The 72,089-nt window shown below is 41.7% G+C and overlaps 2 long non-coding RNA genes and 1 other non-coding gene across 5 annotated transcripts; 2 read left to right on the plus strand and 1 right to left on the minus strand.

Annotated features, from left to right (window-relative positions):
* The first annotated feature begins 891 nt into the window (after positions 1-891).
* On the plus strand, positions 892-23,871 carry LOC135966517 (uncharacterized). Of its 3 annotated transcripts, XR_012421082.1 has the most exons (5): positions 892-3,285; positions 3,557-3,618; positions 21,202-21,506; positions 22,287-22,403; positions 23,647-23,871. It is a non-coding gene; the product is annotated as an uncharacterized lncRNA (long non-coding RNA). The 3 variants fall into 3 exon arrangements; XR_010579850.1 differs by lacking the exon at positions 23,647-23,871 and having other exon boundaries at positions 22,287-22,614; XR_010579849.1 differs by lacking the exon at positions 23,647-23,871 and having other exon boundaries at positions 892-3,618; positions 22,287-22,614.
* A 2,285-nt stretch (positions 23,872-26,156) lies between these two features.
* On the minus strand, positions 26,157-26,263 carry LOC123568097 (U6 spliceosomal RNA). The gene has a single exon (XR_006691326.2). It is a non-coding gene; the product is annotated as a U6 spliceosomal RNA (small nuclear RNA).
* LOC135966518 (uncharacterized) lies at positions 26,238-27,095 on the plus strand. Its single transcript, XR_010579852.2, has 2 exons — positions 26,238-26,348; positions 26,825-27,095. It is a non-coding gene; the product is annotated as an uncharacterized lncRNA (long non-coding RNA).
* The last annotated feature ends 44,994 nt before the right edge of the window (positions 27,096-72,089 follow it).

Consider the following 72,089-nt stretch of genomic DNA (forward strand, 5'->3'; position numbering starts at 1 on the left):
AATTTTAGAACTTTTCCATTATTCCTAAAGAAATCTTGTACCTCTTTAAAATTGCTCCCCAATTCCCTCCTTGTCCCCAGCCCTAAGCCAATCACAAATCTACTTTCTGTCTCTATACATTTTGCCCATTCAGGAGATTTCTCATAATGGAATGACACAGTAAGTAAGCTTTTGTGACTGGCTTCTTTCACTTAGCATAATGTTTTCATGGTTTATCCATGTTGTAGTGTTTCTGTACTTCATTCACTTTGTTGTTGTTGTTGAGACAGAATCTCACTCTCTTGCCCAGGCTGGAGTGCAGTGGCGCCATCTCAGCTCACTGCAACCTCCACCTCCTGGGTTCAAGCGATTCTCCTGCTTCAGCCTCCCGAGTAGCTGGGATTACAGGTGCCCGCCATCACGCCCGACTAATTTTTGTATTTTTGGTAGAGACAAGGTTTCACTACGTTGGCCAGGCTGGTCTTGAACTCCCGAACTCAAGTGATCCGCCCGCCTTGGCCTCCCAAAGTGCTGGATTACAGGCATGAGCCACCGCACCCAGCCTATTTTTATGATCAAATAATATTCCAGGCCGGGCGCGGTGGCTCAAGCCTGTAATCCCAGTACTTTGGGAGGCCGAGGCGGGTGGATCACGAAGTCAGCAGATCGAGACCATCCTGGCTAACATGGTGAAACCCCGTCTCTACTAAAAATACAAAAAACTAGCCGGGCGTGGTGGCGGGCGCCTGTAGTCCCAGCTACTCGGAGGCTGAGGCAGGAGAATGGCGTAAACCCGGGAGGCGGAGCTTGCAGTGAGCCGAGATCGCGCCACTGCACTCCAGCCTGGATGACACAGCGAGACTCCGTCTCAAAAAAAAAAAAAAAAAAAATAATAATAATAATAATAATAATATTCCATTGTGTGGACAAACTACATTTTGTTGACCTGTTCACTAGTTATTGGGTGTCTGGATTGTTTCCACCTTTTAGCTCTTTTGAATAGTGCTGCTGTGAATGTTTGTGTTCAAGTTTTCGTGTGGATACGTTTTTATTTCTCCTGGATATATATCTGGGAGTAGAATTGCTGGATCTAACGGTAACTCAGTATTTAATGTTTTGAAGAACTGGTCAGCTGTTCTACAGTGGCTGTGCCATTTTCCCTTTCCACCAGCAATGTATGAGTATTTCAGTTTCTCCACATCCTCACCGACATTTGCTATGTTCTGTTTTTTAGGGGCTTTCTTGTTTTCATACAGCCATACTCATAAGTCCAAGTGGTATATCTCTGTGATTTTTTTGGTTTTGTTTTTGTGGTCTATGCTTGAGATGGTTACTCATGTGTCAACTTGACTGGGTGATGGGATACCCAGCTGGTTGGTTAAACCTTATTTCTGGTGTGTTTGTGAGGGTGTTCCCAGAAAAGATTAGCATTGGAATGGTTGGACTGAGTAAAGAAGATAGTCAGTGTGGGTGGGCATTATCAGATCTACCAAGGGCCTGAATAAAACAAGGCAGAGGAAGGTTGAATTAACTCTGCTTGACTACTGAGGTGGGATATCAGTCTTCTCCAGCCCTCACCACTCCTGGTTCTCAGGCCTTAAGAGAACCAGTTCTCAGGCCTTAGGAGAACCAGGACTAGAATCTACACCATTGATTCGCCACCTCTGGGACTTTTGGACACCACAGGCTTTCCTAGATGTCCAGTTCACAGGTGGCTCACAGCGGGACGTAGCCTCCAGAATCATGTGATCCAATCAATATCTATTTTATTTTATTTTACTTTAAGTTCTGGGATATATGCACGGAACATGCAGGTTTGCTACATAGGTACACATGTGCCATGGTGGTTTGCTGCACCTGTCAACCTGTCATCTAGGTTTTAAGCCCCACATGCATTAGGTATTTGTCCTAATGCTCTCCCTACCCTTTCCCTGCAACTGCCCGACAGGCTCTGGTGTGTGACGTTCCCCTCCCTGTGTCCATGTGTTCTTATTGTTCAACTCCCACTCATGAGCGAGACATGTGGTGTTTGGTTTTCTGTTCCTGTGTTAGTTTGCTGAGAATGATGGTTTCCAGCTTTATCCATGACCCTGCAAAGGACATGGATAAACGACCCATGCAAAGGACTCATTCTTTTTCATAGCGGCGTAGTATTCCATGGTGTATATGTCCCACATTTCCTTTATCCAGTCTGTCATTGATGGGCATTTGGGTTGGTTCCAACTCTTTGCTATTGTAAATAGTGCTGCAGTAAACATACCTGTGCATATGTCTTTATAGTAGAATGATTTATAATCCTTTGGATATATACACAGTAATGGGATTGCTGGGTCAAATGATATTTCTGGTCCTAGATGAGCCAATCGATATCTTATAAATAAACAAGCAAACAAATTCTATTGGTTCTATTTCTCTGGAGAACCTTGACTAATACAATGCTTTAATTGTTTTTTCTTACTGTGGTAAAATATGCAGCACATAAAAGTTATAATTTTAGCCTGTTGTTGTTGTGAGACAAAGTCTCACTCTTGCCCAGGCTGGAGTGCAGTGGTGCAGTCACAGCTCACTGCAGCCTCAACCTCCCAGGCTCAAGTGATCCTCCCACCTCAGCCTTCTGAATAGCTGGGACTACTGGCATGCACCGCTACACCCAGCTAATTTTTTATTTCTTGTAGAGCTGGGTTCTCCCTATGTTGCCCAGGCTGGTCTTGAACTCCTGGGCTCAAGGGCTTCTTTCACTTTGGCCTCCAAAAGAGCTGGGATTATAGGTGTGAACCACTGCATCTGGCCTGTTTGAGGCATTTTTAATTGTACAGCTCAGCAGCCTTCATTACATTCACATTGTTCACATCATGGTGGTTTTGGTTTGCGTTTCCCTGGTGATTAATGATGTTGGGCATCTTTTTCCTGGGCTTGCTGGCCATTTGTATATCCTCCTTGGAGAACTGTCTGTTTGAGATCTTTGCTCATGTTTGATTTGGGTTGTGTTTTTATTGTTGAGTTGTGTCTATTCTTTATATATTCTGGATACTTGTCTCAATTGTAACAGCAGGATTTTAGTTTATGGAGGTGACTGAATGATGATGCGGAGAGGTCAACGCTACTGAAAGAAGAGTTTTCTTACTTACAGTTCCTGAGCGGAGGGGACATGCCACAACACACAGGGCCACAGCGGAAGCATTAGGATGGTCAAGAGGCAAAAGACGAGTGAGAAGGCATGAGCCAGAGCCCTTGCTGGAGTTTCTGCAGGAAAGGCGAGGCCAGGCCGGGCCATCAGTTTAGGACTGGCTACTTTGAATAACATGGGTGAGCCTGGGCTATAGGGGTGGCTCTAGTTGCTTGGAACCTGGCCTTGGGATGATTTAGGATAAGGGAAATATTGGTTTGGTGTGTGAGAGTTATATAGAAGGCGGGTGGAGGTACAGACTTGGATCAGCCTGTCTGCACATGACAGGAGAATTCTAGTCAAGTTGACGTATATTTGTCCAATTGTTTGATAATGAATTTCCATGTTTTTGGAAACAGTGAATCAAATGTGGACGGGAATAACTCTCCCTCACTTGCCTCCCGCACCCAGGCTTGCCTCGCTGTGGGAATGCCCCATCCTTGGAGAGGAATGCCCCTTCTTGAAGGAGAGAGGTAAACACTTGTTTGCTGGCCTTGCAGTTACTAGATGCCAAATGGACGTAAAGAATCTCAGGTCAGGTGTGGTGGCTCACGCCTGTAATCCCAGAACTTTGGGAGGCCAAGGTGGGCAGATCACTTGAGGTCAGGAGTTTGAGACTAGCCTGGTCAAAATGGCAAAACCCCATCTCTACTAATAATACAGAAATTAGCCAGGTGTAGTGGCGTGTGCCTGTAATCCCAGCTAACTGGGAGGCTGAGACAGGAGAATCACTTGAATATGGGAGGCGGAGGTTTCAGTGAGCTGAGATCGCGCCACTGCACTCCAGCCTGGGCAACAGAGCGAGACTCCGTCTCAAAAAAAATAAAAAATAAAAAAATAAAAAAAGAATCTCTGAAACCACAGGACATCAGACAGACCCTGAACAGATACATACAGTTGGCAAACATATTCTCTGATTCTGTGGGTTGTCGTTTCTCTTTTTTGATAGAGTTCTTCAGTGCACAAAAGTTTAAAATTTTGTTGAAATTCATTGCATCTCTGTTTTTCTCTTGTTGCTTGAGCTTCTGACACTGTGAGGAGAGTTGGCATTCTCAGAACAAAGAACCTATTGCCAAACCTAAGATCATAAGGATGTATCCCTCTGTATTCTCTTACATTTAGGCCTTTGTTTCATTTTGAGTTAATTTTTCATATAGTATGAGGTAAGGTTATATATTATAGAAATTTTTATGTTATAAAGTGATAAGCCAAAGCCTACAGAGGACAATTTGGTGATATTTATTACAAATGTATATCCCTCCCAATTCTATTTCTAGGAATTTATTCTATAGATACAAGGCAAAAGATATATGTGTAAGGTAAATCACTGCAACATTCTTTTTTTTTTTTTTTTAATAATAGTAAAGCATTGTAAACAGTCTACGTGTCCCTCAATAGAGGCTTTGAAATAAATTGTGCAAAAATAAAATACTATAGGGCTACAAAAAAAAAAAAAAGAATTTCTATATGTGCTGCTTTGGAAAGCTCTCCAAAAAATATTGTTCAATGAAAAGAAAAACAAGGTTTAGAACAGAATGGCTTTTTGGTGTGTGAAACATTTGGGACAATAAGACACATATTTATTTTTGAAGTTTTTAGATTTTTTTTTTTTGAGACAGAGCCTGTGCTCTGTCGCTCAAGCTGGAGTGCAGTGGCACGATCTCGGCTTACTGAAACCTCTGCCTCCCGGGTTCAAGTGATTCTCCCGCCTCAGCCTCCTGAGTAGCTAGGATTAGAGGCACGCGCCACCACGCCCAGCTAATTTTTGTATTTTTAGTACAGAGGGGGTTTCCCTATGTTGGTCAGGCTGGTTTCGAACTCCTGACCTCAAATGATCCACCCTCCTCAGCCTCCCAGAGTGCTGGGATTACAGGCATGACCCACCACGCCTGGCGTAAGTTTTAAAAAGTTTTTAATTAAAAAATAATTGCGGCCGGGCGCGGTGGCTCAAGCCTGTAATCCCAGTACTTTGGGAGGCCGAGACGGGTGGATCACGAGGTCAGGAGATCGAGACTATCCTGGCTAACACGGTGAAACCCCGTCTCTACTAAAAAATACAAAAAACTAGCCGGGCGAGGTGGCGGGCGCCTGTGGTCCCAGCTACTCGGGAGGCTGAGGCAGGAGAATGGCGTGAACCCGGGAGGCGAAGCTTGCAGTGAGCTGAGATCCGGCCACTGCACTCCAGCCTGGGCGACAGAGCAAGACTCCGTCTCAAAAAAAAAAAAAAAAAAAAAAAAAAAAAAAAAAAAAAAAAAAAAAATTATTGCATGCATTTATGGGATAAAATGTGATGTTTTGATACACATAAACACTGGGGAATGATACAACCAGGCTAATTAGCATATCCATCACCTCCAGTAGTTACCATTTCTTTGTGGTGAGAACACTTAAAATTCTCTCCTTCAGGTCTTTTGAAATATACGATACATTAGTATTAACTATAGTCACCACGCAGTGCAATAGAGCACCAGAACTTAATCCTTCTAACTGATAATCACTTTGTGCCCATTGATCAACCTCTTCCCTTTCCCTGCCCGCCCCTCCCTCCAGCCTCTGGTAACCATCATTCTACTCTCCACTTCTGTGAGTGTGACGTTTTTAGAGTCCACACATAAGTGAGGTCATGCAGAATTTTTGCTCTGTATATGCACATGTCTTATGTACAAGTAAAGAAGCTCTGCAAATTTTAAGACACCAAGGATGGGGCATTCCCACAACGAGGCAGGTGCTGGGTGCAGGAGGTAAGTCAGGGAGAGGTGTTCCAGTTCAGATTTGACTCACTGTTTCTGAAAACATGGACATGCATTACCAAACAATTGGACAAATATACGTTAAAATTTAAAAAGAACTTTCTGCAGAAAAGAAAGGAGCAGTGGGGATAAAACAGCCACATAGTCATGGGTGTTGTGCACATATTTTGTTCCAGTTGAAGCTCTGTGCTTTCTTAGCTGGTTTTCTCATGACCACTGATGTACTAAGTACAATCACACCAGAGCTGGCTGAGGTTAGACTGCAGGCTATGGGCATGGAGCAGAGCGGCAAGCTGGCCCCAGGATGTTGAATAACAGCCCTGGCCTCATCCACACAGTAAAGAACAGACCTCACATGGGATAGTTTACCATCAAGGAGTCCAGACAGAAAGGCTGTTCTAGAACCCCTCTCACTTAAAGAGCACAAATCTGAATGAATACATAGTTTTACTGTTTTACCAGTAAGGTTCTTGACACCGGATGACTTACCTTCCTATCCCCAGGCAACAGACGGTAAGTGTCCTTGAGAAGAATATCCCTTCACAGCAAATTCACATCTGTCCTTCAGCCTAGAGAGATCGGACAGAGATGAAGGCCTCACCACTAAAGACCCACTCTCCTAGCTGTTTTGGAGAGGTCACTCTTGTCTTCATCAAGTTCTGAAGTTGTCTCTTGGCATATTTCCCTCCCCTCAAATCCTTATAAAAACAGGTGTGGCTAAAGCCTGTCTTTGCTGAAAGAACACTCTCTTCCTTAATAGAAAATTCTCTGTTGAAAATGTATTTTCCCAGGCCCGGCGCGGTGGCTCACGCCTGTAATCCCAGCACTTTGACAGGCCAAGGCGGGTGGATCACATGGTCAGGAGATCAAGACCAGCCTGGCCAACATGGTGAAACCCTGTCTCTACTAAAAATACAAAAATTAGCTTGACGTGGTGGTACGTGCCTGTAATCCCAGCTACTCAGGAGGCTGACGCAGGAGACTTGCTTGAACCAGGGAGGTGGAGGTTGCGGTGAGCCAAGATCATGCCACTGCACTCTAGCCTGGCGACTAAGCGAGACTCCACCTCAAAAAAAAAAAAAAAAAAAAAAAAAGTATTTTCCTTTTCTGGCTTCTGTGGTTAGCAGTGTAATAGTAGCAAAACTGGTTCTAGACATGTGAGCATGCAGCAGGAAATCTGCAAACCGACAATGGTCACCGTGTGTACTTTTCACCCTTTCTGTGTATGCTAGACCAGAGGCCGGTGCTGGCATGCCATTCTGACACGCACTGTGAGAACAAATGCTGCATGTGTGGAAGATGGACGAGTGCTGTGTGAAGGAAGCAGGCCAAATTCCTTCTGTTTTTCTCTTCCTTCCAGTACGAGCCCCAAATATCAACTCCACAAGTGGGAAACTGTGCCTGACCAGAATGTGTAGAAAAGTGTTTGGGGAACTGTGGGAGGGGGAGAAGATAATATTGGTATAATAAAATCAAATTCGGGACTGGGCATGGTGGCTCACGCCTGTAATCCCAGCATTTGGGAGGCCAAGGTGGGTGGATCACTTGAGGTCAGCAGTTTGAGACCAGCCTAACCAACATGGTGAAACCTGTCTCTACAAAAAAATACAAAAATTAGCCAGGCATGGTGATGCCTACCTTTAGTCCCAGCTACTCCGGAGGCTAAGGTAGGAGAATGGCTTGAACTCAGGAGGTGGAGGTTGCAGTGAGCTGAGATCGTGCCACTACACTCCAGCGTAGCTGACAGAGTGAAACCCTGTCTCAAAAAACAAACAACAACAACAAAAAAAAAAAAAAAGAAAAGAAAAAAAGGAAAAAACTTGAAAAAGAACTCCATTGAAAAGAAAAACACTGGTTGCATAACTATAATAAAAATACACTATAAATATAATAAAACGCCATAGAGTCTTTGTCTAACTCTAGAGAAAAAAATTGTCATCTAAAAGACAAATTCCAGAACCAGACACCAGAAAAGTTCTCAACAAATGAATGGCTTCTTTAGAAGACAAAGAATAAGTAAGTTCAGTTGTAACTAGAAGTGAAAGGAAAGTCATCTCCAGCTACGCTTGGAGATGTTGGTCTTTTCATAGCATGGTCTTTTTGTGGCATGCAGCAGTGAGGGCAAAGAAACCATTAGGGAACTTTGAAGCCTTGGTTTGCTGCTGCGAGGGTTCTTTCTCTGGTAGCGCAGGAGCTCTGAGGCAATGGAGCTTCTGAGAGCCAGGTGGCAGGAGAAGCTCCATTTTGAAAAATGGGAAAAATGGCTCCTGTCTTGTGGTTGGCACAAGACACCACATGCATCCTTTCCACTTTAACTCAAAGTCAAATCAGATTGTTTGCTTTGTTGTTTGAAAAAATGCCCAGTTGTTAAACTTTCCTGTTGGACCGGTTTTACCAACTGCATTCCATCCTCTGGGTTTGAAAACTTGGAGGCTATTTGACCACATTTCTTCACCCCATGTCTCCAGAAGTCACCAAAATGTAGCTAAATATTTCTTGGTGGAGTTAAAGCTTTTTTTCTTTTATTTTTGCAGAAGTCTTGAAAGGTTAAAGGAACTCTACTTCTACCTTCCGTTCATTGCTAGGGTCCTCTTACCTTTGATAAGAAACCATATCACCTTTTGATTAAAATCTCCAGAGATGTGAACTCACCTCCGCCAAAGAGAAGTCCCATCATAGGTGGATAGCTCTCTGGTTTCACACATATCTTTGCATTTCACTATTTTGCTTCCCTAAGAGCTCAGTGTTGCCCCACTGAGCAAGGCCAACTCTTCTTTCTTTTGATGGTCCTTCAAATACGGGAAGTTAGTTCTCGTGTCTATGCTGTGAGCTAGTTCCAAAGTGAGTCACACCTTTCCCCAGGATTGCGGCCCCATCTGCCATTCGGATCTTCAGACTGCCAATGCCCCCTGCAATCAGACTTGCACATTGATGCTAGATTTATCTAAAAACAGCTTTTCCTTTGTGATCACTTGCTGAAACATCAACAAAGTGTTCCCATTATACAAAAACATATTTCCTGCTAAGACTTTTTTTTTCCCCTCCCACAGCCCTATGACTGGTTTATAACCTGGGTCTCTATTTCCCAATAAAGCCATCTCCTGCTCTGGTTAGGCGACCTTCACAGTAGTCCCGCCACTTACTTTGCTCATCTCTCAGCTTCTCACCGTATGCATTCCTGGGCTTCCTCATCTGGCAAGCTTTACATTGCTTTCTCCAAAATCATCATCTTTTTTTTGTAACCTTAAATATCGCTTTCTCCATAAAGCCTATCCTGAACAACATTAGCCTCAATTATGTGACATGTATTTTGAATGTGTCCTCATAAGTGAATGTCTTCGGGCAGGTTCCCCAGGAAACAAACTATGAAATGGAGATTTGCATGCAGGATGTTTGTGGGGAGTAGTCTCAAACACAAACCTGAGAGGAAGTAAAGGGAGAAGGATTGGATACAGGGTAAATTTGAAAACTGCGATGTTGTTGCAACAGAAGCTTCAGTAAAGTCATGGGGCACCCTGGAGTTGGGATTGCCTGTTGAGGCCGGGAGGCCAGACTTTCTATTGCTGTATGGACCAGTCATTAGATGTGGGCTGCCTCCTGTGAGAAGCAAAATCTTGAGCCAGCAGCTTTCTTTTGCAGAGAGCAATTTCTGGGGAGGAACTGGCTGTGAGTTCTCAGCAAGCAACACTCCCAGCAGCTGGGAAGATGAAGACAAGTGTCTCAGCTCTGAGGTGGAGTCTGGGTGGCAATCTTTGACATGAACAGTCTGCAGTTAAGAACAACCTAGCTTGTGCTTGTCTAGATGTACGAGAGCTTTAGGTGATTTTGTTGTACCTTTTGGTAAGAACCACTGTTCTAGCCCTTTGGGTGACTCATGGACCCATGGATGTTTGTGGGTGTTGTTTGCTATCAGAGGACAACATATTGAGAGGAGACAGGTAGATATAGGTCAAAATAGTTGAAAGTGGTTAAAAATTAAAATGCCATGAATATTGTATGCAGTTTGGATTTTTTTTTTTTTTTACCCTACAAATTAGGAAATTTCTACAATTTGACCGTGAGAAAAATATTTAAATGTAACCCTATAGATTCCAGATTTTAAGAATTGATCAGTTAATTTTATTAGTAGTATTACTACATGTGGTATTTAACAGCAGATTACATACAGAAAAAATACACAGATCCTAAGTGTACAGCTTGATAAATTTTCACTTAGTGAATAAACCCGTATATCCAGTGTGCAGATCAAGAATGAGAAATTTACCTTATCTGACAAGTGTTCATGTACCTCCTTGCAGTTTCCCCAGCTGCAGTGCAGAGTAACCTCTCTCCTGACCTCCTGCACCGTAGGTTAGTTTGCTCCCTCTTGATGTTCATGTACATGGATTATACAGTGTGTAACTTTCACAAACTTGTGTTCAACATTATGAATGTGAGTCAATCATGTTGTTATGCAGTTTTAATCCATTCATTCTCCACAATGTATTTTCTGTTCTACTATAGATGGACATTTGGCTGTTTCGAATTTGGGGATATTATGATTAGTGAGGCCACGGACATTCTTTTACCTATCTTTTAGTCAATACGTAAATGCACTTCTTTTGTTTATATATCTAGGAATACAATTGCCGAACTATACATATAGAAATGTTCCTTGACTTACAATGGAATTATGTCCCAATAAACCCATTGTAAGTTGAAAATACTATTAAATTGAAAATACATTTAATACACTTAATCTACAGAACACCATAGCCTAGCCTAGCCTACCTTAAATGTGCTCAGAAAAACTTACATTAGCCTACAGCAGGTCAAAATCATCTGGCAATGCAGTACACCACATAGTATCAGTTGGTTATCCTTATGATTATGTGACTGACTGGGAGCTGTTGCTCCCTGCACTGCCCAGAATCATCAGAGAGTACTGTCCTGCATATCGCTAGCCCAGGAAAATATCAAAATTCAAAGTATGTTTCCAGCTGGGTGGAAATGACACTGATAATCCCAGCACTTTTGGAGGCTGAGGTGGGCAGATCACCTGAGGTCAGGAGTTCAAGACCAGCCTGACCAACATGGAGAAACTGTACTTCTAAAAACCTCATCTAAAGATTAGCCAGGCATGGTGGCGGGCACACGTAATCCCAGCTACTAGGGAGGCTGAGGCAGGAGAATCACTTGAACCCAGGAGATGGAAGTTGCAGTAGCCGAGATCATGCCGTTGGACTCCAGCCTGGGCTACAGAGCGAGACTCCATCTCAAAACAAAATAAAATAAAACAAAAATATGACTTCTACTGTATAACTTTTGCACCATTGTAAAGTTTAAAAATCGTAAGTTGAATCATCACAAGTCAAGGACCATCTGCACATATGTTTAGCTTTTCTAGATACTGTCAAACAGCTTTCCAAAGTGGTAGTACCAGTTTACCTGCCCACCAGAAGAGTATGAGAGTTCTAACTGCTTCACGGTCTTGCCAACATGTGCTTTTATCTGTTTCTCTCATTTTGGCTATTTTGGTGTATATGTAGTAGTATTACATTGTGGTTTTAATGTGAATTTCCCTGATGACTAATGAAGCTGAACATTCTTTTAATGCATATTGAGCATTTCCTCCAAAAAACTGTTTAACTCTTTTTTTTTTTTCTTTTTTTTTTCGAGATGGGGTCTTGCCCTGTTACCCAGCCTGGAGTGCAGTGGTGTGATCATGGTTCACTGCAGCCTCAATCTCCTGGGCTCAGGTGATCCTCCCACCTCAGCCTCCCAAGTAGCTGGTACTACAGGCATGCACAACCACACCTGGCTAATTTTTGTATATTTTATAGAGACAGGGTTTTGCCATGTTGCCCAGACTGGTCTTGAACTCCTGGGCTCAAGCAATCCACCTACCTCAATTTCCCAAAATGTTGGGATTATAGGCATAAGCCAACATGCCCGGGCTGCTTAAGTCCTTTGCCCATTTTTCTATTGGGTTGTCTGAGCTGAGCAAAGGCTTTTATATGATATGATGGCACGGATTTATATTTATTAACATATAAAGATGCTCATAATACTGGAAGAGAAAGTAAAAATTACAATGGCTCTAACACAGCTTGCTTAATATAATCATATTGTCTTAGTCAATTTTTTGCTGCTGTAACAAAATACCACAGATTGGGTAATTTATAAAGAAACATACGTTATTCATCTCATGGTTCTGGAGGCTGGGAAATCCAAGAGCATGGTGTTGGCATCTGGTGAGGCCTCCTTGCTATGTCATAACATGTCAGAGATCATCATATGACATGAAAAAAGTGGGCATAGCAGCTCAAGTGTCTCTTCTTCTAATAAAACCACCAGTTCCATCATCTAATAACCTTATCTAATCCTAATTATCTCCTAAGGATGCCACCTCCAATCAGTGTATAAATTTGGGAATTCAGTTTCCAATACATGAAATTTCGGGGACATATTCAAACCTTACACATGTTTTTATTTACAATTATATAAACTTGAAGGATAATACACTAAAATATGATCCATAACTCTCTCTGATTGGGAAGATTATGAATAGTTTTAACTTTCTACTTTCTAGCTACCCTTACTTGTTTTGTCTTCATTTGTTTTAATAACAAGCATGGATTACTTTTATAATCTGGAAAAACAATAAAACGTTTTATTTTGAAACAAACAATCAAAACTCAAAATGAAACAAAACCTTCTCAGTATGTACTGGTTTGGCTTAGCCATCAGCCCTGTCCCATCTGGAGCACCAAGAGACACTGAGGAAAAGTGTGCTCTCTGGGCATGTTTTGAAAGTTTGAGTTAGGAGAAGAGAGTGTAAAAATGAAGAATTGCTTTTATTGCACTATAGCCATGTGCTCCCTCCCACCCCGCTGAGCCTGGAAGATGATCAGGGCCATAAAGACTGGCTAATTACTTAAATTGCCTCTTCTTTGTGGGAGTGAACTTTCTCAGTGCAATCGACTGGGCTTATTTGGTCTGATGACTGGAGTCCTGCTGTTAGCTAGGGTGAGGAAAGCACATTATTACAGTGTGTAAGTATAATGCTTTTGTTTACATTTCACAAGGCAAACAGAGTGACTTCCAGTCTTGTGTAACCTGGAGTTCTACCAGAACCAGGGCTAGGAAGCCCGTGATACTTCCCTCTGTTTCCCATTTTGTTCTATTTGGTCCTACTAACCCATAAACCAAAAACTAGTATGAAACCACCCTACCCATTAATATACAACTTCTAAAAATTTTTGAAGCAATTTTAAATTTCTAGAAAAGTTGCAAGTGTAGTACAAAGAACATTTATCCCCTGGACCGCTTGAGAGGAAGTTGTCCCCATGATTCTCCATCACTCCAAATACTTTAATATTTTCCACAAAGAGGGGTATTCTTTTACATAACGAGAATACAACCACTAAAATTGGGAAGTTGACACTGAAACATTAATACCATCCATATTCATATTTCTTCAGCTTTCCCATATAATGTCTCTTATAGAAAAAAATCCAGTACAGAAGTATGTGTTGCATTAAATAACTGAGTTTTTGATGACTGTGTTGAAAACTTGCATCTCTTTAAAATCTGAGCAGTCTTTGGCCAGGGCTTCTTGTCTCTGTCCCAGGAAGACTTCCTCCCTCTCCTCTACCACCCACAGGAAGGTGCTATGGATTCTTGGTCTTGAGGGGCACAGACACAGGAAGAGTGCTGATGTTGCAAAAAGGAAGGGCAGGCTTGGCATGGGGAAGCAGGGTGGAGACAGGGATGTGGGGCACAGAATCCTCCCATGATGGGGATAGTACCCAGGAAATGTCAACTAAGCCCCATATAAAATTCTCCATCTGCCTTTTAATTTTTTCTCTGTATCTCTTCTATTGTCTTCCTTTTTCCTATTCCTTCTACTTTCTTCTTCATGCCTTTCTCATTTTCAAACTCTCGCATCGTTCTCATGTACTCCTCCTCTGCTTCTTAGACATTTCTTTTTTCTTTTTTTGAGACAGAGTTTTCGCCTTGTTGCCCAGGCTGGAGTGCAGTGGCACGATCTCAGCTCACTGCAACCTCTGCCTCCAGGGTTCAAGCTTTTCTCCTGCCTCAGCCTCCTGAGTAGCTGGGATTACAGGTGTGCATCACCACGCCCAGCTAATTTTTTGTATTTTTATTACTGACAGGGTTTCATCATGTTGGCCAGGCTGGTCTCGAACTCCTGACCTCAGGTGATCCACCCGCCTTGGCCTCCCAAAGTGCAGGGATTACAGGCGTGAGCCACCACGCCTGGCCTCCATTTACAATCGCTATAAAAAAATAACCTAAGAATACATCTAACCAAAGAGGTGAAAGTTCTCTACAAGGAGAACTACAAAACACTAAAAACACTACTGAAAGAAATCATAGGTGTCACAAAAAAATGGAAAAGCATTCCATGTTCATGGATCAGAGTTAATATCTTTTTTTTTTTTTTTTTTTTTTTTTTTTTTTTTTTTTTTTTTTGAGACAGAGTCTCACTCTGTTGCCCAGGCTGGAGTACAGGGACATGATCTTGGCTCACTGCAACCTCTGCCTCCCAGGTTCAAGTGATTCTCGTGCCTCAGCCTCTCGAGTAGCTGGGATTACAAGCATGCACTACCGCACCCCGATAATTTTTGTAATTTTAGTAGAGATGAGGTTTCACCATGTTGGCCAGGCTGGTCTTGAACTTCTGAGCTCAAGTCATCTGCCTGCCTTAGCCTCCCAAACTACTGAGATTATAGATGTGAGCCACTGCACCTGGCCAGTAAATTGATTTTTGATAAAGGTGCCATGAACACACAATGGGCAAAAGACAGTCTTTTTAATAAATGGTGTTGGGAAAACTGGATAGCCACACGCATAAGATTGAAACTAGATCCTTATCTCTCTCCTTATTTAAAAAAAACCAACTCTAAGTGGATTAAAGCCTTAAATTTAAGCCTCCAAAACTATGAAACTGTTAGAAGAAAACACAGGGGGAAGCTCTGTAACCTTGGTCTGGGCAATAATTTACCTCAAAAGCACAGGCAACGAAAGCAAAAAATGTGCAAATGGGATTACATCAAACTGAAGAGCTTTTGCACAGCAAAGGAAACAGTGGTGTTAAGAGACAGCCTACAGAATGGGAGAACATATTTGCAAACTATGTATTTTATTTTATTTTATTCTTTTGAGACGGAGTTTCACCCTTGTCCCCCAGGCTGGAGTGCAATGGCATAATCTTGGCTCACTGCAGCATCCGCCTCCTGGGTTCAAGCGAATCTCCTGCCTCAACCTTCCGAGTAGTGGGGATTACATGTGCGTGCCGCCATGCCCAGCTAATTTTTGTATTTCTAATAGAGACGGGGTTTCACCATGTTGGCCAGGCTGGTCTCAAACTCCTGACTTCAGGTGATCCACTTGCCTCGGCCTCCCAAAATGCTAGGATTACATGTGCGAGTCACCACGCTCTGCCAAACTATATATTTCATAAGAGATTAATGTCCAAAATACGTAAGGAACTCAAGCAACTCAACAGCAAAAACAGATAACTTGATTTTAAAATTCAGCAAGAGATCTCATAGACATTTTGCAAAGAAGATATACAAATAGCCAACAGGTACATGGAAAAAAAAAATGCTCAGCATCACTCATCATCAGAGAGATCACTTCTTGGCCTTTTGGCTAAGATCAAGTAATCAGATAATGCAAATGAAAACTGCAATGAGATATTACCTCACTCCAGCTAGAATGACTTTTATCAAAAAGACAAAAGATAACAAGCGATGGAAAGGATATGGAAAAGGGATCCATTACATACCATTAGTGGGAATAGAAATCAGTCTAGCCATTATGAAAAACATTATGGAGGTTCCTGAAAAATTAAAAACACTACTACCAGATGATCTAACAATCCCACTACTGGGTATGTAACCAGAATAAATCAATGTGTTAAACAGATATCTGCACTCCTGTGTTTACAGCAACACTATTCACAATAGCCAAGATAATGCAATCAATCTAAGTGTCTATCAACAGATGCATGGATAAACAGAATGTGCTCTATATATACAATGGAATACTACTTAGCCATTAAAAAACATTGAAATACTGTCATTTATGACAAATAAAAGGGAAATAAAACTTTAAAAATTAAAAACCAAATATGTATCTCATGAAGGCATGCATTGTAGACTTTCTTTCTTTTTTGTAGTTCCACAGATATGTCTGTTCCAACTCTGCTCCTCAGGCTCCATAGGTGTGTGTTTTCTAGAAGATTCTGTCCTGTCTTGCTTGTTCTTAACACTCACTGTCATGATGATCTCTCTCACTCCCATGATTTCAACTCTGTGGATGATTCCCAAATGTATCTCCTTCAAACTGACATTAGTCTGATCTCCGGGGTTGCATTTCCAGGTGCCTATCAGATACCTTAAACTCAACCAAACTTGTTAGTGATATTTTATACCCTCCTTAGAGCAGCTCAGTCTACTGACTTCTGATGCGAAAACTCATGCTTTTTTATTCCTTCCTGTCTTTTCCGGTGCTCTTCCAAGCTTTAGTAATTGTCAGTTATTTCTTTGAAATGTTATTTTTATCTTTTTGGGTTCATTCCCACATCATTTGTTTCTACAGTATTTAATAAACATATATTAATTTTTCTATTTCTCTTCTAGTACTTTTTCATTTTTAATTTATTTTAGTAGCTTTATGGAGATACAATTTACATGCACACAATTCACCCAAGATAAATGCACAGTTTAATTACTTTTGTAAATGTAGAGAGTGATGCAACCATCAACACCATCTAGTTTTATACATTTTCTTCAACTCATAAAATGCCCTTGTATCCATTTGCAGTTCTTTCTCATGCTCACCTTCAGCCTCAGGCAACCACTGATCTGCTTTTTATTTCTATAGATTTGCTTTTTCTAGAAATTTTATACAATTGGAACTGTACAATATGTAGCCTTCTGTGTCTGTTTTTTTTTTTTTTTCATGTAGCACAATGCATTTGAAGTTTATTCGTGTGGAAATATCAGTAGTTTGTTTCTTTTGTATTGCTGAGTAGCATTCCATTGTACAGATCTACTACATTTACTTTATCTATGCACCAGTTAATGAATATTTGAATTACTTTCAGTTTTTACTTTTTATGAATAATGTGGCTTCAAACACTCCCATGTACATTTTTAGGTAGACATACACCTTCAGTTCTCTTCATAGATACTTAGGAGTGAAATTGATGGATGATTTCTTAAGTATAGGTACAGGTTTAACTTTTTAACACACTTCCAAACTATTTTCCAAAGTGACTATGCCATTTTAAAATCTTACCAACACATACTTGTCAATACTTGGTACTGTCAATCTCTTAATTATAGGCATTTTAGTGGGTATGAACTGAGTGTATGTTATTGTGGTTTTAGTTGCATTTCCCTAATGATTAATTATTTTGAACATTTTTCATGTGTTTGTTAGCCATTCATATATCTTCTTAGGTGATATGTCTACTAAAATCCTTTACACATTTTTAATTAGCTTCAAACTATTGAGCTGTACAAATTCTTTGCATTATCTGTATATAAATCCTTGATCAAATAAATAATTTGCAAATATTTTCTCCAAGTGTATAGTTTATCTGTTTACTTTCTTAATACTATCTTTTGAAGAACTAAAGTTTTAAATTTTGTTGAAGTATAATATATCAATATTTTCTTTTATGAATCATATTTTTGATGTCAAATCTAAAAATCTTTTTTTGCCTAATTCAAGGTCACAAAGATTTTTCTTCTATCTTTTAAAGAAGTTTTATAGTTTTAGTTCTTACATTGAAGCTTATGGTCCATTTAAATTAATTTTTGTGTATCTCTGCTGGTGGGAATGTAAATTAGTACAACCTCTATGGAAAACAGTATGGAGATTTCTTAAAAAACTGAAAGTAGAGCTACCTTTCGATCCAACAATCCCACTTCTGAGTATCAACCCAAAGGAAAAAAAGTCATTATAAAAAAGACACCTGCATGCATATATTCACTGCAGCACAATTCACAACTGCAAAGATAAGGAACTAACCTAAGTGCTCATTGACCAATAAGTGGATAAGGAAAAAAAGGTATATATACACCATGAATACTACTCAGCCATAAACAAGAATCAAATAATGTCTTCTGTAGCAACTTTGATGAAGTAACTCAGGAATAAGAAGCCAAATATTGCATGTTATCACTTACAAGTGGTGGCTAAGCTATGGGTATGCAAAGGCATACAGAGTGATATAATGGACTCTGAAGACTCAGAAGGGGGAGGGTAGGAGGGAGGGCAAGTGATAAAAAGCTACATATTGGGTACAACAGGTGACAGTTGCACTAAAATCTCAGACTTCATCACTATACAATTCATCCATGCAACTATTGAAAATTTCAACTATTGAAATAAAAAATAGTAAATAAAAATACAAATAAAAAAGGCAAAAAATAATACGTTTCTGTATGGTGTGAGATAAAGGCCTAAAGTCATTTATTTTATAGCAATTCAATTCTGTAAGTATATTAGTCCATTCTTACGCTGCTAATAAAGACATACCCAAGATTAGGTAATTTATAATGGAAAGAGATTTAATTTACTCACAGTTCAGCATGGCTGGGGATGCCTCAGGAAACTTACAATCATGGTAGAAGGGGAAGCAAACACGTCCCTCTTCACATGGTGGCAGCAAGGAGAAGCGCAGAGCACAAGGGGGAAAGGGCCCTTAAAAACCACCAGATCTCATGAGAACTCACTCACTATCATGAGATCAGCATGAGGGTAACCACCCCATGATTAAATTACCTCCCACCGGGTCCCTCCCATGACACATGGGGATTATGAAAGCTATAATTCAAGATGAAATTTGTGTGGGGACACAGCCAAACCATATTAATAAACATTATCTGTTGAAAAAAAAAACCTGTCTTTTCTACAGGTATTGCCTTTGTACCCTTGACAAAAATCAATTGTCCATAAATGTAAAGGTTTATTTTTGTACTCTATTCTGTTCCATTGACCAACATGTCTGTCCTTATGCCAGTACCACCCTGAATTGATTACTCTAGTTTTACAGTAAATTTTGAAATGAAGTAATATGAATTGTGGGGTTTTTTTGAAACTTACATTGGCTAGTCTAGATCCTTTGCATCTTAATATATATTTTGAAATCAACTTGCTAATTTCTACAAAATCCTAACTGGAATTTTGGTAGGGATTGCATTTGAATTTGTAGATAAATTTGGTTAGAATTGCCATCTCAACAACACTGAGTTTTCCAACCCAGGAACATAACACGTTTCTCCATTTATTTGTATCTTCACAAAATATTGTTTCAAAGTTCTCAGTGTATGAGTCTTACACTTCTTTTGTTAATATTTTCCCAAGTGTTTTATTATTTTTTATTGTATTGTGAGTGCAATTTTTTCCTTAATATCATTTTAGATTGTTCATTGCTAGCATATAAAAATACAATTGATTTTTTATATTGGTTTTATATCCTGCAACCTTTCTAACCTTACTCATTAGCTCTAGCAGGTTTTTAAAAATAGATTCCACCAGATTTTCTACACACATCTTCTGTGATTAAGGACAGTTTTATTTCTTTTTTTCCCAGTCTGGACGCCTTCTATTATTTTTTTCTGGCCTATTCCTGGCTGTAACCTTCAGTAAAATTTTCAATAGAAGTGTTAAGAATGGACATGCTTGTCTTGTTTCTGATCTCTTGGGTCTTTCACCGTCAAATATCACACAGGTATAGGTTTCTTGAGAAAAGCTCTTTATAAGGGTGAAGAAGTTCTGCTTTTTTCTACTTTGTGGAAAGTTCTTTTTATTTTATCATGGATTTTGTCAAATGATTTTCCTGTATCTATTGAGATGATCATGTGATTTTTATTCTTTATTCTATTAATATGGTATGCAATATTAATATATTTTCAGATACTAATCTAACCTTACTTTCCTGAGCTAATTCCCACTTTGTCATGGGGTGTACTTAAAAATATATGTTTATATATTCAGTTTGCTAGTATTATGTTTTAAGAGGTTTTGCATCTATTTTTATGCGAGATTTTAGTCGATAGCTTTTCCTACTTCCGATATCTTTGTATTGTGTTGGTATCTGGGTAACGACACTGGTCGTCAAATGAGTTGGGAAATATTTCCTCCTCACATATTGATATGGGTTGAATTGTGCCCTCCTCCCCAAATGTAGATGTTAAAATGCTAAGCGCCAGAGCCTCTGAATGTGCTCTTATTTGGGGATAAGATTTTTATAGAGGTAATCAAGTTAAAATGAGGTCTTTAGGGTAGGTCCCAATCTGATACGACCGGTGTGCTTGTAAGATGGGGAAATTTGGACACGGACACAGAGGGAAGACAATGTAAAGACAGGCAGAAGATGACACTGCAAGCCAATGAAACAGGCCTGGAACAGACCCTTCCCTCACAGTCCCTGGAAGGAACCAGCCTACCCACACTTTGGTCTTGGACTTGTAGCCTCTAGAACTGTGAGACAATAAATTTCCGTAGTTTAAGCCACATAGTGCGGTACTTTGTTATGGCAGCCCTCATAAACAAGTACACCGATTTTCTGAAGAGTTTGTGTAGGATTGGCAAGATTTCTTCCTTAAATATTAGATACGATTTACCAGTAAAGTCATCTGGGCCTAGACTTTTTTTTTTTTTGTGGGAAGATTTTAAGTTTCTAATTCAATTTCTTATTTGTTATCAGTCTCTTCATATTTTAAATTTCTGACTGAGTCAGTTTTGGTAATTTTTGTCTTTCTTGGAATTAATACATTTCATCAACGTTGTATAATTTGCTGGCATAAAGTGGTTCATAATATTCCCTTAAAATTCTTTCTGTAGGGTCAGTAGTTACATTCTCTTTTCATTCTTGATTTTGGTAATGTATGTCTTATTTCTTTTCTTCTTTGTCAGTCTAGCAAAAATTTTATCAATTATATTTCTCTTTTCAAATAACCAGCTTTTGACTTTCTTCCTTATTGTTTTTATTTTATTGATTTGTATTTTGATCGCTATTGTTTCCTTCCATTTACTTTGGGTATATTTTGCCCTTCTTTTTCTACCTTTTTGAAGTGAAAGATTAGATTATGGATTATAGATCTTTCTTCCTTCTAATTTAAGCATTTAAAGCTATAAACTTTCTTCCAGGCCTTGCATTAGCTACCCTCATAAATTTCAGTTCATTCAGTTTGAAATATTTTCTAATTAACCTTATGATTTTTTCTTTGACCCGTGGTTATTCAATGATTTATTTATTTATTAATTATTTTATTTTTTCAGGGGATGGCGTTTTGCTCTTGTCGCCTAGGCAGGAGTGCAATGGCACGATCTCGGCTCACTGCAACATCCACCTCCCAGGTTCAAGCGATTCTTCTGCCTCAGCCACCTGAGTAGCTGCGACTACAGGCGCGTGCCACCATGCCGGCTAATTTTTGTATTTTTAGTAGATATGGGGTTTCACAGATGGAGTCTCACTCTGTCACCCAGGCTGGAGTACAGTGGCTCGATATCAACTCACTGCAACCTCTGCCTCCCAGGTTCAAGTAATTCTCCTGCCTCAGCCTCCTAAGTGGCTGCGACTACAGGTGTGTGCCACCATGCCGGCTAATTTTTGTATTTTTAGTAGATATGGGGTTTCACCATGTTAGCCAGGCTGGTCTTGAGCTCCTGACCTTAGGTAATCTACCCGCCTCAGCCTCCCAAATTGTTGGTATTACAGGCGTGAGCCACCACTCCTGGCCTCCACGGTTATTCAGAAGTATGTTTTTCAAATGTTTGAGGGTTTACCAAATTTCTTTCTGTTGTTAATTTTCAATTTAGTTCCATCAGGGTTGGAGGACATACTTCAGATGACTTCGGTCCTTTTAAGTTTATTGAGACTAGTTTTGTGATCCAGCTAGGGCTCTATCCTGGAAAATGTTCCATGTGGACGTGAAAGGATTATGTTCCCTGCTGTTGGGTGGGAGCATTCTATATGTTACTTGGGTCAAGTTGTTTGACAGTTGTGCAAGATTTATATATCCTTATTCATTTTATGTCTAGCCATTCTATTAGTTGCTTAGAGAAGGGACTTGAAATTTCAGATTATAATTACTAAATTGCCCATTTCTCCTCTCCGTTCTGTCAGTGTTTGCTGCCTGTATGTGTTATTCAATGCCTATGTCTTTACAATTGTTTTATCTTTCTGATGTTTTGATACTTTTATCATTATGAAATGTTGTTGCTATTTATCCCTAGCAATATTTCTTGTTTTAAATTCTATTTTTTTTCTGATATTAACATAGGTATTTAAACTTCCTTATGGTAACATTTTGTATGATTTATATATATTTTCTCCATTCTTTTTTATTTTTATTTTTTGACAGAGTCTCTCTCTGTCGCCAGGCTGGAGTGCACCGGTACGATCTCTGCTCACTGCAACCTCCGCCTCCCAGGTTCAAGCGATTCTCTTGCTGCAGCCTCCTGAGTAGTGGGGATTACAGGTGTGCACCACCATGACTAGCTAATTTTGGTATTTTTAGTAGAGTTGGGGTTTCACCATGTTGGCCAGGCTGGTCTCGAACTCCCGACTTCAAGCGATCCCTCCACCTGGGCCTCCCAAAATGCGGGGATTACAGGCATGAGCCAGCCGTATTTTCCCCATTCTTTTACTTTGTAACTACTTGTGTCTTTGAATTAAAAGTGCTTTTCTTGAAGACAGCTTATGTAGTTCTGCGTCAATTAACAACGGGGATATGTTTTGAGAAATGTACCTTTCCAGAAACCTAGATGGTTAGTGATCCTAGGCTACAAACCTGTACAGCATGTCACTGTACTCAACACTGCAGGAAGCTGTAACATAATCATATCATAACTACTTGGGTATATAAGCATTTCTAAATATAGAAGAGATACAGTAAAAATATGATATAAAAGATAAAAAATGTAACACCTGTATAGTGAGCTTACCATGAATGGAACTTGTAGGACTAGAAGTTGCTATGGGTGAGTCAGTGAGTGAAGGTGATTGAATGTGAATGCCTAGGACATTACTGTACCCTATTGCAGACTTCATACACGCTGTACACTTAGGCTACACTCAATGTATTAAAAAATAGTTTTCTTTCTTCAATAATAAAATAACCTTAGCATAATATAATTTTTACTTTATACTTTTTTTTTTTTTTTTTTTTTTCAAGACAGAGTCTAGCTCTGTTGCCAGGCTGGAGTGCAGTGGTACAATCTTGGCTCACTGCAACCTCCGCCTCCTGGGTTCAAGTGATTCTCTTGCCTCAGCCTCCCGAGTAGCTGGGATTACTGGCACGTGCTGCCACGCCCAGCTAATTTTTGTATTTTTAGTAGAGACAGGGTTTCACCATGTTGGCCAGGATGGTCTCAATCTCCTGACCTTGTGATCCACCGACCTCAGCCTCCCAAAGTGCTGGGATTACAGGCATGGGCCACGGCGCCCAGCCTATACCCTTTTTAATATTTTAACTTTTTGACTTTTTTTTTTTAATAACACTTAGCTTAAAGCACATATTGTACAGCTGTACAAAAGTATTCTCTTTCTTTATATCCTTATTCCATTTTTTAATTTTTAAAATTTGTAATTTTTTTCCTACTTTTCCAACTTCTTTGTTAAAAATGAAGAGACAAACACACACATTAGTCTGGGGCTCTACAGGGAGGGTCAGGATCATCAATATCACTGTTTCCCACCTCCACATCTTGTCCCACTGGAAGGTCTTCAGAGTCAGTAACATGGACAGAGCTGTCACTTCCTATGATAAAAATAATTTCTTCGGAAATATCTCCTGAAGGACCTGCCTGAGGCTGCTTTACAGTTAACTTAAAAAAAAAAAGTAGGTGTGCACCCTAAAATAACAAAACAACAAAAAAGTATAGTACAGTATATATATAAACCAGTAGCATAGTCAGTTATTATCATTATCAGGTATTAGAGACTGCACTATAATTATGTGGGCTATACTTTTGTATGACTGGTAGTAGATGTGTTTACAGCAGCATCACCACAGACTCGAGTAATGCTTTGTGCTGCAACATTACCACAGATATGATGTCACTAGGCAATAGAAATTGTTTAGCTTCTTTATAATCCTATGGGGCCACCATCCTATATGCGGCCTGTCATTGACTGAAATGTCATGATGTCGCACATGACTGTAGTTGGAACTTGCTTTTTTGTACATGTTGATAATGACTGCCTTTTGACTGTAGCGTTTAATCCATTACATTTAATTATTGATATGATTAGATTTACATCTGCCATTTTACTATTTGTTTTTGTATGTCGCATGTCTTTTTTCCCCATCCTATTTTGCTGCCTTCTCTTGTGTTAAACACATCTTTTTTTTTTTTTAGGTGAGACATTTTAAGTCCTAAGTTATTTTATTAACTATTTTGAAATTTAATTTTCTTTGTGGTTACTCTAGGGATTATAATATATATCTTATCACAATCTACTTTAGCTTAATACTGGGAATTTTGAAAAATTTAACAACTTTGTTGTAATATAGCTCCATTTCCCCATTCTTTGTGCCATTAATGCCATATTTATTATACCTATATATGCCATAAATCCAACAGAACAGTGATATACTTATTGCCTTATGCAATCATATAATATTTTTAAAAACATTTTAAACTATTTTATATTAACAAATGTATATATATTTATATGTCATATGAACTTATATATATCTATAAAGATACATTTAAACAGAACATTTAAAACAAACTCAAATTAAAAAAGAGAAAAAAACCTGTTCATACAGCCTTTTATGTTAACCCACATATTTATCATTTCCATTGCTTTTCATTTCTTTCTGTGGATTCATTTTCTGGTATTATTTTCTTTTAACCTGAAAGTCTTCCTTTAGTATTTCTTACGGGACAGTTCTGCTAGCTACAGATTCTGTTTTTGTTCATCTTTCTTTTGAGGCAGAATCTTGCTCTGTCTCCCAGGCTGGAGTGCAGTGGCACGATCTTGGCTCACTGCAACCTCCACCTCTGGAGTTCAAGTGATTCTTGTGCCTCAGCCTCCAGCGTAGCTGGGACTACAGGTGACCGCCACCACGCCTGGCTAATTTTTGTATTTTTTGTAGAGATAGGGTTTCACCATGTTGGCCAGGCTGATCTCAAACTCCTGAGCTCAAGTGATCCACCTGCCTCGGCCTCCCAAAGTGCTAGGATTACAGGCATGAGCTGCCGTGCCCGGCCTGTTTTTGTATATCTTTGAATGAATTTATTTTACCTTCATTTTTGAAAAATATTTTGCAGGACATATTGGTTGACACTTTTTTCTTTGAGTCTTTTGAATATGTTGTTCTACTGCCTTTTGGCCTCCACTGATTCTGATGGAAACTCAGCTGTTAAATATGTTGTTGTTCTTCTGTACGTGGGAGTTATATTTCTCTTACTGCATTCAAGATTTTTAAATTGTCTTTGGCTTTTAGCAATTTAACTATGATGTGCAAATCTCTTTGTGTTTTTCTTATTTGGGTTTGTGGGGCTTCTTGAACCTGCTGATTAATGTTTTTCAGCATAGTTAGGAAGTTTTCAGGGCATTATTTCTTCAAAAAAATTTGTTTAACCTTTTTTCTGCTCTCCTTCCCTTTAGGACTCCTATTATACGTATGTTTGTATGCTTGATGTTGTCCCAGAGGTCTCTGAGGCTCTGTTCATTTTTCTCCATGTTCTTCAGAAAGGATAATTTCTTTCTTTCTTTTTTATCTTTTCTTTTTTTTTTTTGAGGTAGAGTTTTGCTCTTCTTGTCCAGGCTGTGGTAGTGCAGTGACGCTATCTTGGCTCACTACAACCTCCGCCTCATAAGTTCAAGTGATTCTCCTGCCTCAGCCTCCTAAGTAGCTGGGATTACAGGCGCCCGCTACCATCCTCGCTAATTTTTGTATTTTTATTAGAGATGGGGTTTCATCATGTTGGCCAGGCTGGTCTCGAACTCCTGACCTCAGGTGATCCACCCACTTTGACCTCCCAAACTGCAGGGATTACAGACATAAGCCACCTCACCTGGCTGCAGAAATGATAATTTCTACTGGTCTATCTATATCTATAGATGTGAGATGACAGGAGAAAATAATCAGTGAGTTCAGACTTCTGCTGTTCTTATTGACATTTGGGCAGATTTCATGAATATACCCTTTTTAGTTTATAATTTGCTTTTGGTTGATTTCCAGTCCTAAAATGCTTGTTTAAACAGTTTTATACTTATTTTTAAAATGAAACACTTCGTGAATTTGTGTGTCATCCTCGTGCAGGGGCCATGCTGATCTTCTCTGTATCGTTCCAATTTTAGTTCATGTGCTGCGGAAGTGAGCAAAACAACTTTTTACTTTTATATTTGTTTTGTGGGGAGAGGGTTTGTCCACCTTTTTCGGCTGCTCTAACTTGAAGTATCATCTCTGGTATGTTTATAGTTTTTTTTTTAATGTTTACATTTTGGAGTTTTAATTTTGTTTATTCAGTAGCTTGAGATAGGGATCTAACTTTACTTTTCTTCCAAATGAATAGATAATTTACCAAACAACTTCTGGCTGACTGACTGCATCCCCAGCTTCAGTCTGTTTGTGTATATAATTTTTGGATGAGACTAATGTTCGAGTGTGTGTGTATGTTGGTGCAGCTGTGGAAGAAAACGAATGGCACATAGGTCCTTAAAATAAAATGAATCACCTCGAAATGTTAAGATAGAACGGAAGCATCTGTATGCAATGGGTGAGATTAATCTGCGGAAGACATCTCGGAAATGACCAGTGTTTAGACTGTTATTTGTGATGGTGTTGTGTCTGACTTTGAGCCATTCATGACTCTACATACTTGTTTTTATATCCTGTCTACATCTTTTCCTGTATCTAATCTTGGTCCAACATTTTGATTTTAGCTTTTCTGCTATTTTTGTACACTTGGCAACAACGTGGGACCCTCATTTAAAAGTGCAAGCAACCTTATAAAAGAGACTCCGGAAAGATTCCTCACCCCCTTTATCATGTGAAGACCCAGAAAAAGACAGCCATCTATGATCCAGGAAGCAGACCCTCACCAGACTCCAGATTTACCAATGCCTTGACTTTGTACTTCCAGCCTCTAGGACCATGAGTAACTAATCTCTGCCTATGGCATTTTGTTATAGCAGCTTGAACAGACTAAAACAATCACTTATGTATGAGGAAAATTAACTTTTGGCAAGTTATTTTTATGGCAGTTAACCCTCACTCAAGGATATTCAGCAAGTAATTGTAGAAGGAGACAGGAACCCACCTCTGTCTGCAACAGTTCTGAAAAAAATCACTTAAACACCATAGTTCCACAGGAGGATGCATCCTGAAAGAGAAATGGGCTTCATTTTAGGTAGGTAAGTCAATCTCCATAGTAATTAGAGACAAAGTACATAAAGCACATCATATGACATAGGACTCAACAAATGGTAGTTGTCAGTATGATCATTGTTATAATCATTCTATGATTGTTATTTTGTGATACAACTAAAATAAAAAAAATTTAAGGATACCAGCCACCCCTAAATGAAATGTTAGGGTGAAATTCCAGACTCCGACAAGCCAAGGCCCAGACAGAACCATAATGCAAGGTCCCCTTACATGGCACTACTATGCTGAGAGCTCGGCCCTGCCTGGAAGGGTCACCTACCTTATCAGTTGCACTATCACTGTAGCTAGCTACCTCATGCTGGGGAGTGTTTCTATGGTGTACAATAGGCCTGCTGAGAGAAAGACTCTTTGATGCTATTTATTTGGGCTGAGATAGGTCTATGGCTGCCTACATGGGCAGCATTTCAGGGGTAGCACACAGGCTTCGAGATCTGGATCTAGCCCTACTCATGTCCTAGCTGCGTGAGCTTAGCAAGTTGCTTTATCCCTCAGAGACCCCGGGTCTCTTATCTATAAAACAGGGTTGATGATACTTTGCAGGGTTTTTGTGAAAATTGGAGATAATATGTAGGAAGTATTCAGTACACCCTAAGTGCTATATAATGGTATCATTTAAACACTTCAACAGCATCCATTAATGACCCCTATCTTGGAGGTTTTACTTGAGGATTCAACGAAAAAAATATGTACCTAGTACATAATAGACCCTTAATAATTGGTTAGACTATTATGTAAATTTCAAGGAATACAGTTATCGAATGGACTTCTTTAAGTGTAATTCTCAATTTGTAGTTAAGAGGTTTGGGTCTTGGATCTAGAGCTAATTAGCTGTGTACTCTTAAGCAATATCACTCTGAGTCTGTTTCCTCACTCGAAAGTTACATATTTGCAGAAATGAGAAGCCAAGACGTCTCTTTTTATAAGTTGAAAAGGAAACTTTTTCACAGTTAGCAAGGAAGGAGCTTTGGAATACTAGGGAACATTCGAGAAGCCTGGCTTAACACTACTAAGTTAGGGCCACTACATTTTCAAAATGAATGAATTCATGATGAATAAGAGAGGAAGAAAAATTACCCCATGACACATGTTTACCTGTGTAACAAACCTTCACAGGTACCCCCAAACCTGAAATGAAAGTTCGAAAAAAAAAACTTGCCTTGATTTCCATCAGGTTTCTAAACTTTCTGGGTCAAAAGATATATTAATTTGTTTTATACTCATTTGTTTTCTTCTTTAACGATATTTATTCAATTGAAAAGTGTGTACTATTATTACCTAAAACCATTAAAATTTGGCGAGAGATTAAAGGAGTGCCATAATTAATGTTTAATAGTTGTCACAATACAAAATAATTTTCGCAGTTTTGTTGAGGTATAATTGACATACAATGAACTGCACACTGAAAATATATACTTTGGTAAGTTTCAATGTGCATACATACTCATCATAATCACCATATTCATTACATTATATATACGCGCCACTCCAAAAAGTTTTCACGTGTCCCTTTGTAATACCTCCCTCTTCTCCCGACAATCACGCTACTGCTTTGTGTCTCCTTGTAGAATTTAAATACATGAAATTGTTCATGCAGCGTGATACTATTTTTTAAATCTGAAATATTTTCTCAGAATAATTCTTTTGAGACTCATTCATGTAGTAGAATGTACCAAATGTATTCTTTTTTTATTGTAGAGTAGAATTTATTGTATGCATATATCGTAATGTGTTTTCATGTTTATCTGTTGATGAAAAGTTGAGTTGTTTTCAATTTTTGCTATCACAAGTAAAACTTCTGAACACACACACACACACACAAAAGAAAAATAGTTTGTGCGCAGCTGAGTTCATTCATTCAGATATATTAGCTGTGCACCTGAGTCTTGGAGAAATGTCTTGCTCTTCTGAATTCCTCCAAACGGGATTTTTGATGGAGTCTTACATGTTTTGCTTTCTTCTCACATCAGAACATTCCATGTGCTTTGAATTTAGATTCAGCCCTTCCTCCTGGTATTAAGGAAGCAGTGAATACATCAACATCAACATCAACCTTCTTTCTATCCATATGAGAGAACTACCTGTTTTTTTTTTTTATTATAATAAAAAGAACACCTTTTTGCAAGCCAAAAGATTCAGCTTACCTTGAAAGAACCTTTCCTCTTAATTAAAAAGCTATTAACGGCCTGCTCTGTAAAACATTTCTTTGAGTTAAATATTGGTGTTTGTGGGGGAGGGGTACGGGGAGAGGTTGGTGAATGAGAAAGCTCTGCTTTGGGGATTTTGATACAAAAACTATTAAGGGATTACATAGTTGCTTTGGCCACAGCATACATTCTTCATGATTCATGTATTTGTTCTGGTATGCTCAGTGTCTGGCACATAGTACAGGTAGCTGCTAAAATATTTGTCGAATTAGTAAATGAATAAGAGAAATGTCTTTTCATAGTCTCCAATAAGGAAAATGGCATAAACAATCTTGAATGTGTTTCTGGTGGATCCCATTTGAATAGAATTTAATTGGACGGGGCACGTGGACTTTGGGAAATTGGGTTTAGGAGCAGTCCGGGAAGGGGAGATGCTAGCTTAGTACCTGCTGGGACCTCTTCCTTCAGACAGGAAAAGGGATATAGTGTGAGGAGGTTAACAACCCATTGTGTGGGCTTAGCATTCAGTCTCCAGCCCAGATAAGGACTGTTGGCCTCCTCCGACAATAGTTGGGAATTGGGATGCATGTGTGGGGAGGGTGGATAGGAATGACTGAGCTTTACCTGAGTTATTGGAAAGAAGCAAAGGTTGCAAAAACAAAAATAAAAATAAAAATGTTGAGACTAAAAACTGTTTATATGTGGTATGAAGCAAGTGAATGACCCTTACACTTGCATTTGGTACCTGATGCCACTCTTTACAGATGATGACTTTTCATAATGAAGATGCTCCTTCCTTTCCAGAGGACCAAGAACTTCACTTCATTCCTGGCAGCATGCATGACTCATGGCAGCATGAAAAAAACAGAGTCCTGAGTATGAAGTAGAAAAAATAGTGGACTAGAAGTAATGGCTCATTTGGTAAGCTGTGGGGCTTTTGGCAAATTCTTTAACCTCTCTGGGGCTCTGTTACAACATCTGTAAGGTAAGGTGTTTGGACTAGGTGATCTTTTTCATTCAGCAACATAAACTGTGCTGCGTGCCAGGCAGTAGGATCTTGAGTTGAGTCACACGTAGTCCTGGTTCACATTCTGGCTGATAAGAGCTGGAAGAGGAGCTAATGAAAAATACCAGCAGACACACAGGAGGGGATAATTCATTCTGTTTGCTAGGGCTTGGGAGCTGATATTTCAAAAGTAGAAATTCCCCAGAAATTTATTAATTTTGTCATCATTCATTCATTTATTCAACAAATGTTGACACTATGGCAACTGTATACCAGGGTGCCTACTTTCTATGAAGAATGGGGAAATAGTCATGAAGAAAGCAGACAAAATTTCTTTCAGTTTAGTCTAAGCTGAAGGTGCTAGGGGAGGTTGGGAAAAGGTACTATTAGTATTTAGCATTCAATGAATATTTAATATTGTTTCATTTCACTCTCCCAGTATATCCACAAAGAAGGCAGTACCCTCACTTTACAGCGAGAAACCTGAGGCCTAGAGGAGTGAAATCATTTACTGAGCTCATACTAATAAGTCATAAGGACTCAAGCCCACCGCTGCCTGTGTTCAGAGCTCCAGCATTTACCCGTATTGCAATTTTATGGCAGAAGTGGCTTCCTCGGCCGCTGGGTGAGTGAACACTTGGTTCGCCTTGCCAACACTTCCTCTTTGAGTAGCAGTGCACCTGTTTTCCTCTGGAGAGCTAAGTCCTCCCACTCTCAATTCAGTCCTATAAGGAGAAGCTCTGGTCCCTCCTACAGGTGTCAGAGGCGAGGTCATGCTGTGGGCTTAATGTATCAGACCACGTCCTTCTAGGCACAGTGATTGGCCCAACCAGTGATGGGCACATGACCAGGCTACACCAGTTGGCATCAATGCCTGGACTTTTGCTGGAAATATTGAAAAAGAGTCTTGTTTTTTTTCTCCTGGGATTTAAACTGTAGACTGTAAGCCTAGAGTAGGTGATGTTCTCCAGAAGGGGTGAGGGAGCCTGCCTGAAAAATGAAGCTTATAGAGAAGCACATTAGTTCATTCTCACATTGCTATAAATAAATACCTAAACCTGGATAATTTATAAGAAAAGAGGTTTAATTGGCTCATGGTTCTTCAGGCTGCACAGGAAGCATAGCACCAGCATCAGCCTCTGGGGAAATCTCAGGAAGCTTCCAATCTTGGGGGAAGGTGAAAGGAGAGCAGGCGTCTCTCATAGTTGGAGCACGAGGAAGAGAGATGGAGAGTGGGGAGGGAGGTTTCGTTGTAGGGCTTTTCCCTTAGTTCAGCTAAGAGCTGGGTTCTTGTCACATGGCCATGAGAGATCAGGCATGCAGACACTTTTTTTTTTTTTTTTTGAGACTGAGTCTGGCTCTGCCGCCCAGGCTGGAGTGCAGTGGCCGGATCTCAGCTCACTGCAAGCTCCGCCTCCCGGGTTTACGCCATTCTCCTGCCTCAGCCTCCCGAGTAGCTGGGACCACAGGTGCCCGCCACTTCGCCCGGCTAGTTTTTTGTATTTTTTTAGTAGAGACGGGGTTTCACCGTGTTAGCCAGGATGGTCTCGATCATGCAGGCACTTTGAAGGGTGAGAATAAATGGAAATTATTGGGCAAAAGGGAAAAAAAGCCCAACAGGGACCAAAAGCCCAACAGGGACCTTCTACAAAGCCAGAATCCTCCTAGTGTGCTTCCTGCCTCGCAGACTGAATCCCATGTTCCACCCAGGAAGAGGAGGGGCCAGCTCCTTCCGGCTGCAAACAGCACGAACTTCCTGAGGCTCCACCCCAGTGTGCACCCCTCCCAGTGCGCAGGCCATTTGGAGTTTCTCTGGGGACCCCTTGGCTGTCTCCGTTTCACACACTTTTAAATGACCAGATCTCTCGAGAACTTGCTCACTATTTTGAGGACAGCACCAAGGGGACTGTGCCAAACAATTCATGAGAAATTTGTCGCCATGATTTAAATCACTTCCCACCAGGCCCTACTGCTAACATTGGGGATTATAATTCCACATGAGATTTGGGCAGTGACACACATCCAAATCACATCAAGAGGAAAGCAAAATCAGAGCAACAATTTCCAGAAAACATTGTTGGAGGCCTTGGATCTAATTTTGCCTGAAACAGGCACTTATTCCTGTGCTTTCAGTTCTATGAGCTAATACATTATTCTTTTTCCTCTTAAGATGGTCTGGGTTGTTATTACTTGCAACCAAGCGTCTGGAAGAATATAGCCTCCAAGAGAGTGCAGAGAATGTTTATTTCTCTTTCTCCCTAGTGTATTATTCACAGTACCTGCAAAAGTCTCTACCAACTTCACTTAAACTTTTCTTCTTGGAGGTAAACACACATGGTTTTTTGCTATGCTGTGCCTCAAAACTCTGTCCCCAGGGTCATATTTCCATATATCAGGTGATGCCAGGCTTCACATGCTCAAGTATGGATTGGGCAGCCTTCTTATTGAATGTTAACCAACATCTCTCCCTGTGTCCTCTCCAAGGCCTCTGCTATCCAGTTCTGGCTCCTTTTCTCACCATACGGTGACCCCAGACAAGCTCTAACATTGAGGATGTCATGCTCCGAGTCTATATGACCTGCTCTATGGTGGCAGCATGAATGAAGGCTGAGGATGACCAGAGGGGACAGCTTCTTCCCTGATCCTAGTTTCCAGTAATGTTTTTTCCAGACTCAGATTCCCAGAATCTCACCTCTGGATAGCCTGTCAGATGTAGCCTAATCTTTATAAGCTGAGAGTCAAAGGAGCCCTTACCATCTTTTTATCAGGAATGAGAGAGGTTGTCGGGTGCTATATTAGACCTTACCTGGCCTCATCATCTCTCTCACTGCTGACATCTGGGGCCCAGTCTGATTGCTCCATTTTTTTCCCCTTAGAGTTCCATCCTCCAGGGTCATCAGAACCCATTTATTCAAGGGAATGGGGTGACTCTTCTGCTTCCTGTTCATGCTTCCTGACTGCTCCCAGGCAAACTAGCATCTGAATTGCTAGGCATACCATTGCTATATGCTAATAGGAGACACCTCTTTCCCACAACCAGAGCAAAATAAGAGGTGTTTTCACTTCATTGGGTCTTCAAATTTTGTGCAAGAAATGATCCACTTGGGTTTGGGCAGTACCTTCTCTAAACTTATAGCCTATAGAGTCCCAACCAGATAATTCTCTGAGGTGCAAGGAGTCCTGCCTGTATTGACTAGCACAGCTTATGCAGGGTCTCCACCTTGACCTTGGATGGTTCGGCATCCTCCTCCTCACCATCAGAAGGGATCTTCCTCTTCAAGCCAAGTCTGGGGTTGAAGATTGCAGCAAGTGCTTTATTGTGGGACACACACAATCGTGTGTTGGAGGCTCTTAAGTGTATAGCGCTCAGTAGTACAACCACCACCCTCGATATTGAAGCAGAGACTTTTAATCTACCTTCTGGAAAGTGTTGAGCATCTGAACTGCACATCCTGGAGACCTGAGGCATTTGGCCCCCAACAACAAAGCACTGTTCAATCTGAGGACATGAATGAGTTAAACATGGGTCTCTATGACATTCTCTCCATCAGCCCTCTCTTTCCACCTTGATCTCTGCCTGTGTGGTCCTTGAACCACGGATGAATTTTTCTCTTCTTGCTGTTGCAGGAGCATTCTCTGAGACCAGTCTCAGCTTTTGTTAAGAAAGAGCCTTGTGGGCCAGGCGCGGTGGCTCACGCCTGTAATCCCAGCACTTTAGGAGGCGGAGGCTGGTGGATCACGAGGTCAGGAGATCGAGACCATCCTCGCTAACACGGTGAACCCCCGTCTATTAAAAATACAGAAAATTAGCAGGGCATGGTGGCATATGCTGTAGTCCCAGCTGAGGCAGGAGAATCGCTTGAACCCGGGAGGTGGAGGTTACAGTGAGCCAAGATGGCACCACTGCACTCCAGCTTGGGTAACAGAGCAAGACTCTGTCTCAAAAAAAAAAAAAAAAATTAAGAGCTTTGCAAAACGCCATTGACAAATCCAATTCCTGATTGAGGACATGGAGGACATGAGTCTGAGCTCTAGTGGGACTCCCTAGCAGCATTTGGTCTTGACCAACACCTCTAAAATAAATGCACTCTAAAGTCTGACATCACTTTGTAAGAATGAAGCCATCCTTTTCAGATATACTGTATGGAAAATAACTTGTAGATCAAACTCCACAATGCCTGGGAGGCAAGTCTGAACGGAAGATCAGATTAAAAGAGGGTCAGTGGCACATGTACCCTACAACTTAAAGTATAATAATAATAATAATAATAATAATAATAATAAAAGAAAGCAGGGGCTTTGGGTGTCTGTGAACAGGAGGGTCTTCCCTCCATCTCAGCTGGCTTCACTGAAGCAGGAGGAGGCACAATGAGAAGGACTCCCATGATGGGAAGATTGAACGGGATGTTTTGTTCTCTGCTTCTCACCTTAAGTGAGAGTGGGCTGGAAGGAGAAGTCAACAGGGGCAGCCCAAGCTACCGGCAGGTGCTTGCTCTGAAGGTAGCAGGATCCCTCTCCCTGGAGTCCACATTCCACTCCCACCCCCTGCAATTCATTGTCCCACAGTAGCCTCAGGGATCATCTTAAAATGATAAAACTAAACATCTATTGAAATAAAAATAAATAAATAATTTTTAAATGCTAAAACTATAAAAATGGAGAACAGATTCATTGTCAGAGGTTAGGGAGGAGGAAGGGAGAAGGGAATCAGGTGTGGGAATAAGAGACAACATGAGGGACCCTGGTTATGATGGAAATGTTCTGTATCTCAACTGTATCAATGTCAATATCTTAGTTGCCATGTTATACTATAGTTGCAAGTATAGTTGTTATATACTTAGTTGCAAGATATTGCCATTGGGGGAAACTGGGTAAGGGGTACAAAAATCTCTCTGTGTTATTCTTCACAACTGCATGTGAATCTAAAACTACTCAAAATTAAAAATTGAATTAAAAAAAAAAAGAGGGTCAGTGAGTCCTAGAAAGAAGGAATCCTGCATGGGAGGCCATATTCTTTAGCAGGGCTTGATAATAGTGAGGGAGGACACAACTTTTTCTCTGCCCTCTTAATGTTGTGACTGAGATCTATGAATTAAGCTGACAAAAGACAGATTAATAATGGAAAATCATTTAAATTGTATTTGACGTTAATATTTGTATGTGGCACAGGAAGGGGGCCTTCATAGAAAAAAAAAGTGAAAACCTCAAGGAAGTGGTGAGACTTGGGGGCTTATGGTACCATCATAACAAAGGGCAATAAATTGTGGGGAAGTGACTAGACAAAGAAAAGAAATTTGGGCTTCTATGGCTGGTAAATTGAGGGGGAAAAAAACTAGGAAATATATGGGAGAAATGAATGGACAATAAGCATTATTTCCATAAGGTTTATTTGTGCAGACTTATGTCAGAGTTGACTTCTCATCTCCAGTGATAAGAATGTTTTCTTCTTCCTAGTATTGGAAAGACAAATTTCTCACAGAAAATTTATACACTGCTTTTAGACAGAAAGGAGGAGGGCAGAAAGCCCTTCCTGCATTGGCTGTTTCTTAATTGCCTTCACCCGAAAATGGCATATTGGGGGATGGCATGTTCTAATCTTCAGTTCCAAGAATAGCATCCTGATACCTACCATGAAACAAGCTATAGGAAAAACCTTTGTGTGGCCTGAAAGTTCTGTTATACTGGATCCCAAAACCCCAAAATATTTAAGATGTTGTGCATCCTTCCTAAATGAGTTAGAAAGGATACAATAATTAGGTGGGTTTTCTTTTCCAACAGGCATTGTTGAAACTCTCTGAGACTAGTGACGTAGCTCTGCCCCCTTGGCTGGGGCAGAGGTCCAAGCCAGTGTGGGTAGCAGCCTGCTTGCAGAGAGGAACAAGGCTGCAGAGTGGTGCCTCCACAGCGACACAGACTCAGGGTGAGAGGCAGCCCAGGCTCACTCTTGGTACATGTAAGACACATCCTGGTGATTCTTAGGAATGTGTGGAGCAGAGCAGAAAAACTGTGAGAACTGAAATTCTTGACTGGGCAAATGGATGCTTAGGCCTAGGGAGTTTCGGGTGTCAATATTCCTGTGATCACATTCGGCTCACCCTGGGGAGGCTAAGGAGCATCCGGTCTCGCTGTCTCACGGTGTGGGGAGGGTGTCTTGTGAGGAAGCTGTTAATTTTCCACAAAGTGTGAATTTGCACCAGTCTAAGATGCAAATCATTTCTCACCCTGCCTTTCTCCTCTGCATCATTCTCAGTGCCCAGTCACTGGAGGGAGGGTGGAAGGAGTGGGAAAGAACTGCTGAGCTCAGTTGCTCTTGGGAGGGGCCTGCCACAGTCAAGTTAGGGAACCTCTACCAGGACTCTCAAGCCACAGGCGACAATAGACTTCTGGAAGTGTTTGGTAGCAGACCATTTAAGGAACCAGCAAGGAAAAGCACCCTGCAGTAAATGTCTGGAGTGTCCTAATTTATTTCTCTAAAAGCCCCAAAGCCCCCATTACTAACTTCTCTACCAAGGTCTAAAAGACTTCTATTAAAATGCAAATGGATTTGCTAAAGACTTTCCATTAAGCCATTACTAACAATTAATGCCTTAGCTGCCCCTCCTTTTTTTAGGTACGAATAGGGTAGGGAGCTGGGACATCAGGCAGCTAAATTTTGATGGGAGAGGGTGAGAACCTGATCTACTCACTGCATGGGTGGCTCTAGGCGCATAGACACATCACAGGAGCTGGCAGTAGCGTGAGAGCCTAACTTTGGAGAAAGGACAGAGAATGGATTTTTTTTTTTCTTTTCCTTTTTTTGAGAAACGGTCTTGTTCTGTTGCCCAGGCTGAAGTGCAGTGGCACGATCATAGCTCATTGCAGCCTCAAACTCCTGAGCTCAAATGATTCTCCCGCCTCCTGCCTCATCCTTGCAAGTAGCTGGGACTAGGAGTACACACCACCATGCAGGGCTTATTATTATTATTATTATTATTATTGTTGTTGTTGTTGTTGTTATTATTATTATTTGTAGAGGCAGAGTCTTGCTGTGTTGCCCAGGCTGGTCTTGAACTCCTGGCCTCAAGTCACTTTCCCACCTCGGCATCCCAAAGAGCTGGGATTTACAGGCATGAGCCACTACACCTACCTGAGACATGGAAAAGAGACGAAGAGAGCCCTTCAGACCAATTTGACGTTTTCAGTTTTACCTGTGGTTGAAATTATCCGTATTATTTAGCACCAGCCTTTCTCAAGGCATTACTGACCCACTCGGAATCACACTTTCCCTTTGGAAATAGCCATTTTCAAGAGCATTGGAGGTGCAAGCCACACACGACCAAGCTCTCTGTCCAAGAAACGACCACCCCCACCATCCTCGCCCCCGACACCTTCTTTTGGAGCCTTCAGATTAATGAGCTTTGTTTGGACGCTTCTCAGATGGGTTTCTTGGCTGCCCCAGCCAGCCTCCCTAACTGCATCATCTGTTTGTTTGTTTGTTTGTTTGTTTTGAGACGGAGTCTAGCTCTGTCGCCCAGGCTGGAGTGCAGTGGCCGGATCTCAGCTCACTGCAAGCTCCGCCTCCCGGGTTTACGCCATTCTCCTGCCTCAGCCTCCCGAGTAGCTGGGGCTACAGGCGCCCGCCACCGGGCCCGGCTAATTTTTTTGTATTTTTAGTAGAGACGGGGTTTCACCGTGTTAGCCAGGATGGTCTCGATCTCCTGACCTCGTGATCCGCCTGCCTCGGTCTCCCAAAGTGCTGGGATTATAGGCGTGAGTCACCGCACCCGGCCCCTAACTGCATGATTTTTAGCTTTAAACAGCTCTTTCTTCTGGAGGACCTTCACATAGAGCCTCTGGCCTGCTAACCAATTGCTGCAGGCACTGTATTGTAGACACACTTCACTTTATAAACAATTAATATGAGACGTGTTGGCCTTTCAGCCTGGAATTATTTTCAGACTCAAATCTTATAAATGTAGACTCCCCTTTGAGTTTCCTGAGCCCCCTAAGTGGTTTCCATGCAGATTCATATCACCTAATGACCATCGCTGGAACTGCAGGGTGTATTTGTCAAAAGTGCTGTTTAATCATTGGTGTAATTTTGAGTGTTTCTACGGCTGGCTGATTTCTGGAACAAAAGTCCAGTATGTTTCAGACATTCCTAGCTGACATCTTTTTTTTTTTTCTGATTTCAAGACATCTAAATTGGTCCTCCAATTGCCTCTTAATTTTACAGAGGCATATAAAATGTTTCATGCTTAAAGCTGGCATATTAATTTTACATCAAATTTGTAATAGGGTTATTATGCACTATATAACATTTTAGAGAACAGTGGAGTCCCTTGGATGATCAATATGTTAGGTTCATTTATGACAGTTTTATAGGGACAGAAGCATAATTTTGTGCTTTACTATTATAGACATTTATAGTTATTTCATTGTAGATTGCTGGTCATGCCTGTAATTTACTCGATGCCAGTTTCTTGGCCAGTGCTCCACCCTCACTCCCTTTCCTTTACATTAGACTCTCCTGAATCTGGATGAATCTTGCTTTCTAGTGTTAAGGTGAAATTAGGGGCTTCCTAAATCATCAGTCCAAACTGGAATTGCTTGAAATACGTGAGTGTGAGTACGTTTTAGATAATGGAACCCAAGAAGCCAGTGGTTTTGCAGCCTCCTCAGTATTGTAGAGCATGAACAGATTCTTAAAATGCATCTCAACACCCAGCCTTGGAAATTCATCTCTGTGCCCAGAGTTGCAGGCAGGGAGAAGGCTGTGGCTCATCCAGACTGCCCCTTCTGGGTTGGTGGCACAGGCCTCTGCATCTGCTGCCTTACTGTACCTGTGCTTCTTTTGTTTTATTTGGCTTGGCTTTACCTATTCTTATTCGTAACAGCTGGTGGGTGTGTGCTTGTAAGAAGGAACAAACAAGCAGGCTTGGCTGAAACCTTAAAATGAAAATAAATCCATTACCAAATGTGGGCTGTTCTCTGTTTCGCTTCTGACTTATTTTCTCATCATATGACCTCAACAGGGATCCATTTTTATAAGACGGGGGCAGTGAGAATCCTTTGTTCATCCCTGAATCAGGCTAAGTCTTGAAGCTTGCTGGAAATATTGATGCCATCACTGAACATGTTAGTCCTGGGATTTCATGGCAGCCGGTAACAGATATGAAATGGTGGAAGCTCTCTGGATACGAAATTAGGGATTGATGTTTAGCAGGGCAGAAGAGCGCCAAAATAGGTCCTTCTTTTCCTTGAAGATTGTTTTGACACAAGGTGGTTTTTATGGTGCCAGAAACCACATGCTAGGCTGTAATTGAGCATAATTATTGCTCTGCATGCTGCAAAGTGCTGGACTTGAGGCATCCTACAGAATCCCATTAATATCTTGATTGGACTCTAAAAAATAGTGCCCCCCACAGGGCCAGAGAGAGCTGTACTTTATCTGTCTGGTCTTTAAATGAAGAAGTCATTGGCTGTCCAGTTGGTCAATGTTTCCCCCAACTCTGGGGCCTTCATCCGTAATCCAGGACTCCACTGTCAACACACTTGCTTAGAATTCTGCTACGGTATCACGTCAGCCTTGCAATATTTCCACATAGGAAAACGGAAATGGACAATGGAAGAATTCATATGAATAATTCAAACACACACCTAAAATATGCCCAGAGTACAAAATAAGCCATTTGTAATTATCGGGTTATTTCAAGTGAGAGGTTTGAAAAAAGGCTAAATTATTTGGATAATTGCCTTTTCCTTTTGATTCGACATGTATAATGACCCAAACTTCAGCTATGTTACCTAGAAGCTCTCAGGGATGCAGGATTCTGCCTCTTTCCCCAACATTATATAGTAGCCTATGTGTGGGAATGTGACCGTCCACTCCTAAATATCCTCCAAGCTTAGGTATATTTTCCGAAAGCAACTTGAGCGTGCTACAATTGTTTCAATTGTTCGTTGTTAAAATATCTTTCCAAAATGTTTGTGTCTGATGTCCTGCGTTCATAACTACGATTTGTGGAGCAGAAGTTAATTTTTGCTGATTGAATTTGTCCAGCCCTTCCAGGATCTTTGTCTTGATCATTAAATCTCACTGTTCAGTCTGTCATTGTGAATGGAAATGGAAACTGGGATGAATGTTAACTGTACTCAGGAATTTTTTGGAAGAGGCATGTTTTAAACGATCAAGGCTAGATATTAGATTTTGTTTTCTCTTGGCTTCTCTTTTCTCTTAATAGAAACCATGCCAAATATCCAGTTAACTGAAGGTTTCTATTATGTACATTCCAGTGAACTTAAATGTTGACAAATTTTAGGTGGTCTAGTAAAGTCAAATGGCTGTTGTGGCTCCAGTGTCTTCTTCTATAGCAGGGAATTTCCTGTGACTTTCTCAGGAAGCCTCACTTCTTACCACCTCTGGTAGAGATTAGGGAGGAATTTCTTCTTGCCAACTTGCAAAGATGCCAGCCATGTCTGCCATGCTATGGATTCAATAGGCTACCAAATTATTTTCATGGAAAACATATTTGGAGTTCCAGCTCTGAATTTGAAAAACTGGGAACGCATCTCTGTCCCAGCTTCTCCATGGGGATAGCAAGAAAAGATTCCAGTGTTTTCCCCATCATCCATGCCCCACCCCCATGCCCCACCTTGCATATTGCAGGACTGTACGTGTACTGGTTGATCATATCATGAAGGAGGATGCTAGTCTTTTTATTTAGTGTCCAAGTCTACTTCCGCTGTAAATATATGTGCTAGAAATCTTTTCCTCTAGCATATTATTGGTGTTTAACACTACTTGTGGTGACTTTTATTTATTTATTTATTTTGAGATGGAGTCTCGCTCTGTTGCCCAGGCTGGAGTGCAGTGGCGTAATCTCGGCTCACTGCAACCTCCACCTCCCAGGTTCAAGTGATTCTCCTGCCTCAGCCTCCTGAGTAGCTGGGACTACAGGTGTGCACCACCATGTCCAGCTAATTTATTTTTGTATTTTTAGTAGAGATGGGGTTTCACCATGTTGGCTAGGCTACTCTCAAACTCCTGACCTATAGTGATCCATCTGCCTCAGCCTCCCAAAGTGCTGGGATTATAGGCGTGAGCCACTGCTCCCAGCCTCGACTTTTATTATATAACAGTTTCAAAATATTATGAAATCTGATTAATCAAAATTCTCCTTCATTCTCCAAGATTCTTGGTTCTGTTCCTTCTTTAGGAAAGACTAACCCAAACTCAGATAATTAAGAGAAGGAATAAAAATTCTGTCTGTATTTGTTTTCTATTGCTATTTCTATTTCATAACCAATTGCCACCACAAATTCAGCAGATTAAAACAAACATGCACTTATTACTCACAGTTTCCCTGGACCAGTATTCTGAGCACAGCCCAGGTCTTCTGTGCAGTGTCTTACAGGGCTCCAATCTAGGTGTTGGCTGGGGCTGGGGTCTCATGTGAGGCTTGAGATCCTCTTCCAAGCTCCCATGGCAGAATTCCTTTCCTTGCTCGTGGTGGAACTCATGGTGTTTGCTGCTTCAAGGCCAGCAGGAGTGTCTTTGAGGCTTTAAGTCTCTCACCTGTAGATCGTCTTCTAAGTGTTCACCTGATTAGGTTATGCCCTCCAGGGTAATTTTGCTTTTGATCATCTGAAAGTCACTGATTAGTGATCTTAATTACATCTGTAAAAATGCTTTTGTATTTTCCATTTAACACAACGTCATCATAGCAATGACAATCACCATACTCACAGCTCCCAGTCATACTCAAGGAGAGGAGATAATGTAGGTCTTGCACACCAGGAGTTGGGAATCTTGAGGTTCGTCTTAGAATTCTGCTACCACACTGCTTTTAAACAGCACTGTTTTAAAAAATTGCTTTATAAAGAAGGCTGAGAATTTTAATAATTATAGGCGATGTCAAGTAGGTACAAGAACTTCTATTGTAACATGATAAAGTTTTTGTGAAAACCCTCATATTCTGCAAAAGGACACACTAAAAATCCCAGGGTTATGGGAAAATGAAAGTTAAGGAAAGACCACTCAAAACCTAAGCTACTTTGTAACCAGAGCACTAAAAAGACAATAAGAATGCTAACAAAGCTACTAGCACAGTTTAAAAGACAGTTTAAATGCTCAATAAATAATGATATATTGTAGCATATATAGAATTCTACCTAACAGAGAAAAAACTGAGTGTAGCTTAATGGTTGAGGAGTAAGAAAAGATGGAGACTGCTAAGTGCAGCAATAATGGAAAACGTGCAAAGAGCAGGGAAGCCTCACCATGGGCATGTTACTAAACTAAGCCCAGAGAAAAATATACAGTGAAGCAGCACTGCATGTAGAATTGTGTCCCTTTGCAGATTGTACATTCAGCTGTTTTAGCATATGTTGTGGTCAGTTGCTGTTCGTTAGTTGCAAAAACTTTAATTTCTTGGAAACCCTTGAATATGAACATGACTCCACATTAGACTGACCTGATTCTTTTATTTACCAATAGCGTATGAGCTAATTTGTATTACAGAAACTCATGTTGTACCCAAAGAGATTGCACATAATTAAAATTTCTATTGTTATAACACTATATGTTGAATAGTCTATCATTTCTTCTCCAGGTAGTTATTTTTATTTTTATTTTTTTTGAGATGGAGTCCCACTCTGTTGCCCAGTTTGGAGTGCAGTGGTGTGATCTCGGCTCACTGCAACCTCTGCCTCTTGGGTTCAAGTGATTCTCCTGCCTCAGCCCCTCCAATAGCTGGGATTACAGGCGCCCGCCACCATGTCCAGCTAAGTTTTGTATTTTTAGTAGAGACGGGGTTTTGTCATGTTGGCCAGGCTGGTCTCCAACGCCTGACCTCAGGTGATCCACCCACCTCAGCCTCCCAAAGTACTGGGATTACAGGCATGAGTCATCGCGCCCGGCCCAGTTATTGTTTTTAATTTGGTTTTGATTCTATCAAAGTGTACATAGACATAGTCAAATAGTTTTACAAGACTTGTTACAAATGATAGCACTCCTGTGTGTCCACCACCGTTTTCCTGCTCCCTGGGGCAACCATTTCAACGATTTTAGTTGATTCTTTTGGTATCTATCTCCGTATCTCCACATGCTTATACTGCTGTTTCTTTTTCTTTTTCTTTTTTTTTTCCCCCAGTTTGAGCCAGTATCTATTGACTCTCTATTAGAGAAGATGAAGATTTAGCCCATGTTCACTCTTCTGTCTGGTACCTAAAACCCCCTCACCACTCATTGTTCCATCCTCGCGAAAGAATTGAAAGAATTCTATTGCTTTTGTTTGGGCTCCATGTAGTATTGGCATTGGTACTGCTATATAAATGCAAATCATAACCGCCGGTGAAGTTGCCAGTGGTTATTTTTTCTTTCTTGCCCAACATCTGTATCACCTAGAATTATTATAAATAACTTAATTTTGTTTTATTTCCATGTACATGTGAATGCAACCTTAAACTTTCCTCCAGGTAGGTAAATCTCTGGTGTATTTTTTTTTTTTTTTTTGGTCCCATGTTTCGTGTGTTTAAAGTCCGCTTTGTCCATTAAAGGAGAAGAGGCTGTGGATCAAATGAAGCAATTGATGTCAGTCTTTTCGCATCGAACTCTTATGACTGACTAGGTGATATTTTGTATGGTTCATGTATGTTTATTTAATCGCAGTCACTTTTTTCCAACACAAATTTGAAGTAACTGGCTATTTAATTATCACAAGCTTAGCGTTTAGTGGGATTTACCCAATGTAAAAAAATCACAAAGAAATGACTACAGTAGAAGCTACAGGAGATGGTAATATTCCCAGGACGCTGGGAAGTTAGCACCACCCTCCCATTTCCCAATTTCCTATTTTGTCCTTGTGTTTAACCCATTTCAAAAACCCACTGGTTGCAGAGAGGGGAGAAATGTTTGTCCAAGGCCACAAGGTAGATGGAAGCAAGAGGTGATGAAGAACAGTAAACTCTGGCCCATCTGCCAAATCTATCTGGGAGCCTGTTTTTGTACTGCCAGAGAACTAAGAAGGGTTTCTACGTTTTTAAAAGATTGCAGAAAACAAAACAAAAGCAAAACCCTCCAAATGAAGACACGCCCTATGTGCTCACAAAGCCTGAAATATTTACTACTTACTTGACCCTTTACAGAAAAAGTTTGTTGACTCCTACTTAGGAGCTCAAGCTCTAGAATCAGACAGACCTGGGTTTGGATTCTAGTGAGACCTACGCAAATTACTAATGTCTTTGAGCCTCAGTTTCCTCATCTGTAAAATGGGATTGATGTGAGGATTGAATGAAGTTGGGTTGCAGAGTCCTCCTCACAGAGCCTGCTAAGTGCTCAACATAGAAGCTTATATATTTGGATTGTTTTTATGGGAGTGAAGTCTCCTGATACTTTCTAGAGCAGGCTACTCCCTGCCCTGGCTGGATCTCCAGAGGTGTGATCATCTCCGAGTACTGAAGGTGCCATGGCCTTTCTCCTCCTGCTGCTCCCAGCTGTAATCAGGCAATCACTTTGGCCCTAGCACCTAATCAGACAATTTTGCTATTTCACATTCAAACACTGTGCTTTTCAGACTCTTCTGTGAAACCCATATATTTTCATTAAGAGTTGATGATAAACTCTAGCACTGAAAGTTTTTCCAAGTTCATGATTGATGACAATGTGATAGGGAGCTGAGTGGCTCCAGTTGCCAGCTCAGGCGAGAATCTGCTTAGGGCCATTGCAGAGCCTCCTGGCAGCACATTCCAAAACTCTTCAGCTTCACTGCCTGCCCAGAGCCATCTGGAGACAGCCCCCTCCTCCAGGCATGATTTGCAGAGTAAACAGACTGGGCAGGCGTTTGGCAACTTTCTATTTCCTTCTTCTTGTAGTGCTGCTCTGGAGGCAGAGTATCCTGGCAGAAGGCAAGCTGTGACCATAATCCAGAAGGCTTGGAAATGTGGTCTTTATTTTTATGCATTTCAGTGGTAGCAAAAGATGAAATCTGTGAATTCTTTCTTCCTTGCTTTTCCTTTTTTTTGGTTTCTTTGTCTTTCTCTAAAATTTGCCAACACTCTGAAATCTGAGTTTCTTGAATTCTTGAAGGCAGGGTAGAGAGTGTCCCTTTCGAGTTGGTTCCAGGAGCTGAGATGTGACAAGAGTTGAGAGGAGCCAGAGGGGCCAAGAACCCCACTGCTGGACAACCAGATGTTTGGGGGATGGGCGGCTATTGCCCTGTCTTGGGAGCACTGCAGCGTTAGCAGAAGCAGGATGTGCCCACACCCGTGTACTCCAGCTGCAGCCTAGCCTCTGTAGGAAGTCAACGCCTGGCACTAGGTCCTGAACTATTTGGAAGTGTGCTCCTCGCCTCTGCCAAAGCGGGAAGGACCTGGGAGATTGTAGGGAGCTCTGCCCACTCACTAGTGGGAAACAGAGCCACTTGGACAGGAAGTCAGAGGCAACTAGGAGTGGGTGTTGCAAAGAATGTCGATGGCCACACACATTTTGGAAGGGAGCCTAGCACCAAGTACTAGGATGAAGATGGCAATTGCCAGTGTTTGCCCATGTGTGCACAGTAGCAGCTCAGAGAAGCTTTGGGAAGTGAAGAGCTTAGTGATCCGCGGCCAAGGAGATGAGAGTCTGAGTGTGGGTGTCATAAAGTTCTGCCTTAAGAGGGGATTGTTTTAATGGGGGAGGAGTGCGCCTGGGTGGGGCTTGTGGGCTGTGCAAACAGTCTGGGGCCCCTCCCTCCTCCAGCAAGGGGACTACTGGCTTCAACTTTACCTCCATCTGTGAGGCCAACTCAGATCAGCTGATGGGATGTATGTTTGGCCTTGACTGTTGCTAATTGATAAATTTTGTTCACAGACAACACAGAGGTGTTTAATATGGAGTTTAAAGTAATAGAAACTAATTGGAATCTGGGAGTGAATTAGATGTGTACCTTTTTTTAAATCCTAAAACAGCTTATTTTTCAGAAAGGTATTTCAACGCATATTTTTTCTTCTTCCTATTAGATTTTCATTCATACGTGTGCCAAGTCACACAGCCCTAAGGTGCTGAGACAGTTAACAGTCTACCTTTGCCTTTACTTTCCACAGATTAGAGGAGAAGGGAAAGGATTTGCTTTTTTGGTCTTAGCAAAACTTTGGCTCTGCCTTTAGCAAGTCAGTGAACAGAATGAAAATGGGAGCGCCTTTTATTGTTCCATCCGGAAAGAGCATCAAAGACAACGGATACAGGGTGAGACCATGAAGCATGGCAAAAGAAGGCAGCAAAACCTGGAAGCTGATGCTGCCTGTCAAAGAGGGCCGCCATCTTGCTTTGGGGAATCCTAGCATTTCCTTCTTTCAAAACTTCTAAGACCCTAAACTAGACCCCACTTTTGTGTTTAGCTTACCCATCTCTGGGCTATCCTGGCTTACCTTTTTCCTTCCCAAGTCCCTTCTACTGAGGAGCTGAGGCTGATGCTAAATAGAAAGGTGAAGAGTTAATAGAGCAAATGTCCTCAACTTTAAAGTTGAACAACCCTTCCCCATTCTCATATCCTTTCATCCCCTCTCTCATGCAAATTCCATCTCTTTCACAGCCTGCTGGAAGGATAATGTGTTTTCTCTTGCCCATATACTCTTATTATTTTTTTGTTGTTGTTTTTTAATGTTTCTTCCATCAAGAGGAGAGCATTTCTCACTTAGCCTAAAATGTGAATGGTTGATAGCTCTGCCCTAGAAGTCTTGGAACAGAAAGACAGATGTTTAGAAATTAATCTCACCTTCCCTTAATGTTGACATTCCTACAGCTGCCTCTGTTTTAGACAGCAGTGATATTGGAATTAATCGAGAGAGTTGCAAAGGGGAATATTTGCTGGACTCCGTTGTACCAAACTAGCCTTATGATTTACTTCTGTGACATGTCAGGACATGTTTGTCTTTTTGATGCAGATTTAAATTTTTGTTTGTTTGTTTGTTTTGTTTTTTGAGACAGGGCCTCCCTCTGTGATGGCTAATATTGAGTGTCAACTTGATTGGATTGAAGGATGCAAAGTATTGCTCCTGGGTGTGTCTGTGAGGCTGTTGCCGAAGGAGATTCACATTTGAGTCAGTGGACTGGGGGAGGCAGAGCCACCCTCAATCTAGGTGGGCACCGTCTAATCAGCTGCCAGCATGGCTAGAGTAAAGCAGGCAGAAGAAGGTGGAAGGGGTGAACTTGCTGAGTGTTCTGACCCCCATCTTTCTCCCGTGCTGGATGCCTCCTGCCCTTGAACGTCAGACCCCAAGTTCTTCATCTTTTGGACTCCTGGACTTACACCAGTGGTTTGCCAGGGGCTCTCAGGCCTTCATTCACAGACTGAAGGCTGCTCTGTCGGCTTCCCTACTTTTGAGGTTTTGGGACTCATACTGATCCACTATGAGTCAAGCTTCCTTGCTCCTCAACTCGCAGACAGCCTATTGTGGGACTTGACCTTGTGATCGTGTGAGTCAGCTCTCCGTAATAAACTCCCTTTCATATATACATACATCCTATTAGTTGTGTCCCTCTAGAGAACCCTGACTAATACATCCTCTGTTGCCCAGGCTGGAGTGCAGTGGTGTGATCGTAGCTCACTGCAGCCTCGACCTCCTGGGCTCAAGCAATCTTCCCACCTCAACCTCCTGAGTAGCTGAGATTACAGGCATGCGCCACCACACCCAGTTAATTTTTAAAAATCTTCTGTACAGAGAGGGTCTCACTGTATTCCCCAGGCTGGTCTCAAACTTCTGGCCTCGAGTGATCGTCCCTCCTCGGTCTCTCAAAGCTCTGGGATTACAGGTATGAGCCACAGCATCCAGTCTTAAATTGCCTTAAATCATAGAGCATAGCAAACCAAAGACACTTTTATAGAATGAATGGAGTAAACCACAACTCTTACATGTTTTCCTTGTGGCTCTCAAACTCTCTAAAACGGACATCAAATCATCTGGGAGGCTTGTTAAACCAAAGATGGCTAGGGTCCAGGATTTTGCGTTTCTAGCAAGTTCCTAGGTTTTGCTGATGCTGTGATCAGAAGATGACACTTTGAGAACTAGAGCATGAAAAAGGCTATGGAGTCTCCATGTTGATTTCTTTTCCCAACAAATCCCATGAAGTGCTTTGTTCTCTTGAGTGCATCTGAAAATATTCCCAGAGGACCATCTTTTTATTTATGTGAGAAACAATTTAGGTACCAAACTGAACATTAGCACGGCCAACTTTGCAGCTGCTCTCCAGAATGTGGCTGCTTGGGCCTGCCTGCGTGGAGACCTGGCTGGCAAACGGACCCTACTAGCAGGAGGGCTTCTAGAGACTTAAGGAAGGGATAGTGTGCTTGTTCCCCTCCCAGTCATTGATAGGATGTCCTGGGAATTCCTGACATTTTCTTCCTTGTCATGCTCAAAGCAACTTTATCTGGCACCAGCTTAAGGGAAGGTGGGTTCAGCAGGAGGAGAATGAGGATTTGGTCCCTGCCAAAGGTTCTGGAGTGAGATTTTTAAGAGATAATTGGTTGCTTTCAGAGTGTATTCTTCATGCTTCACTCTTGTAGTGGCCAGTGAGAAAATACAAAGCTCAAACCACCTTAACTAGAAAAAAAAAAAAAAAAATGCACTGGCTCAGGTACTGGAAAGGTCAGAGGTCAGAGGAAGCCTAGCTAGCTTCAGGCACAGCTGGATCCAAGATCTCCGAAACTATTTTCAAAGGAGACCTCTCTGTACTTCCCAGATCGATTTCTGTCCATATTGGCACTACACCTACCATTTGAATGTCCACTGTGAGTGAATAATTGTTATGGGTGCTAGGAAGAGAGGTTCCACATACCAAAAGAAACCTGAAAGAAACAGGAAAGAAAATCCTTTCCCTTTTTTATGCTTGTTCCTTTATCGTAGGTGCTTTTACCTCCTAATTCCTGACTGTTCCATGCCTGTAAATGTTTCATCGCCCACAACCGCGAAGCCTTCCCGGATTTCCCAGTTAGTAAGGTCTCTGTCTCTGAATACCACTAGTGGTTTACTTGTGAGAGATGGTGGAGTTTAACAGCTGAGTGTCTCCGCTCTGCTGGGCGCTGCCTGGCACTTGCTAGCCATCTGGCTTCGAACAATCACTTTATCTCTCTGTGCCTTAGTTTTCTCATCATAAAATGAAGAGAATACGTTTCCACCTTCCAGAGTTGTTGTGAGAGTAACGAAACCATGGATGTGAAAGTGCTAAGGTGGTGTCCGTCACAGAGAAGGTCCTCAACAAGTGCTTCATCTTGTTAATTTTTCCCCTGTGCCATTCCCCATTTTGTACGTTGTATTATTGTTTCTGGTCAAAATAACCTCATTGCCCCATTTTTACAGGCCAGGCCCCCCTTGGCTACAAAAATGTCCCGGCCCACAACTTGCAGAAGATGTTGACACTGTGGCGTCTGACGGCCTCTCCTGATCGCCAGCTATACCATGACTCCAACGTGGCTCAGAGGAGAACTTGTTGATGGGTATTGCTAGCTTGTACCTCATATTTTCCTTGTTTTCCACCACCTCTAATTTCTTTCCACAGTAACCAGCAGCTCATGGTGAACAGCTTTAGTGGAGTGCCAGCACTGACTGTCAACCATTAAGGTATTAAAACCCTGAGGAGTCCGACCATCCCAGTCTTCTTGGCACTGGTAGATTTTTTAAATGCTTCCAAATTCTCATATCCATATGTCAAAACACAGATTTTTATATTATACTTCACGTTTGATTACAAGAAAGGCAAATTCCTTTTTTTTTTTTTTTTGAGATAGAGTCTCGCTCTGTCGCCCAGGCTGGAGTGCAGTGGTGTAGTCTCCGCTCACTGCAAGCTCCGCCTCCCGGGTTCGCGCCATTCTCCTGCATCAGCCTCCCGAGTAGCTGGGACTACAGGTGCCGCCACCATGCCCGGCTAATTTTTTGTATTTTTAGTAGAAACAGCGTTTCACCATGTTAGCCAGGATGGTCTTGATCTCCTGACCTCGTGATCCACCCGCCTTGGCCTCCCAAAGTGCTGGGACTACAGGTGTGAGCCACTGAGTCCAGCCCAAGAAAGACAAATTCTTATGCCTCCTCAAGAATTTATCCTCAAATCCTAGTTTGAGAAACACTATCTTAAAAAACAACAAAAAAAAATCTTACTCTGTGGAAATATTTGACTTCCTGATTATTGATGTTAAAGAGAAATTTTCCTTTTTTTTTTTTTTTTGAGATGGAGTCTTGCTCTGCCGCCCAGGCTAGAGTGCAGTGAAGCAATCTCGGCTCACTCTGCCTCCTGGGATCAGGCAATTCTCCTGCCTTAGCCTCCCGAGTAGCTGGGATTACAGGCACCCGCCACCATACTCGCTAAATTTGTATTTTAAGTAGAGACAGGGTTTCACCATGTTGGCCAGGATGGTCTTGAACTCGCGACCTCAAGTGATCCACCCGCCTCGGCCTTCCAAAGTACTAGGATTACAGGCATGAGCCACGGCGCCCAGCCGAGAAATTTTCTTATTATAATTAGTAAAGGACAGAAATGTTAAGATTATCTTTGAAATGAAAACACAAAGTAGGTCTCTATTAGGAGGACTGATAGAGATACACACTATCACTAAGAGAAAATACATATAGTGGTGAAGAGAATTCCAAAGCATTTGCTGGGAAACACAAAAGAAACGGAAGCAGGCAATTATCGAATAAAAGGGACAGTTAAGGATTCAGAATGGACTCAACCTGGATGTTCTTTTTGAGAACTCAAAAAAAAAAAAAAAAAAAAAAAAGCAAGGAACTGAATTAGGAGCCTTCCATCATCAGCACCATTCACTCCAACTTTGTGCGAATACTGGATTTCTGGATGGTGAATTTTAAGCCTCTATGACACATACATTTATTATGTATGTATATTTTCTATCTCTTCAACTAGATGACATTTTCAAGGACAGGTTTTGGCATTTTGTTCAAACCAAACAAGGCTCTTCCTTTAATTTTGTGGAGGTGATAAATAGAGATTGTTGATTTTGAAGCGACATCAACATCTCATAGGGTCCTAGGATCTTTTCAGATTACATGTTTTCAGATAGAACTTGAGGCGCAAAGATGGAAAGACAGAGAAATGAGACATATGTGAGGGATTTGGCAGAAGGAATGAATTAGTGCTGGAGTCTGCTTTGAAGGATCATATCTGGGAACAAGGAAGAATGTATTTACTTATAGAGAAGGAGCAGTATAAACATTGTGCTTCACAGACAGTAATTTTTCCTCTAAATTACTTAAAAGACTAAACCTTCCTTAAAGTCAGGCAGTACGGAGGATGGTCAGCAGGAAATTCATCATTTCCTCCCCTTTCTTCTAGGTCAGTGGGATACAGTATTTGTCGGGCATGTGGTGTGTTGGGAACCTGGGGCCCATAGTGCAGTGTGGCTTCTGCCTATGTCCTGAGGAGCCTCCAAAACAACTCTCACCAATGCCCCAGTAAGCTCCTAGAGGCAGGATTCCAGGATTCACTTTTAAGGCTTTAACCCAGGAGTTGGCAACCTTCTTCTGTAATGGGCCAGATAGTGAATATCCTTGGTTTGCGGCCATCTGGTCTCTGTCGTGACTCCTCGGTGTTGCTGCGGTAGCTCGAAAGCAGCTGCAGAGCATACGCAAATGAAGAAGCATGGCTGTGATCCCATAAGATGGCATGCATGGACGCTGAAATTCAAATTTCATATGCTTTTCAAGTTAGAAAATATTATCCTTCTCTATTTTTTTCAGTCACTTAAAAATGTAAAGACCATTCTTCGCTGTGGGCCATACAAAAACATGTGGCATGTGGTAGGCTGGACTTGACCAGCAGGTCATAGTTTACTGATCCCTGATTGACTGACTTGAGACAGAGTCTCTATCTGTCACCCAGGCCAGAGTGCAGTGGCATGACCTTGGCTTATTGCAACCTCCACCTCTGGGTTCAAACAATTCTCCCTCAGCCTCCTGAGTAGCTGGGATTACAGACGTGCACAACCATGCCCAGCCAATTTTTGTATTTTTAGTAGAGACTGGGTTTCACTATGTTGAACAGGCTGATCTCGAACTCCCGGGCTCAAGTGATCTGCCCACCATGGCCTCCCAAAGTGTTGGGATTATAGGCATGAGCCACCACGCCCGGCCCCTGATCCCTGATTTAGAAAACCCCTAGCTGGTGGTAATGTACAGGTCAACATTGAGAATCCCTAGGCTAGATTTGGAGTTTCTCGAGCCCTAGGCCTAAGTTATCTTTGCATCCCCACACGGTAGGTGGGTGGTTGATCAAGGTTGAATGGATTCATCTTTATAGGTACTCTGCATCCCCATGCCATGTCAATATTATTGACATGATTAATAATCCAGGATTACCAGGGAGCAGGGCAGGTTATGACTGGTAAAGAGGAGACACCAAGCAGCAGCAGGTGCTGGAGGGTTCTCGGGAGGCAGAGGTTTGGGAGGGGCTGTGGTGGCCACAGGGGACTCCACTCAGACCTCGCTTCAAGAGAATCTGCTGCAAGGAGGGTAGCTGGTGGACAGTCATTAGCTGCTGCACCTTTGGATCCACCAGGGTTCACACAGAGGCCACGCTTTCCCGGGCTGTTCCCAGCTAATACTAAGCATGGCAGGGGCCTAGAGCTGGGCCATTTCTGCCCATTGCAAGACCTTCTGCTGGGCCATCTCCACCCTGGGGCTCTGCACCAGCCTGGCTGAGGCTTTCTCAGAGCTGCACTGCAGTGTGAGGCTCCTTCCACCCCTTTCTTCCTTCCCTCTCTCGGTTCACAGCTGCCAGACCTGCATTGTGGTCTGAAGCCATTCCCCAGGTACACCAGCTCCCTCTCCTCTTTATCCTTCACAGGGATTTCTTCCAGTCAATCTCTTCTTGGAGGACTTGGACTGACACAGGGACACTCAGGGGGAAGACTGGGAAAAGCAGACAGATCTCACTTTGTCGGGGTTTCTTTTTTTAAAAAGTTCTTTTTCCATTTTTTCCTTATTTCTCTGAAGCTAGAATGAACAGGGTTAGCAATAGCCATTCTAATGTTAATGGAATTGTTTTCATTATCATTATTTTTATTAATATTTTATTTTCAGGCAAGGTGGAGTGCAGTGGCATGATCACGGCTCACTGCAGCCTTGAACTCATGGGCTCAAAAAATTCTCTCACCTCAGCCTCTCAAGTAGCTGGGACTACAGGCATATGCCACAATCCCTGGCTAATTTTTTTTTTTTTTTTTTTTTTTTTTGTAGAGACCGGGTCTTACTACATTGCCCAGGCTGGTCTCAAACTCCTAGGCTGAAGAAATTCTTCTGCCTTGGCCTCCCAAAACGCTGGGATTACAGGCATGCGCCACTGTGCCCAGTTTATTCTGATTTTAATGGAATTGATGAAAGAATTGCAGTCAAGTGTGAAACTTCCTCCTGTGCTCACAGGTATTCTCGACTTGAGACTGGCAATTCCTTCGGGAAATTTTACATTGTGCTCATAGCGTCCAGTAAAAATGAATCCTTCTTTCACTTGTTTGTGGTAATGGTTGTGCAGTTGCCATATCACTGAGACATTTGAGAGGCCTTCAGGCGGGAGGCCTGGGAGCTACATTGGGTTTGACAATCTGAGGACTGACTCCAGCCTGGGTTGGTCACCAAGGGGTGAGGAAGCAGATGAGCTAGGCTGCGTGGAATGTCCCCAGATTTTGTCTGTCTTCATTGTCATTCTGTAGAATCTATTTGAGAATAGATATTCAAGTTCATTCCTGGGGAAGAATGATGCATAGAAACCAGATAAAAGCATCGAGGCTCCCTGCCGAGTGCCTGAGGTCTGGCGCAATCCTGCCACCCTCAGAAATGATGAAAGGGAAACTACAGGCCTGAGAGATGACAGACGCCACAGCTCAGTTCCTCCCCTTCCCAGGCTCATTTACCTGGATGCAGAGTCACGGGCTGTGTCCAGCTTCTGCAGTGGGGTGAGGACTTTTTTTTTTTTTTTTTTTTTTTTTTTTTTTTTGAGGCGGAGTCTCGCTCTGTCGCCCAGGCTGGAGTGCAGTGGCGCGATCTCGGCTCACTGCAAGCTCCGCCTCCCGGGTTCACGCCATTCTCCTGCCTCAGCCTCCCGAGTAGCTGGGACTACAGGCGCCCGCCACCACGCCCGGCTAATTTTTTTGTATTTTTAGTGGAGACGGGGTTTCATTGTGTTAGCCAGGATGGTCTCGATCTCCTGACCTCGTGATCCGCCCGTCTTGGCCTCCCAAAGTGCTGGGATTACAGGCTTGAGCCACCGCGCCCGGCCGGGGTGAGGACTTCTAGCATCGTTCTTATCAGGTCAGACTTTGGGCTGGATGGAGTCTGCAGATGCCATCATTAAGGGACTCTTTAAGTTGGCTAGGGGTGACAGAAGCTGACAGGATCTGGCATGCAGCTGCTGGGACTGATGAGCCAGAGGGGGCTAGGGGATACAAGCAGCTCCCGGCTTATGTGATGCACATCGGTAGAAACCCCAGGAGACGAGACCTTCTTCTCTGACAGTTTCAGGCCAAATCCTTGGAAGGGCGTTGATTGACTGGATCTGAATCATGTGCCCACATTTGGTCAAAGGAAGCTCATGTGGAAGGGGCTTTGTAGCAAAAAAGAGGGGGTGATGTTTCCAGAAGACGATGAGCTAGGCTGAGTGGACTGTCCCTTACCCCCACCACAGGGGACACAAAAGCTACCACTCTCCTCTGCACGTGACAGGAAGCAGGTCAGAGGCCAGGCCTTCAGATGAGATCCGAAAGCACACCAATATGAAAAGTAGTAGTCCAGAGTTCAGGAAAATAGCCAGGAATGAGACCTGTGGGAACAGGACTGAAGAAGGATGGCCAATATAAAAGTAGTAACAGTGAGCACATGCTGAATGCTGTATCAGCTAGGACGCTTTCACCTACAAATAAGGAGAAATCTTACTCAACACGTTTAAACAATGAAAAGGCTCAAGGTAGAGGCCTCTGGGATGCTTAAGACAGCAGCTCGATGGTCTTCAAGACCCTGGGTCTCTCCACCCTCCCACTTTATCTTCTCATCATTTTTATCTTCCTCTTTAGGTGAGGCTCCCTCACAGTCCTACAATGGTTAAGCATCTAAGTGTTATCACCTTCTATAATGAAATACAAGTGCTTCCCTTCCTTGAGTAACCCTCCCCCTGACCTTCTTCTATTTATGGTATAATATGCATAACATAGCATTTACCCTCTTAAGCATTTTAAAATGTACAGTTCAGCAGAATTAAGTACATTCACATTGTCGTGCAATCATCGTCGCCATCCATCTGTGAACACTCTGCATTTTTGAGAAACAAAAGCATTCAAACCATAGCCCACCCACTCTCCCACAGGCACTGGCATGCACCATTCAGCTCTCTGCCTCTACAAATTTGAGTATTCCAGGTGCCTCATATACGTGGAATAATACAGTATTTGTCCTTTTGTGACTGGCTTATTTCCCGTAGCATAATGTCCTCAAGGTTCATCCATGTTGTAGCATATGTCAAAATTTCCTTCCTTTTGAAGGCTGACTCACATCCCACTGTGTGTATACACTACATTTTGTTTATCCACATATCCCTTAAGGGACACTTGAGTTGCTCCTACCTTTTCACTATTGTGAATAATGCAGCTATAACAAATATCTCTTGGAAACCCTTCTTTTCTTTCTTTCTTTTTTTTTTTTTTTTGAGACATAGTCTCACTCTGTCGCCTAGGCTGGAGTGCAGTGGTGTGATCTCGGCTCACTGCAAGCTCCGCCTCCCAGGTTCACGCTATTTTCCTGCCTCAGCCTCCCGAGAAGCTGGTACTACAGGCACCTGCCACCACGCCTGGCTAATTTTTTGTATTTTTTAGTAGAGACGGGGTTTCACCGTGTTAGCCAGAATGGTCTCGATCTCCTGACCTCGTGATCCACCGGTCTTGGCCTCCCAAAGTGTTTGGATTACAGGTGTGAGCCACCGCGCCTGGCTGAGACCCTGCTTTTAATTCTTTTGGGGATATACCCAGAAGTGCAATTGCTGGATTGTACAATTACTTTATTTTATTTTCTGAGTCTTTTTTAAACCTGAAAACATCTTTCTAGAAGGTTTATCAAACAGGTTTCCCCTTCCACTTCTTTGTCCAGATTGCCTCATATGGCTATTCTTTTTTTTTTTTTTTTTGAGACGGAGTCTCGCTCTGTCGCCCAGGCTGGAGTGCAGTGGCCGGATCTCAGCTCACTGCAAGCTCCGCCTCCCGGGTTCACACCATTCTCCTGCCTCAGCCTCCCGAGTAGCTGGGACCACAGACGCCCGCCACCTCGCCTGGCTAGTTTTTTTGTATTTTTTAGTAGAGACGGGGTTTCACCATGTTAGCCAGGATGGTCTCGATCTCCTGACCTCGTGATCCACCTGTCTCGGCCTCCCAAAGTGCTGGGATTACAGGCTTGAGCCACCGCGCCCGGCCCATATGGCTATTCTTAATCAGTCATTGGCAGAGGAAGCAGAAATAGAACTGCTATGATTGGCTTAATCGTGTGGTCAAGGGTGGTGGCTTCCAGAGTAAAATTGGGATTCTACCAGGAAGAAAGAAGGGAAGAGGCATGCCTGTATGGCAGGCTGCTAGGCTCTTATCCAGCAACTACTCCTGTCCCTTTCTTTCCTACTGACTGGGGCTGCTACCCATGAGAGACACATAGCCACGTGACCCAATTCTGACATGAAGTAGGTGACCAACTCAGGTTTGCCTGGGACTTTCTTGGATTTAGTACTGTAAGTCCTGTGTCCCAGAATGCTGTGGGGGAAAACTCTTCTATTTGATTATAAAAGAGAGACGTGTGAGGGGAGTTCTTCTTAACCCCACTTCCTCCCTGGCTTAGGCAAGTTTGTGTGAGGTCATGATGCCTGGATCTCTGGCAGCCATTTTGCTATTACAAGGTGGTAAGTTTAAGGATGAAAGTCAAGCTCCTTAGTTTAATTAGATCCCATTTGTCAATTTTGGCTTCTGTTGCAATTGCTTTTGGCATTTTCATCATGAAGTCTTTGCCCATGGCTATGTCCTGAGTGGTATTACCTAGGTTTTCTTTTAGGGTTTTTATGGTGTTGGGTTTTACATTTAAGCCTTTAATCCATCTTAAGTTAATTTTTGTATAAAGTGTAAGAAAAGGGGTCCAGTTTCAGTTTTCTGCATATGGCTAGCCAGTTTTCCCAGCACCATATATTGAATAGGAGATTTTTCCCTATTGCTTGTTTTTGTCCAGTTTGCCAAAAATCAGATGGTTGTAGATGTATGGTGTTATTTCTGAGATTTCTGTTCTGTTCCATTGGTCTATATGTCTGTTTTGGTACCAGTACCATGCTGTTTTGGTTACTGTGGCTTTGTAATATAGTTTGAAGTCAGGTAGCATGATGCCTCCAGCTTTGTTCTCTTTGCTGAAGATTGTCTTGGCTATATGGGCTCTTTTTTGCTCCCATATGAATTTTAAAGTAGTTTTTTTCTAATTCTGTGAAGACTGTCAATGGTAGTTTGATGGGAATAGTATTGAATCTATAAATTACTTTGGGAAGTATGACCATTTTCACAATATTGAGTCTTCCTATCTATGAGGATGGAATGTTTCTCCATTTGTTTGCGTCCACTTTCATTTCCTTAAACAGTGGTTTGTAGTTCTCCTTGAAGAGGTCCTTCACATCCCTTGTTACTGTATTCCTAGGTGTTTTATTCTCTTTGTAGCAATTGTAAATGGCAGTTCATTCATGATTTGGCTCTCTGCTTGTCTATTGTTGGTGTATAAGAATGCTTGTGAGTTTTGCATGTTGATTTTGTATCCTGAGACTTTGCTGAAGTTGCTTTTCAGCTTAAGGAATTTTTGAGCTGAGATGATGGGGTTTTCTAAATATAGAATCATGTCTTCTGCAAACAGAGACAATTTGACTTCCTCTCGTCCTATTTGAATACATTTTATTTCTTTCTCTTGCCTGATTGCCCTGGCCAGGACTTCTAATACTATGCCGAATAGGTATGGTGAGAGAGGACATTCTTGTGTTGGTTTTCAAAGTGAATGCTTCTAGCTTTTGCCTATTCAATATGACATTGGCTATAGGTTTGTCATAAATAGCTCTTGCTGTTTTGAGGTATGTTCCATCAATACCTAGTTAATTGTGAGTTTTTAACAATTAAGGATGTTGATTTTTATCAAAGGCCTTTTCTGCATCTATTGAGATAATCATGTGGTTTTTGTCTTTGGTTCTGTTTATGTGATGGATTACGTTTATTGATTTGCTTATGTTAAACTAGGCTTGCATCCCAGGGATGAAGCCGACTTGATTGTGGTGGATAAGTTTTTTGATATGTTGCTGGATTTGGTTTGCCAGTATTTTACTGAGGATTTTCACATCAAGGGACAGCCAAAATGCTTCATTAAACAGGTCCTATTCACTGAGACCCCCCAGTAGGGGTCGTCAGACACCCTATACAGGAGCAATCCTACTGGCATCAGATTGGTGCCTGTCAAGGTCAGAGATCCCAGAAGAAGGAGAAGATACCCATCTTTGCTGTTCTTCAGCCTCCTTGAATGACATCTGCAAGTGCAGGAGTGAACCAGTTGAATAGCGCCTAAAGTGAACCCCTAGCAAACTGCAGCAGCCTTGCAGAAGAGGGAACTGACCATTGAAAGAAAAACAAACAAACAAACAAACAAACAGAAAACAACAACAATTGCTTCAAGACCCATCAGTGTGCTGTATGTGGAAGACCCATCCCACATGCAGAGACACACATAGGCTCAAAATAAAGGGATGGAGAAAAATTTACCAAGCAAATGGAAAGCAACAAAACAAAACAAAACAAAACCAGGGGTTGCAATCCTAGTCTCTGACAAAACAGACTTTAAACCAGCAAAGATCCAAAAAGACAAAGAAGGGCATTACATAATGGTAAAGGGATCGATTCAACAAGAAGAGGTTACTATCTTAAATATATATGCACCCAATACAGGAGTACCCAGATTAAAAAGACAAGTTTTTAGAGACCTACAAAGACCTCCCACACAATAATAGTGGGAGACTTTAATGCCCTTCTGTCAATATTAGACAGATCAACGAGACAGAAAATTAACAAAGATATTCAGGACTTGAAAACAGCTCTGGATCAAGCGGACCTAATAGACATCTACAGAACTCCCCACCCCAAATCAACAGAACATACATTCTTCTCAGCATCACATCGCACTTATTCCAAAATTGACCACATAATTGGAAGTAAGACACTCCTCAGCAAATGCTAAAGAACGGAAATCATAACAGTCGCTCAGATCACAGTGCAATCAAATTAGAACTCAGGATTAAGAAACTCACTCAAAACCACACAACTACATGGAAATTGAACAACCTGCTCCTGAATGACTCCTGGGTAAATAATGAAATTAAGACAGAAATGAAGAAGCTCTGCAGCCAAAAAACATATGAAAAAATGCTCAACATCACTCATCATTACAGAAATGCAAATCAAAATCACAATGAGCTACCATCTCATGCCAGTCAGAATGACGATTATTAAAAAGTCAAGAAACAACAGATGCTGGTGAGGTTGTGGAGAAATAGGAATGCTTTTATACTGTAGATGGGAGTGAAAATTAGTTCAACCATTTTGGAAGACAGTGTGGCAATTCCTCAAGGATCTAGAACCAGAAATACCATTTGACCCAGCAACCCCATTACTGGGTATATACCCGAAGGATTATAAATCATTCTACTAAAAAGACACATGCACACGTATGCTTATTGCAGCACTATTTACAATAGCAAAGACTTGGAACTAACCCAAATGCCCATCAATGATAGACTGCATAATGCAAATGTGGTACATATACACCATGGAATACCATGTAGCCATGAAAAGGAATGAGCTCATGTCCTTTGCACAGACGTGGATGAAGCTGGAAGCCATCATCCTCAGCAAAGTAACACAGGAACAGAAAACCAAACACCACATGTTCTCACTCATAAGTGGGAGTTGAACAATGAGAACATATGGACACAAGGAGGGGAAGAAAACACACTGGGGCCTGTCTGGGGCCGGGGGAGAGGGGAGGGAGAGGATTAGGACAAATACCTAATGCACACAGGGCTTAAAACCTAGATGATGGGTTGATAGGTGCGGCAAACCACCATGGCACATGTATACTTATGTAACAAACCTGCACATTCTGCACGTGTATCCTGGAACTTAAAGTAAAATTTAAAAAACAACTACACACAAAAAAAGAAAGTCAAGCTTCTGAGTGGAAGATGGAAAGAACTTACGTCCTCAATACATACCTGGATGGTGGAGTCAAACTTGGGACTGTCCTTTACTCCCACCACCTCCAACTGCTGCCAGTGTTACCATGTGTCAGGAAGTAAACTTCACAGGCAGACTCTGAGGCAGGAACTGTCACTAGCTGTTTTCCAGGTAAGGAAGCTGGTGCCCAATTTGTTAAGTACCTTCCTTGAAGACACCTGGCTCGTATGTGAAGGAGCTGAGACTTGAACTTAGGCAGTTGGCAGGACGGAGCACAAAGCTGAGTATCGAAGGATATATGGATGAGGTCGGCATGAGGGGCGAATAGTGTCTATTGAAAAGGAGCCACGATTTCTTCCTCAGTAGCTAGTACTGGTTTTTCTAGCAACACCAGCCATTCTCCCCACCCACACTCCTGCTCAAAGGCTCAGCTTCACTTCCAGCCCCTATGGGTGGACCCAGGGAGTCATATGTGAATCTGGCAGTCTCACCCCCACTCACAGTTGATTGGACTAAGGTCAAGTATTTAACACAAAGGGAGTGAATCAGACCTCTCTCCTAGGACTGTGGACTAAAGACGTTGAGTAAAGGATTCAGTTGTTATGAGGCCACGCTGCAAGGTCAGTGTCAAGGTTGGAATCAGCACTTGAGGTTTTGGTAGAGAAGCATCCTTAGCTAAAGCTTGTACTTTTTCTTAAATTGGTCCTTATCAACTTTTAAGATAGATGCTCAGGGATCCCAGGGTCAGATGAAAGTGGGACAAACCTATTGCTGCCATGCCAGGATCTCCAGGTGAACCTTGAGAAGCTGGAATTCAGAGAGTCATAGCTCAGCAAAGGAAAAGAGGAGTCCACAGAGTCCAGCCGGTGATGCCCATATAGCTGAGAGGGGTACAGAAAGGTGGGGGCAGTGTCCAGATGACTGTCCCTCACCATCCTGGTCAGCCCCCAGGGTGTACAGGTGCACAGTTAGGAAGTCCTGTGCTCACTCTGTGTGGGGAAGTCAAGGTTTTGTTTTCCGTTTTTTTTGAAACGGTGTCTCACTCTGTCACCCAAGCTGGAGTGCAGTGGTGTGATCTTGGCTTACTAAAACCTCCACCTCCCAGGCTCACGCGATCTCCCACCTCAGCCTCCCACGTAGCTGGAACTACACAGGCACATGCTGCCACACCTGGCCAATTTTTGTATTTTTTGTTGAGGTTTTGCCATGTTGCCCAGGCTAGTCTCGAACTCCTGAGCTCAAGCAATCCACCCGCCTCGGCCTCCCAAAGTACTGGGATTACAGGGTTGAGCCACTGCACCAGGCCTGGGAGCCAAGGTTCTATATACAGATTTTTGACACAGAATTCTTATAGCTAACAAAATATTACCAACGCCATATTAGGGGAAAGCAGAATGTTCCCTTCTAAGTAATTTACGAAGTGGTTTGGTGAGGGTGGGGGGTTCAAGGTGACCTGGCCAGAAAATTGGGCTTTTTCTAGTTTTACACATCACAAGGCACAGCTACAGGGAAGTCAAAGTTAGGGAGAAGCAGAACCTGGGACTGTTTCGGGGAGCCCTTTCCAGATTGGACAACAGCGAACTGGCCTTTCTTTCCTGATAGTCACAGACCTCAGGCCTGCTTACAGAGTCTGTGCACAAATTGTCTTTATGCTCTATAGTTTACTTTTTCACTTAAAGAGTCAATTTTCACCTCACTTTCATGCTAAAACTTCACCTCAAAGTGAACATGGAATGTACATTGCATATATGTTTACTCACTGCATTCACGCCTGACTTCCCTCATGAATATTCATACATTTCCTCCAAACCTGCTGAATATGTATATAAGGCTCACCTTGCGAGGCATGAGTATACCAGCTTTCCTCTCCCTTCCGTGGAGCACGTACTTTCCGTTTTCCTTGGAGGTGGCGTTCCCCAATCTGCAGATGACTTCTCCCTCTGAAAATGGTTTTCTCCTTTCCTTCCTCCATGGGGCTTTTTTGTTGACAATCCTCATCCTCTGCCACATGTCTTCTGCTGGGTTCTCCAAAAGGAGACCTGGAATTGGGGGCTCATGTGTAAATTGTCTGTTAAGGAAGTGTTTCGCGGAGGGAGTGGAGAGGACGAAGAAACCAGGCAGGGCTGTGATTTCAAGTGAAGTCCCCTCCTCAGCCTGACGCCATGGGGCGCTCTGGAGTGGGACTCACCCCACAGTTTATCCCCTCTCAAGGCACAGGAGTGGCGCTTTCACACTCCCATCGCCTTAGTAGTTAGTGCACGGGCAATCACTGAGGAAGGAAACACCTGCTGGCCATGAGGAGCGAAGCACGGAGAAGCTGTGAGACACTGCTGAAGGGATTTTGCAGGCACATAGGTGGAGGTCAACCAGCAGACAGGTGAGCCGGGATCAGAGCTACCCAGCCAACCTGCAGCTGTGTGGGAAGCGAAGGCTTTTTGGTCTGTGCTAGTGAGATTTTGTTCTTGTCTGTCATGCAGCATTCTTGAAGCCGTAGCTGACAGTAAGTTATTGGGATTTTCTGGCTCCTTATGGTTTTCCAGTGCTTTGAAATGCAGCTGGACATTCTGCTCCTGGGTTCTGTGGCATACAAAGGATCCTAATTTAAAAAAACGAAACAAACATTTCCACTTCAGCTAGTTTAAGCGGTTTCCCTTTCCTTGCAAGGAAAAGATTTCCCACCTATCAGCTGTGCAGCTGCAGTCGTTCAGGTTGAGATATGATTTAACGTAGTCTGTGGTTTCTTGTTGGCTTAGAATATTTCTAGACAGTTTTTGAAAGAATAGCCCTTGAGCTTACCCAGCCAAAGGTACACTCACCTCCTTTGAACCTTCATCCAGGATGTCAGCTTTACCTGTGGGTCCTGGCAATTAAGTAACCTTTTATGAGAGTCCTGTAGGGGCCCGGAGGAGCTGGGCTCTGTGTATTGATGAAAGGAACCCAGTGCTCCCTCTTCTCAGAAGCCTGAATGGCAGAAGTGTTCCCAGCCTTGAGCTAAAGCAGGGATAAATCATTCACTGTGGATTCTTTAATATAAAAGCCAATATGGGCTTCCTGGTAGAATGTGGCAGAAACAGAGCTGTCTGCCTCCAAAGGGCACCTCTCTGTGTTTTCATTCCCCAAAGAGGTGCAAACTTAGAAATCCTGCAATTCTTCTTTAAAACGTCTCTGAGGTTTTTCCTTAAGATCGTCACTAGTGCCTTCAATTGTAGCCTAACTTTATTTTCATGATTGCTGACACCTCATACTACCAGAATCAAGGTATAATTTCCCCTAAGGTATTAGTGAGGAGAAAAGAAATGGCCACTTTGACTTCCTCGAAGCATCCCTATTCTTTTTCTCTGGCTCGTTGCTATTTTCGTTTTAATTTTTAAGAAACCTCCAGGCTTTTCTGGTAATTGCAAAGCAGGGAATTAAGTTGATTTTAGGCTTTGTTAGGCTGCTGATGGGTTACAAATGTTTTGGACAATTGCTTAAATTGTAAACTCATGATCATATTTCTTTTTCCTCTCTGTTTAATTTCTTTTTCTCTTTCTTCCTTGGTTATGAAAGTGGGAGAGTTCTCTGAACCCCCTTGCAGGACGTGTGGCTTATCTGTCTGGCCTCCATGCGCACTCAGACTCTCTTATGGGAGGGAGAGCATGCAGATGGACAGGTGCAGGAGCCTGGGTGAGTGTCCCTGGGCTCTGGCCCCACAGCAGCATCCAGGGGTGGGTACCCACAGCTCCTGAAGCCCAAGTGGACGTGTGTTACAGCACGCTCTCTTAGCTTTGTCATCCATGGACAGTGTTAACCAAGTTCAGTACCCTCTTGGTACCTGGGTTGTGGTCCAGAATCCAGGAAGAATCAGGTCACACACAAACTTGAAGGATGAATGCAGGGGTTTTATTGAGTGGTGGAGGTGGCTCTCAGCAGGATGGATGGGGTGCTGGAAGGGAGATGGAGTGGGAAGATGATCTTCCTCTGGAGTTTGGCTGTCCAGCGGCCGATCTCCTCTCTGACTGTCCCCAGTCGAACTCCTCTCAGTGTTTAGATATTCCTTCTCTTCTCTCTGCTGCACTGTTCTGCCATTCATCTGTTTTTCTGTTCATCTCCTCGTCTGCTCATCTGCTCATGGAGCCTGAGGTTTGGAGGTTTATGTGGGTACAGGGTAGGGGGTGTGGCAGGCCAAAAGGCAACTTTTGGGTGCAAAAACAGGAATACCTGTTCTCATTTTGGGTCGTGGGTTTCCAGGTTTGAGGGTGGGATCTTTGCCAGGGAACCACCCTCTTCTACGCTGTATTTTCCTGTCTCCTGTCCATATCAGTTAGAGTATACGATATTTGGTCAGCAAAATTGACGAGACCATGAGTTTGAGAGGTAGCTCAACCAAGGTATTGTCTCTTTATTATAATTGCCAGTTTTTCATCTAATCCTTTTATAAATTTTGAGTTAAGGAGAATATCATTTTGATGATTAGAATAACTTTCTTCTCATGGGTCTGAATATTGTTGAAATACTTTTTCAAATCTCTCATAGTATGACATTATAGGCTCATCAAAATGTTGTTGGCATTGTTTTATTTTACTCCAATCAACTACTGTTTTGAAAACTAAGGAGATAGTATCTAGTAAAGACTTGGCAATACTGCAGGCCCATTCATGATCTGCTTCAGAAAATGTATGCAAGTTTTTCACAATTTATTCCTGCAGTTTACCTTTGCTACCCAGTCTTGGCTTTTCTTTCTGATATTAACATGTGAACCAATTGGTGTATGTCAGAAAATCCAGCCAGAGTCGTAAGTTCAAATATTTATTTCAAATTCTTTAGCAAATTCAGTGGAGTTCTGAAGAGGATACAGGAATTCTTTAGGCCTTTAAGTTCCACTTTGGACCATAATCAATAACCAAGGCAGGTTCTCCTCTATCAGACACAAAGTATTTCCAGAATGGTGCCGGAACAGCAGAAGGTAGAGGAGGAAAGAGAGGTAAGTTCGGACAAGGAAGTTCTGGCAAAAGAAAAGAAGATGAAGAAGGGGGAAAACTTTTGGCAGTCTTTTTCAATTTAGAAAGTGTTTTAGACAATCTTTTGTTTTCCACTTGCAAAGAAATGACTATTAGAACCTCTCTAGAAACTTCTAACACCACTGAAAATAGGTACCATCCGCAGTTATTTTGTTTTATTTTAGAGCTGGCTTTTTCTAACTGACTGTACTGATAAACTAGGCTAGGTATTTCAAAGGTACTCCATGTGGACTATTGTAATTTGGGGGTCTCTGGGAGTTATGTGAGACCATTTTTCTAAATATTTGCATGAAGCAATGCTGTAAGTATTACACAGAAGTCCAGTTGGTGTTTCTAAAGGTGATTCTCTTAGTAAGGAGGAAGAGTCAGTTTTAGAAGTATAATTGCCCACAATTTAGATCTTCCTTTTGCATGAGCAAAAATATCTAATGGGATTTCGTTTTGGATGGAGTGTGCAGCTTATACGAATAGCTCCTCAAGGTGTCAACCCTGAGTGGGTTCTTACCTTTTACGTGTCTTGGTGGTTCCAAGAAACTTGGTGCTTAAGGCATTAGATGACTAGCCTTTATGTGTTTCCACTGGGTTAAGCAAGGCTCCCTACGTGTTCTTCTTAAAAGACTTCCGTGAGACAGTTCACATTGTAAGTGATTATCTCCAACATTCCTACAAGACCTTAGCCACCTAAGGTGCCTTTTGTTTAGGTGGAACAGCATCTTATTTTGTCCTCTTCTTATTTTGGTCACTCAAGAAGAAAGTATAGATTTATCAATTGAGCCAAGTTTCAGAATCTGGCCAGCTTTTAAAATTACACTTTTTATGCATTTTTATTTTTTTTGCTTAAGCCACAAAGATCCACTTCCTCTTTGCAGAGAGAACTCTTTCCCCCCGACTAAAATTTTGAATGAGAGAAAAAGTTGAAAATCAAAATCTCTAATGAATAATTCCAAAACAACCCCTTAACCTCAGAGAAAAGTAAAACTCACAAATTCCTGATTAGCAGAATCTCTAGAGAATAACAAATGAAACTCCTGCCTTGAGGTAGAGCTTCAATTCCAACTCTGTTGAGTTAGGAATGTGTGTAGCTCAAATATTCTGCATCTGCAACCAAGCCTGGGATGATTTGGACTGAGAGGGGCCTTACCAGAGATCTCCATTGACTCTTGTGAAATTGGGTGAATGAAAATCATTTGTGTTGGTGCTGCTACTAGAAAGGAGTCCTGATCCAGACCCCAAGAGAGGGTTCCTAGATCTCATGTAAGAAAGAATTCAGGGTGAGTCCACAGAGTAAAGTGAAAGGGAGTTTATTAGAGAAGTAAAGAAACAAAAGAATGGCTGCTCCGTAGAGCAGCCCCAAGGGCTTCTGGTCGGCTATTTTTATGGTTATGTCTTGATTATATTCTAAACAAAGGGTGATTTATTCATGAGTTTTCCAGGCAAAGAGCAGGGAGCTCCTGGAACTGAGGGTTCTTCCCCTTCTTAGACTATAAGGGGTAATTTGCAGACATGACCATGGCATTTGTAAACTGTCATGGCACTGGTGGGAGTTTTTTAGCATGCTAATGTATTATAATTAGTGTATAATGAGCAGTGAGGCTGACCAGAGGTCACTTTAGTCACCATCTTGGTTTTGACAGGTTTTGACTGGCTTCTTTACTGCATCCTGTTTTATCAGCAAGGTCTTGGTGACCTGTATCTTGTGCCAACCTCCTGTCTCATCCTGTCACTAAGAATGCCTAACCACCTGGGAATGCAGCCTAGCACATCACAGCCTCATTTTACCCCACTCCTATTCCAGGTAAAGTTGCTCTGGTTTGAATGCCTCTGATAGTACCAGTGCTCCATCTGTCGGTGAAGTGACAGGGATCACTGAAGGTCCACAAAAGGATTTCTTGGCTGCAGCACCTGATTAAAACCTTCTTCCCTGGCAACATTCATCTCAGTGATTGGCATTCTGTGTGGCAAGCAACAGGATCTAGACCACACTCTTGGTGTTTTGGTGACAAGATTTCATCACGATTTCAGAACTGCATGTAATTTAAAATATATACATTGTTAATTTCTGGAATTTTTCATTTACTATTTTCTGACCATCATTGACTGTGGATAACCAAAACCATAGAAAGTGAAACTACAGATAAAGGCAGACTACCATAGTCAGAAGTTGCTGGAGTGTTAATTTTAAATAATGAGATTCAGAACAGATGATTAAGTATAGAGTTTATTTGAGCGCAAAGCTTGGGAATGGCCACCCACAAAAGCACTGACTCCAGACAAATAGAGTTAGCATTTGATAAGTGGGGAAGCTAAAGTTTCAATTATATAGGCAAAGAGAGAAATTCTAGCAGGATTACAACATTTTCCATATAAGGTCAGGTATACATGCCATAGAAATTTGATTGTTTACAGATTGCCCCATTCCAATAGAGATTAAACTTTATTAATTTTGAGAAGGGGCAGTAATCTGAGGGGGTCTTATCTCCAGTACTGCTTGGTCTTTTTAATTATTTACAGAAACAAAAGGCAGAATTTGCAGCTGGATGTCGTGTGACTCAGGTTTTACAGGCACATTCAAGACTCAGGATAATTTAAAGTCCCAACAGCTGTAAATCTGAATTATTTAATTTCACAGCCTAAAATATTTCCTATCTTCTCCAGGCTAAATCAATGGTTTGGAACTTTAGGGGAGGAAAAGTAATTTTTTCTTTACCCCTGTGAGTTATTAGTTGGACAGATCCCTGTAACAAAAGACAGATTAGCAAGAGAAAAACAAATAGAAGTTTATTAACATGTATACTTCAAACATACATGGGAGATACCCAGAGAAATGAGGATATCTAAAAGAGATGACTTTGAATTCAGGCTTGAATACTACTATCTACTGAAAACTGAGGAGGATTGGTCTGGGGAAGGCTAACCATGGAGAGGTATACAGCAGAGAACAGGAAACAGGGTGAGGTTTGTCATGTAGATTTAAGTCAGTGCCTTTGCCATTATATGTGTCTCTAGTGATTTAGTCCTCTTTCTTTTCCTGGTACAGAGAGGGAGACACCCTTAAAATGAAGATTTCATTTGTGGAAATGAATTTCTCTTACAAAAGTGTAACTTGTACTCAGTTTTCAGAACTTCTCTTGTGTCTGCAGTTGCTTGAAATAATCAGATTAAAATAATTCTTGTGCCAAAGAGACATAATATGGGGTAGCACATTCTGGCCTCCTACACAACTTATTTCTCTGGTGCCAATCTATCTCTGGTAGAGAGAAAAAGGGAAGAGGGAGGAGAGAGGGAAAGGACGTCCCCTCTCCAGCCTCCAACCCAGATTCCGGCTTTGCCCAGAGGGTTATTTGTTAGGATTAGTCATTGTTCACATTAGCCTTCACTGGAAGACAGTGGTCTCAGCTAAAAACTTGGGAGAACCCCTGACTAAAGTAGTCTGCCTTTATCTGTGGTTTCATTTTCCATGGTTTCAGTTACCCACGGGCAATGGTGGTCTGAAAATATTATGTGAAAAACTCCAGAAATAAACATTTCATAAGTTTTAAATTGAGTGCTGTTCGGAAATCTTGTTACAAAACACCAGGGATTTGATCTGGGTCCTGTTGCTCACCACACAGAAAACCAGTCACTGAAATGAGTGTCATCTGGGAAGAAGGCTTTAATCAGGTGCTGCAGCCAAGAAGAACAGGAATGAGTCTCAAATCCATCTCTCTGATGACTAAAATTGGGAGGTTTGTATAGTGGAGAAGGAGGGAAAACAGGAATTAGGGAGGAGTAAGGAAGCACTTATGATGGATGAAGGGTCTGATGTCTCATTGTCTGGATGCAGTGATCTGATGAGTTTCAGTTCATCTCCTGAGGAAGGAACTCAGATGAAACAAATGTAAGTTTGAAGTGTTAAGACCAGGGAGAATCAATTTCTATGTTTATTCAAAAAACTGTAAAAATTATTTCCATGAGACAGTATGAGGCAGTTTTAATCCCCACTTTCTCTTTATCAATTCCTCAGTCATGGGGAATCTGCTGGTCATTTCCTTTTGCTGCTTCATGTTGAAGAGGGGGCGATGTGGGATGATGATGAGGAATGAAAACGTTACCCCTGTAAATGGAAGTACTCAGGAGTACCTGGCTGGCGCCCAGCTGGTCCAAACACCATGTGCCTCCAACTGTGTCTCGTTATAATAAAAGAAAACAGATTCTTACTGAAATCAGGCAAATAGCTATATTGCCACAGATTAAGAATATTCAGAAATAGTTTCTGAATTCTGGAGAATTCAAGCAGAGATAGAGAAATATGCATCAGGTTTTGTTTACAAGGCTAAAATAGCTTAAAAAAAAAAAGAATTTTTCTTGACTCTGAGAAACAAAAAGAATTAGCAATGTTTGAAAGAAAAAAGTCACAAAGATTATTTCAGTCCTCTAATAGTTCAGTGCATGCAATTAACTCTTGTTTTGCTTCATATTGGGTTGACAATATTAATGAACAAAAACAGCTTTGTAAGTATAGTCCTGGCTGTTTCTTTTTTTAGTCCAATGGCATAATCACCAAAGTTATCAGAAATCTATATTCAAGAGTCTTTTTCATGGAATCCCCTAAAGAAGTAAGTTGTTTTTTAAAAAAAAACAAAAACAGGTCGGGTGCAGTGGCTCACGTCTGCAATCCCAGCACTTTGGGAGGCCAAGGTGGGTGGATCACCTGAGGTCAGGATTTCTAGACCAGCCTGGCCAACATGGTGAAACCCTGTCTCTACTAAAAATACAAAAATTAGCTGAGCATGGTGGCAGGCACCTGTAATCCCTGTTACTTGGGAAGCTGAGGCAGGAGAATCACTTGAACCCAGAAGGTGGAGGTTACAGTGAGCCGAGATTGTGCCACTGCAATCCAGCCTGGGCGACAGAGCGAGACTTTGTCTCAAAACAACATCAAAAACGAAAAACCAAGACATTTATTCTCTCATGGTTTTTTGAGGCTAGAAGTCCAAAATCAAAGCGTTAGCTGAGCTGGTCCTTTCTGGAGGTTCTGACAGAGAATAACATGCCTTTCACCCCACTTTTGGTGGTTGCTGGCAATGCTTGGCGTGGCTTGGCTTGTGGCCGCATCACTGCAATTTCCTCCCTCAGCAGCACGTGGTGTTCCACTCTCTGCATCTCTGCATGTCCTTCTTCTTCTTATAAGGAGTCAGTTATCAGATTTAGGGCTCACCTAAAATGATCCTATTTCCAAATAAGGTCACATCTTGAAATTCTGGATGGACACAAATTTTGGAGGGACACTATTCAACCCATTACAATAATCATCCAGGAACTATCAATGACCCTACTATGATTACACTACCAAGGTTTACACATTCTTCTTTCGTCAGTAGAGATACAGTGACTATAGCTAATTCTTTGGTAATTCCCTAATCCAGAGATGGTGTAGGTATTCAGAAGTCTAGATCAACTTGACTCTGATATGTGTAAGAAAATTTGTAAGAATAAGAAGTAAGTTTTAGACTATAACTGATGATAAGCTGCTTTTTGAGAAGAATCAAAATGAAGCAATAATTGTGGATGACAAAAGTCTTAGGACAGCTATAGTTAAAAACACAGTTGACAAAGAAATTTGGTTATTTCTGTGTCATACAACAATTTAGCATAATAATCATTATTACTATTACTGATAACATATACTAAAACACGTAAGAATTTTAGGAATCTCATACAACTTTGGAACACATTAATAACATATTTATATAAATATAACCCAGGGAAAGTTAAACACAACTTCATATTTGACAATGTTTTCTGTATAATTTTAACATATCAAATAAGCTTAAATGTCTCTCTTGGACTTTGGGGAAACTTAGTTTCTAAAAAGTTAGTTTAAGGTAAAAAAAAAAAATACAAAACTGAATTTAGAACTTGAGATTTTTGCTTTGCAAATTTGTCAGATATCAAATGTCTGAAACACTTGATATTCCCAAATAGGATCACAGGTCATTCATCTAGCCAAAATGATAATTCAAAGATTTCAAAAAATGATAACCTTTATTCTTTGGTAGAGTGGAGACTCAGGTTCCCAAACAATAAAACCTAATAAAAGCAGCATGAGGTCAACTAAATCTCTCTCTCTCCTTTGTCTGCAGTTTACTCAAAAGGTAGACAACAATCTTTCATTATCTCTTATTAATATTACATGAAAATTTTGTTCAAAAGAGAAAACCAAATTTTAACATTCGTATAGTGTACTATTAATGTTAAAGCTAATTTTAATAGAAGCTTATGAATAAAACTATTTAATTTTAATCAGTTTGACCAAAAGATAATATTTCCATAAATCCTTTATAGCCTTTTACAATTTTCTATTAAAAAGTAGATCAATGCTCCAAGAAAACCTTGTTATTCTG

The sequence above is a fragment of the Macaca fascicularis genome, chromosome 12 (assembly GCF_037993035.2).
Source record: "Macaca fascicularis isolate 582-1 chromosome 12, T2T-MFA8v1.1".
Taxonomy (NCBI): domain Eukaryota; kingdom Metazoa; phylum Chordata; class Mammalia; order Primates; family Cercopithecidae; genus Macaca; species Macaca fascicularis.